The 72,089-nt window shown below is 38.3% G+C and overlaps 2 long non-coding RNA genes across 3 annotated transcripts; both read left to right on the top strand.

Moving 5' to 3' along the window:
- Window positions 1-21,169: 21,169 nt before the first annotated feature.
- Window positions 21,170-27,325, top strand: LOC110873295. Its single transcript, XR_002555021.2, has 3 exons — window positions 21,170-21,555; window positions 23,027-23,701; window positions 24,509-27,325. It is a non-coding gene; the product is annotated as an uncharacterized LOC110873295 (long non-coding RNA).
- A 74-nt stretch (window positions 27,326-27,399) lies between these two features.
- Window positions 27,400-30,946, top strand: LOC110873294. Of its 2 annotated transcripts, XR_004885463.1 has the most exons (3): window positions 27,400-27,781; window positions 29,255-29,930; window positions 30,737-30,946. It is a non-coding gene; the product is annotated as an uncharacterized LOC110873294 (long non-coding RNA). The 2 variants fall into 2 exon arrangements; XR_004885462.1 differs by having other exon boundaries at window positions 27,416-27,781; window positions 29,255-30,946.
- The last annotated feature ends 41,143 nt before the right edge of the window (window positions 30,947-72,089 follow it).

Genomic DNA, 72,089 nt, shown 5'->3' with positions numbered 1-72,089 from the left:
ACAAGTCACCTACTATTTTTTTTACTTTTTACTTTTTCAAAAACGAAAATTTTAAAATTAAAGTTTATTGGATGAGTATGATGTGGATATTTAAAAAAGTTATGGACTTTAAACAATAAAATTATAAACTTTATAATTTCACCAGCAAAATAAACTTACTTTATAACGATAGCAACTTATTTTTTATTTTTTGTCATTTGTTTAGTATTTTTTATTAACAAACGAATCTTTACATGTTTAAAACAGTTTTTCTATACTTTATTTATTATTAATTTTTATAACAAAACAAAACTTTGATATTTAGTAGATAGAAGATAAACTATGTTCCAAAATTTTAGGAATTATTTAATACTAATTTACGGATTAGTAGATAAATAGTAACCTATATCCCAAAATTTTAGGAATTATTTAATACTAATTTATGATATTTAGTAGATAAATAGTAAACTATGTCCCAAAATTTTAGGAATTATAAGTCAACTAATAAAAAATAATTATTGCAGCTATTCTTGGATATTAATCTAATAATTTGTATTTTTTAATTAAAAAGTAATAAAGTAAAAAACTTTAAAGCTAAACTAAAAAACTGAACTTACTATGATATAAAGTTAATAAAAAAATAATTATTTTATAAACATTTTTATAACAAGTAATATAAATAAAATACTCCAGAAATTTACAATCTTTACTAGATAAATTCTAAACTGGGTTCCAAACTTTTAGGAATTATAAGTTCAACTATATTGTTATAGATAATATTAGTCATTTCTAAAATAATTATTTACAAACTTGACTAGATACATAGTAGTAGATTGTGTTGCATATTTTAAGGGATTATTAGTTAAAAGTAGACTCATATAGATAAGATTAGTTAGGAACTAAAAATTTGAACTTAGTATGATATAAAGTTAATAAAGATATAAACTCTTATCATCCTATTTTTTATAAAAACAGTTTATGAAATCTTATAAAAATATAAATTTTTTATATTTGTAAAAACCCGAAATTTAACAATTTAAGTTAAAGCTCTAAAACGTACTTACGAGTCAAATACTATTTTTTATTTTTATAAAAACGAAAATTTTAAACTTAAAGTTTATTGGATGAGTAGTATGTGGATATTTATAAAAGAGTGAATTGCAAGTTTTGTCCTTTATCTTTAGGCCTCTTTGCAGGCGGTGTCCTTTATGTTTAAATTTGACGAATTTTGTCCTTTATGTTTAAAAATCAAGCACCTATTACCCTTTGGGCCTAACCTAGTCTGTTTTCCCAGTTAAATCTGATCATGCGCCTTGCACATGAGGGTAATTTTGTCATTTCACCCTTTTAAGGACTAATTATATAAATAACTAAATATTTAAGCATTTTATTAAAATTAAAAAAATACTAGCTTAAACCACTCTCTCTCACACCTTTCTCTCCCTACTACCATTTCTGCATTCATTGATTACTCTCTCTCTCTCTCTCTCTCTCTCAAGATCTCCACAGTCAAAACCCTCAAATAATTACTCATCTTTGTTAGTTTTTACCTCATAATTATACCAATCTTGCACCCCCCCAATTCATTAATTAGGGTTAAACCCTATTTAATCATCTGGGTTTTCTTTACTAAACCATAAAGATTCTTCCTTTTTGTTGATAATTGATTCCCCCATCTGGGTTTAGTTCATTAGTTGAATCTTGATTCTCACACACTCATTTTGTGTTTGTGTTCTTGTCAATTGATTCCCCCATTTGGGTTTAGTTCATTAATTGATTCCCCCATCTGGGTAAGTAGTAGATACGAGGAGTGGCTCTCGTTTTCTTAAAAAGATCATCCAATGTAACAATCGGTGGATCGACTTTCTCCGGTGGTGGTGGTGGTGCACGGTTTCTGGCTGGTGGTGGGTTCGACAGTGGCGGTGGAGGTGGGAGGGAAGGTGGAGGAGGAAGCTGTTGTTTCAGTCTGGGAGAGGGTTGTGGTGGTTGCAAGGTGGCGGTAGGTAGAGGTAGAGTGGTGGTGGCTGGAGTTGCTGGCGATGGTGGAGGTGGGTCAACCCGATTCTTAACTTCTTGTGGGTCCACAAAATCGGCCATCAGAAGACGTCCCACCTCGTAAACGTGATTTCCCTCATTGTTAGTTTGTGCAATTTTGGGTTTTTTTTATAATCCTCTGCATAAAATTTAGGGATTTGGGGTCAATTGTTTAGAACTTCAGATTTGGGGGTGGGTGTGGCGATGGCAACACCCGGGTGGTGAATGGTGGGGCAGCGGTTTGTGGGGATTTAGAGATGGTGGTTGTGATGGTGTTGAGTGGGTGGTGGATGGTGGGGCAAGGTGGTGTGGGGTGGATGGTGGTGGTGGTGGTACGGGTGTGAGGGATATGGTGGCAGGTTGTTGAAGAGAATTGTTGCAGGTTGTTTAAAATGGGATTGATTTGGGGAAGAAAGGGTTTTGCTATAATATATATTTTTTTTTCTTTTTTATGTATTTTTAAAGAATAGGGTGAAAAGACAATTTTACCCTCATGTGCATTGCACATGACCAGATTTGACAGAAAAATCTAACTGGGTTAGGGCTAAAGGACAAAACGTGTATGATTTGAAAACATAAAGGACAAAACTCGTCAATTTTAAACATAAAGGACAACGCCTGCAAATAGGTATAAAAATAAAGGACAATACTTCCAATTCACTCTTTATAAAAAGTTATGAACTTTAAAGAATAAAATTATACTTTATAATTTAACCAATAAAATAAACAAACTTTACAATTATAACAACTTATCTTTTATTTTTTGTCTTTTGATTATTAATTTTTATACAAAAAAACAATATTTTTTGTCTTTTGGTTATTATTTTTTATAAAAGAACAAAACTTTTACATATGTGTAAACTTATGACATATATCCACCACAATAATGTTATCATAAATATTATACGAATAAGAAAACTACCAGAAACGAGTTTTGCGATGCAAAGTGTCGCCCCCGCCGCATCGCGCGGGCACCCTACTAGTAAAATCATATGCGCATGGTTATTAAACATCTATTTATATTTATAAAAGTAGTGTAAATTATAACAAGTATAGTCGCATACTAAACTCGACTCCAATTTTCAATTTGCTATTGTGGCGACCTTCCCAACACCTTTAGGACATATGGTGTGGGTTCGTGCTCTTCTTTATGTCAACCACTTATGTTAAAGCCTTTTAGTGTCACGAACACTGCCACAGGGGCGTCAAGCTTGGTGTTGTTAAATGTTAACCTCTTAACGGGCGCAAGAGGTAGAATGTGGTGGGGCTATATGCGAAGCACCAATCACGTACTTCTTTTTTTAAATGATTAGCTAACCCACACCATGCTAGATGATGTTAAAGCCCTCTCGCTTACATGTCCTGCACATAAGACCTGTGTTGTGACAACCGTTACCGAGCCAGGTTGACTTTAACCTCTACTCGAAACTTAATGCGAGCCTACGTTATGAGACATTAGACATAATTAATGGATTCAGTAAGAATTACGATCCAAAACCCTATACTCGCATTACTATTTGTGGAAACTTCTTCGATTCAATAAGCATTGGTGAACAATTGGTCTTTGTCCAAATATGGAAATTACTTTCAACAAAACTAAAACAACTTAATAAGTGATTTAATGAATTAGGACTTTTAACCTATCCAAAAATCTATATATATATATATATATATATATATATATATATATGATAAAAAGGAAAGTCAATAAACAGTGATTTATTATTAAATTAAAATTATAATTAAAATTAAAATTAAAATTATTTAAAATTTGAATAGAATGAATAGTAACATCATTAAGAGATGAGCAAATGCTATCGGGTATAGGTATCGGTTTCAAATTTACCAAACCGATGTATTTTCCATACCGGTTCTGCACAGGTATTCACCGGTTTTTACCCTCAAATACCGGTGTCGTACCTGTACCGACCGGTACCGAACCGTACCATACTAAGTATATTCGGTACCGGTACCCACTTTTGGAGATTTCGGTAACGGTATTTTCGGTACCGGTTGGTACCGAGCTCATCAAATCCTGTAGCAACGCATCAATGCAAGTAATTGCACCGTTTAGATTACTTTTTCATACACACAGTAAGTAAACTGTATTTCGTTTGAATGAGGTTTTATATACACAACAACTTATTTTGCTTTCTTTTTTGTCTTTTTCTGTAATGAATGAATTGTAGCATGTAAAATTAACTTGGATATTTAGAATATTGATGAGCAAATCGTATCAAATCCTGTAAACGAACCGGTATCGTATCGGCACCAAATTTATTATACCAAATCATTTTCGGTACCAATTTGGTACCCACCTTTTGGCGTTTTCAGAATCGTTACTTTCGGTTTGACACCGGTCTAGCACCATACCTGTATTTATTGATTTCTACCTTCAAATACCATACCGTATTGTACCGAGCATTTTCGGTGCCGTTACCTAATTTCGATGACTTTCCGGATCGGTACTTTCGCTGCCGATACCGGTACCGAGCTCATCCATATTTTAACGTGTTAGCACCGTAATAACTGAACTGAAAACAACCGAATTTCCAACATGTAGGACGTGTGGGTCCTATTATTATATATTAGGTTATTTAAAATCGTTTTTTATGACGGAGTGACTATCCTGACCACGTCATTTTATTTATGTTTTGATATTCGGTATCTGTTTGTCGTTGCTGACACACCTTTTGTAGTCATTGGGTCCCGCCGCAACGCACGGACGGAAAATAACTAGTTACAAATAATAATAATAATAATAATAATAATAATAATAATTTTAGAACAAAAAAAACATATAAGTTACTGTACAAAAATTTCTATAAACTAAATTTTCGTTTGAATAACAAATGAAATCCCAAAAAATACACAAAATCTAACCTAAAACTCAGATTCCATGTTCTTAGGGTGTAAGGGGCACCTTCGGTGACCCCATTTGGTAACCCCATTCACCTAAGGGGAACATCGCCGCCATCACTTAGGTGAGTGGTTTGGGGGAGTGAAATCGGTGGGAAGTCACCGAAGAGAGGGAGGAGAGAGGGAGGAGTGGACCAATGAAAAGTTTTCTTTTTTTTTTAATAAAAAACCAAGTCACCTAAGAGAGGAGTGCCGCCATCAATTTAGGGTGTTAGGGAAGTTTAAGAGGGGAGTTGATGTGGCACACGAGAATTGGTTATGCGTAAGAGAGGGGACTCCCCTCTTAGGGGAGTGCCCCTTACACCCTTATCAAATCATCAACTTTTCTTAACTTGTTAACCACATTTTTTTATAAACCATGTACAAACACCATTTTGACCCTTATGACATTAATTGGTCATATATTATAGAACATAACATGTAAACTCATAACTTGGTACCTAAACATTCATCAATACATCACAAATTAACACCATGCTTATCTATTAACTAAAACTAGTACGTTTACATGATACCCATGTTGTAGCAATCAAGTAGGACAACTCTTGCAACCTTTTGTGAACTTTTTGTGGAGCATCAAACAACATAGCCCGTTTTTACAACTTTTCAACTTTGTAGGTGGAAAACATGCATACAACTACTACAAGGTTTTCATACAACAATTTTAGTGCATTCCTATTTGTTAATGGCTTTTACATGTCATATAAATTTAATTTTCCCGCATAAGTCCCCTCATAACCCTACATAACTAGTAACTTTGGATCAACCATCAACAGTACATTAATAGATCTATTGGTTTAACAAACTCATCTAGTGTTTCCGGACAAGGATCTGGATGTTCAAACCCTACTACAAGAACAACAGTTTGACGCCTCGTGATAAGGAGTCATACATTAGGGGCCTACAGTCACCAGGGTTGGTTGTGGCGACATGTATTTGAATGTTTCTACCTATATGCCTAACTTGTTTGTGACTAGATTACAATCACGTATGAGAAAGTATATATACGATAACAATTAGGGTTTGTAACTTAATTAGACCGCAAGAAAATAACATGAATCACAGTAACTTAGACCGCTAGAAACTAACATAAACCAAAACTAGACTCAAATCTTCTAAGTCTTCACTAAACCCAACAACTGGTTCAATTAGCAACCAACCACCTTGCTAGTTCAGTTTGCAATCCATAATAGGCCGTTACATGTTTGAACGGTATGTTTAAGTTTTGGTATTTGATTTTGTAACTTGTTTTATGTTTAATATGAGTAAGGTCCGAATCCACATTTTAAAAGATCCATTTTTGTATTTTCAAAATGCTACAATCATTGGGTGAGTGGTTAACCCATAGAATATATTGGAGACAAAAGCGGTTTGGACTTTGAACCCGTATATATACTATAAAAGGTCGTGAACTTTAACGTTGCAAGTTGTGGATTATTGATATAGTTTAGTGAAGCCATGGCCTTACTCTTTGTCACGTATATAATATTTTATTATTTTTCTCTTAATTTTCTAGGCATTGTATGAATAGTATATGCTCGGATCTCGTGTCAATTTCATTCATCATTTCTTACTAAGATTATTACAATATTATTAAAACCTTCATATTGAAGTTGTTCTAGCAAGTTTTTTTTTTTTTTTTTTTTTTTTTTTTTTTTTTTTTTTTTACTTTTCTTCTTGCACAAATTGATATAAATTGAGTTTGGTTTAATACTAGGGGTTTTTTACAATATATAAGATTATTGTGGCATGGTTTTGGGAGTGAGAATACTCATGTTGTCGTCAGTGGCGGATCCAGGGGAACCCCCTCGGTTTAGAAAAAAAATGAAAAAAAGTTAGTGAAAACCTTAAATGATTTCGAAAAAATTAGTAAGAATATACCAAAAGGAACCCTATAGAAAAAAATTCTTAATCCGTCACTGCATGTTGTGTCTAGAAATACTTAATCCAACTAGCGAGTTTTCGTCAAGTTAGATTTATCTCTTAGATGTTAAACTTAATGTTGTTTGAGGTATGCAAGTTAAAGGTTTTTAAAACTAGGAAAAATTACAAGTTTTGTCCTTTATCTTAATACCACTTATCAGGCGGTATCCTTTTTGACAAGTTTTGCCCTTTACAAGAAATTTTGTTGCACGTTTTGTCCTTTAGGCTTAACTCAGTTAGATTTTCTTGTTAAATCTTGTTACCCAAGGGTATTTTAGTCTTTTTACCTATTTATTTCAAGAGTCAACCCTAAAATATTTTGTTTTATTCTTTTAAATAATATTAAATAAATGGGTAAAAAGACTAAAATACCCTTGTGTGGCAAGATTTAACAAGAAAAGCTAACTGAGTTAAGCCTAAAGGACAAAACGTGCAACAAAATTCCTTGTAAAATGGTAAAACTTGTCAAAATTCGTTAAAAAGGAAACCACCTGATAAGTGATATTAAGATAAAGGACAAAACTTATAATTTAAAAAAAAAAAAAACTAAATCTTGTGGACAATACACAAAAGTGTATGCAAGTTAAAAGTTTTTAAAACTAAATCTTGTGGACAATACCCAAAAGGGAAAATTAGCAAAATTATATTATATGACAAAACTAAATCTTATGGACAATACACAAAAGGGAAAATTAGCAAAATTATATCATATAACAAGGGATGGGAAACCAAGAAATCTATTGTACACCTACCTTTTCCATCGTTGCAACCATAATATCTTACATAATCTTCTGAAAATATTCCACATATATCAAATCAAATTTAATAAAAAAAAAAGCTTACAAAATGTGGTACGAATCCATAATTAAAGTGTGCCTAATTGATAATTTTGAAAACTAAAGTGTTTAATTACTTTAAAATATAAAACTACTCAAATCACTTTAGAAATGTTTATTTCATAGTTACTTTATAAATAGTTGTCATATTGTTTTCCTTTAATGAGCCAAAGTTGCTATCATACTTTTATATGTGTGTATCTGATTGTGGTGTTTTGACTCACGTATATGTTAAGATGAGGGTAAATGTAATGGTTTGGACACATCGTTATAATCACCCATTCCATTCATGTGTTAAACATAATCAACTTAGAGCAACATTGTAATGTAGGATGTACAATTGTAACTGGTTTAGATAGACCGTTGTAATGTTAGACGCATAATTGTAATTGATTTTCGATGCACATATATTATTCGTTTTGACTTCCGGTATTTGGTATTTCTTATGAACCCAACATCTATCCTATCTATGATTTTTTTCTTAGTGTGTTACAACCACCCCCTTCTCCCTTATGGACTTATTGTCCTCGATAAAGTTTGCCCCACCATCTCACTAAGGGATGTGGGATTTGTCTAGGGTTTCCTTTTGAACACCCCAGAGACCCGTAATTCTGGATAATGTTTACAGCGTAAGAGTGACTTTAATACCATTTGTAACATTGGGCATCCCATACCACTAATATGGTCCGTTTTGTTCACTAGGAGCTCACTGATTTACTTTTTGTTGTCTGAGTCTAGACTTTCCCAGGGGTCACACATCTTCTTACTACTCCTATTTAAGCATACTTAATTGTGGAATTATCATCTCATCCACGATCATTGCACCCAAAACGCGCGATGATATTTGAGTTTTGGATATCTTATAAACCCAATATCTCTCCTGTACATGAACGTTGTGTGATTTGTATAGGATGTTACACAAAAACCTTGATTTTATAAGATAACCTCTTAAATATATTAAAGTATATAAAAATATTTTAGTTAGCGCATATATATAATATGTGTATATGGGTATGTATATGTAATAAGGGTTAGGATAAAATGAAAGAGAACTTGGTCTTACGAAAGGATTTTTTAATTTTTTTTATCAAAAATCCTAAAAAGTCAACTTTTCCAAAAAAAAAAAAAAAAAAAACTAACTTTTTTATATACACCAGTCGTAAATATCGTAAAAAGCTGATGTCATAGTGATGTCATCAGCTTTTTACATCCATCTTTGTAACGTTTTAATCTAGAGGTATGCAAAAAATGAGTGCAAAACTTGTATGAGAAAGCCAAATTCTTTAAGTTCTCACAATTCATACAGTTTGTAAGAGTTTTCTCTTCATACAAATCCTAGGTAAATATAAGATTATGTTAGTGAATGCATACACAGGATATCAAATCAAATATACATAGGAAATCAAATCAAATTACAGGAATCTTACATATGTCATTTTCTGAATACAAATATACCTTATTATATTCACTTTTAAGACTAGTTTAGTGTGGTTATAAATACAAGTGATAATATATTAAAGTCTGTTTCAGTCCATTATTAACAACCATAATTCAAAATTGAATTAGTTGTCTAGCTTAATTATATCATGAACCAACTAGTTGAGCTTTGAAATAAATTATAGCAATAAACATCACTTTCCAGACACTTAATGTTTAAATAATTAATTTACTTTCCTAATATTTAATGTTTTATAAATATTTACATGATTACATATTTTAAAGCACACCAACCAAATTTATAAACAAAAACTAATATGCTAACTTGAGGCCCGCTTTGACTTAGGTATATTTAACCAGGTTCGAAAAACTACTTACGTATGATCCTAACATGTCACGTTGACGGTTGACCTTAACATGTTTTAACCAAAACATGTTTGTCACTTTTAAAACGAACCCCTTGTTATCTGAATTTATTTAAACTGCTCTGATACCATATGAATTTATCTAGCACGGCGTCACCTAACTTATATGTATTCTCAAATCTACTCGATTTGAATTTTGAGATTTGTCATAAATAACATAATCACTCTTCAAAGAGTCAAAGAAAAGCTGTAAAGATTAACCTAACATTAACTATGAAATAAATGTTGTGTAATTAAGTATTCTATATATAATCTTATAGTATATTAAATTTCTAGTACTTCTATTATTATTATTATTATTATTATTATTATTATTACTACTACTATTATTATTATTATTATTATTATTATTATTATTGCTATTATTATTGTTATTGTTATTGTTATTGTTATTCTTATTGTTATTATTGTTATTATTGTTATTATTGTTCTTATTGTTCTTATTGTTCTTATTGTTATTATTATTGTTGTTATTGTTATTATTGTTGTTGTTATTGTTATTATTGTTGTTATTGTTATTATTGTTATTATTATTGTTATTGTTATTATTCTTATTATTGTTATTATTGTTATTATTGTTATTATTATTATTGTTATTATTATTATTATTGTTATTATTATTGTTGTTATTGTTATTATTGTTGTTATTGTTATTATTGTTATTATTGTTATTATTATTATTATTATTATTATTATTATTATTATTATTATTATTATTATTATATATCTACCATTTAATAAATCTCTAAAATTACATAAGATTTTAAATAAGTAATAACAAGACTTGGGTGTTAATTACTCTCTTATCAACTGGTCATGGGTCTACATTACCAGCTAAACAAGATATGTGCTGGTTCTATCATCTTAATGTCTAACAAAGTTTTGGATAAACATCCTTTCTTTTTCACCAATAAATCATTTAACAAGTAAAAAGAAAAAGAAAAAAAAAAAAAGACTCGTCTAAAACAACTCTCACTTTATTTTACTGTGATGGAAAGTCATGTATTTGTATTTACTTGTGTATCAGACAACTTTCACCAACATACATCGTATCGACGTATCGTATCACGTATAAACCCCCATATGAATTGTTATTAATGTATAGAATCGTATACGTAGGATTATTCGGGTATTGAACGACAACGTTTTGTATTAAACGAGTAAAAATACATACGTAAGTGAAGTAGATACACAACTAAAGATTCATGTATCTCGCAATTTCAAAAAGTTAAAATATTAGCTACTTTCTATTTTTATTTTAAAAAATTTTAATATTTAAAAATTAAATTTAGATTCAGTTTCTTTTTTATGGGGATGCATTTGTGATTTGTTGTACGGGGGATGCACCGGAAAGAAGAAAACAAAAGAGGTCAATTAGAATAATTACACGTGGCTAAAAAGGATTGGATAAGGTGGAATAAGGTGTCTGTGTGTCGTACCATAATACCGTGGGCCACCGGCATCCGGTTTTTCGTGTTCGTGGACTGGGAGTCCCATACGGAGTCACATGTTCTGGTGCGTTGCATTCCTTTTCTTTTGCCAACAACCATATTTTCTCCATACTCAATAATAAACAAGAAAAAAAAATATAACATATGAAAAATAATATTTTTTAAACAATGTATTATTGTTGATGGCTATTTCTTAATTGTTAGAACATGTGTAGCGATGAGTGAAATTCAAGTCATTTTTATGGACATTATTTGATATGTGACTCTCTAGTCAGTAAAGAGGTATTATGAGGCTTGAAGTTAAAAATGGATGTAGTGGTATGATGTTTTTTTTTTACAATGGTTACTCAATTGTTTATTTTTTAATCTATAATGTTTTGAAAATTAAAACAAATAATATTTCATTCAATTAAATAAAAATTACATAAATACTAAAACACACACAAATAATGCTATTTGTCTTAATTTTCATTGGTTAAATAAAAAAATTTGTGGCGAAACGACCTAAGTGTTTTTTTAGTGTTTATCCGGTTTATCGTTTATTTATCTTTTAGCCACTCTACCTAATAAATTAACCTACCTTTAGCCCTTACCTACCCATTAAAGACATCTTGATCTGTGTTTGAATTTTAAGCAATTAGGTGTAAATCTGATTGACGTACAAGCTTATGATAGTCATGCTTCGTGGTTCGGTTTTGAGAGTTTACTCGTTATTCTATATATATTTAGCCGAGAGATGAGTGGAATTGTTGTCAGAACTCAAGGGTTGAAACCACAAACACAGTTTTATTATAAATCTCAGCAACCAGATACAAGCAATAGACAACCAGTCAACACAGATTGTAATACAAGTAAAGATCTCCAGTAGGATGATCTGTATAAGATGAAAGCAAACCCTAGTCTCACGAATGAACGTGTGAGGAGAGGGAATCAAGACAGAATGATATAAGATGAGAGCGAGTGAAGTAAGGAGCTCGAATAAGCAGCACACCAAACACCCTCCTTTTATAAGGGCCAAGCCCTAAGGGGCCACCGAGAAACATGGGAGCCCAAAGATATCAACAGCTAAGCCCAAGGGCAGCAACAGCTTGGTACAACGGCTATGAGCCCAATGACAGCAAAGTAAACCTCACAAACAATAAACATGGAAATAATTAGAGAAGGAAGTGAATCAAGAGAAAAAGGAAATGAGCATTTAAACTGATAAATAGTATTTTTAACACCCCCCCCCCCCCCCGCAGTTTAAATATGAAAAGGATTAGACAGACCCAAGGACTTACACATGTCTGCATGAGCTTTTGGTAGCAGTCCTTTAGTAAAAATATCTGCCAGTTGATGTTCAGACTTGACACCAGTGGCTTTAATTAATCCTGAAGCAATTTTTTCTCGCAAAAAAAAAGTGGTCAACCTCGAAGTGTTTCGTTCTATCATGAAAGACAGGATTGGCAGCAATAGATAAAGCTGTTGTGTTATCACATTTTAGCACAACAGGAATATCCGCATCCACTTTCAGTTCCCTTAAGATGTCTAACAACCATAAAACTTCACATGTAGCATTGCACATAGACCGATATTCTGCTTCGGCAGAAGATCTTCAAACAACGTTTTGCTTTTTACTTTTCCAGGAAATCAATGAGCTTCCAAGGAATATACAAAAGCCAGTGACAGATCTGCGGCTTTCAACACATTTGGCCCAGTCCGAATCTGCAAATGCTGTTAAATGAAAAGTGCTACCTTTTTGAAATAGAATGCGAGTACCTGGTGCACCTTTTAAGTAGCGAAGAACCTTGAAGGCAATTTGGGTATGAGCCTCAGTTGGCTTATGCATAAACTGAGATAAATAATGAACTGAATAGGCAATGTCCGGTCTTGTATGTGATAGGTAAATTAATTTCCTATCAGTTTTTGATATTGTGTGACATCCACATGTTTTGACTTAGTGAGAGTTAGATTTGTCAAAGCATGATTTTGATCTATGGGACAGCTTTTAGGCTTACTTCCACTCATCCCATATTCATTTAATAGGTCCATACAGTACTTCCTTTGAGAAAGACAAATACCATTGTTAGTTTTAATTACCTCAATGCCCAGAAAATATTTAAGTAGACCAAGATCTTTGATTAAAAACTCCGTTTTCAAAAAATCCTTAATTTTATTTATTTCGTCTTCACAGTTCCCAGTTAGAACAATATCATCTACATAAACAAGAAGCACAATAAACACAGAGTTCACAGATTTGATGAACATGGAATGATCACACTTAGATTGTGTAAAGCCAATTTTGACCAACACTTGAACAAGTTTTTCATTCCACGTTCGTGGAGCTTGCTTTTGGCCATATAGAGACTTGTTTAACTTACATACTTTGTTCCCTTTAACATCTAACCCATCAGGTAAAGTCATATAAACTTCCTCCCTAAGGTTACCATACAGGAAGGCATTATTAATATCAAGTTGATACAAGGGCCAATCATTTTGAACAGATAGGGTAATAACACATCTGACAGTTACCATTTTAACAACAGGGGAGAATGTTTCCTCAAAGTCAATCCCCTCTCGTTGGTTAAAGCCTTTGGCTACAAGCCGAGCTTTGAACCTATCTACTTCCCTTGTTAACTTGTATTTGACTTTAAATACCCATTTACACCCAATAGGTTTTTTACCACTAGGAAGATCAACAATATCCCATGTATTATTTTTACACAAGGCAGACAATTCATCATTCATAGCATCAATCCACCTTTTATCATCAAGAGCATCTTTATAGGTGCATGGTTCAATTATTTTATTGATATTAGCAGCAAAGCAAATGTTTTCACTAGGTAAGTTTGAATAATTGACAACTTTATCATAGCTATATTTTGCATTCCCAACAATATAATCATCGAATCTTTTAGGAACAGAGGCGGACCTAGTGGACCTTCTAATGTTTTGAGTACCCTCAGGAAGGTTTGACTCATCACTAATGCCACTAGACTCAGCCCTCACAGGTTCAGTTGCAGCACCCATGGACTCATTCCTCTTAGTCTCAACATCAACTCCTGATGATTGCTGAGTATCACTATCGACAGTTGACTCAACTGCATCACTGTGTTGCTGAGTCACAGTGGTTGAGTCAGTAACATCCTTCTCTTTATCATTGGGATTTGTATCACTTGATGTTTCAAAATTGTCAAAGAAGTTGAGTTGGTTTAAAAGGTTTGTACTTATTTGTTCATGAGTGTTATTTTTAAAAGGGAAGACAGTTTCATGAAAACTGACATCCCTAGAGAAAATGAATTTTCTTTGTTCTAGACTCCAAACCTTATATCCTTTTTGAGATTGGAATATCCCATAAAAACACATTTTTCAGCTCGTTCCTCAAGTTTATCAGAATTGTCTAAAATGGTAAAATAGCAAAGACAACCAAAAACTTTCGAGTGATCAAGAGAAGGTTTAAAAGCAAACAACATTTCATAAGGAGAACAACCATGCAACACAGAAGAAGGAAGCCTGTTAATTAAGTAGGAAGCAGTAAGCACACATTCAGACCAGTATTTGAGGGGAACTTTAGACTGAAATAATAAAGCCCTTGCAACATTTAGCAAGTGTCTATGTTTTCTCTTCACAACACCATTTTGTTGTAGAGTATATGTGCATGAGGTTTGATGAATAATCCCTTTGTTTTTAACAAAATATGACATTTGAGAATTAATGAACTCGGATCCGTTATCACTACGAAAAACCTTGATATTGACTTCAAATTGAGTTTTGACCAGATTGTAAAAACTTTGTATGTTTCCAAATACTTCTGATTTGGATTTTAGTAAGTACACCCAAACAGTCCTGGTAAAATCATCAACAACTGTGAGAAAAAATTTGTACCCATCTATGCTAGTGACTTTGTAGGGACCCCAGACATCCAAATGAACTAGATCCCCTACTTTAGATGACCTGTGTTCACTTAGAGGAAAAGGAACTCTATGTTGTTTGGCTTTGTGACAGATGTCACAAGGCTTGATGTCATTTGACTCAGTTTTAATTTGTAAGACTTTCAACACTTGTTCAGCTGGGTGATCCAGCCTTGAGTGCCAGAGCTTTATATTTTCAGTTTTACTTAAACAAGAAAAAATAGTGCCTAGAGGGTTACCATAAAAGTACAAACCCTCAGTTTGTCTACCAGTCACCAGGGTTTTCTTTGTGCAGGAATCCTGAATGTAACAAGTATTTTCATCAAAAATAACCCTAAGCTTGTTGTCCTTAGCTAACTTATAAACAGAAATAAGATTCACATAGTACTCTGGCACAACAAAAACATCTTTTAAAATCACAGAATCTGACAACTTAAAGGGCCCAATTTTAGTGACTTTTGCATTTGTCCCATTTGGATGTTTAATGGTAATATTATATTCAGACACATCAACTAAGGGGCTGTTTGGTAGCCTCTTAATGACCATTCAGATGTTACCTCTTAATGGTTTAAAACCTCTGAATGAATAAGAGGTAACCTCAAGTCTGAATGGTTAAGAGGTAACCTCTGAATGGTAAATCATCACATGGCACATTCTTCTACCTTCTCATTGGTAAAATTCTTAATGGTTCCATTAAGAGGTAGCGTCTTATGACCATTCAGAGGCTACCAAACAGCCCCTAAGTTGACCATATGCTGGTTTGCACCAGAGTCAATGATCCAATTCAGATTCTGTGTTGAAGGCCCCATAGAGTTAAAACAGAAAAAAATTTTATAGTCTCCTAGAGCAGAGAAGGAGTTAAAGCATTTACCTCCTACATTGGACTCTTCAGTTTTATTTTCATTCAGCAAGTCTAGCAGCTTAGAAAACTGATCAGCATATAGAGTGTTCAAGGAACTAGCACTTTTGTCACTCAAAGAATTATTCACAGATAGACTATTGTTGCTATTAGTAGAATTATTAGACTTAGACCATTGACCATTTTGATTTGGTTTTTGTCTATAATTGGTAGGGTAGCCATGAAGCTCATAACATTTATCAACAGTATGCCCAATTTTGTTGCAATGAGTACACTTAAGATTAGGATTAGGGCCCTTGTTAAACCTTTTTTTATTGTCATTGAAGTTATTTATTTTAGCAGCAAAACCAACATTAGGAGCTTTGGACTCAGTATTTGATCCTCTATGAGACTCTTCCCTAGAAATGATAGAGAAGACAGTTTTGATGGTTGGTAGAGGATCCCTGGTTAAAAGATTAGTCCTAACAGGTTGATAAATATCATCAAGGCCCATCAGGAATTGCATAAGTTTAATTAACTGATTGAATTCATTAAATTTAGTGGAAGCATTGCAAGTACAAGAGGGCAGTTGTAGCATGGCATCAAATTGTTTCCACATTGTGTTAATCTTATGATAATACTCAGAGACACTAGCACCATTTTGACTCACATATTTGATTTTTTGAAACAGACCAAACACAACAGAACCATCAACTTTATCAGTCTTTTAAATCATCCCATACTTCAGACGCAAGCCTAGAATAGACTTGTCCAACATATAATCCCTCAGAAACAGAGTTCAAAATCCATGTTAACACAATTGAATTACATATATCCCATTGACTAGCTAGAACATCATCAGTTTTAGATTTAACACAAGTACCATCAATAAAGCCTAGTTTGTTTTTAGCCATTAGAGCCAACTTCATAGCATTTGACCAAACCACGTAATTTTCAGTTCCTTTTAAATTAATACTCACAATAGTAAGACCACTGGAATCACTAGCATGCAGATAAAGAGGATCACTAGCATCAAGCTTACTAACCAAAGTAACAGATGAATCAGATTTATCAGGCATATTTGGCAGATAAACACAAAAAGGTTAAAAACGCAACCAGCAAATCACAAAGGACCGGCGAAGCCTGGACAGAGGTCCGATCAGAGGTTCGTCACTCAAGGTGCCTCCGCAGACGTAATCCAAGGAGCCACAACACAACTGACCAACTAAATGCAACAGAGTGAACCCTCTCTGTGTCCCAAAAACAAACCGGTCTTGCCTAAAACCCGGTATCAAGATGCCTAGACACAAACAGACAAAATGATGCAGAGTGAAAATAAAAAGGAGAGATGGAACGAACTCACAGCGGGTGCAAAATCTCCGGCAAATCAGGCTTGTAACCTTCACTTAGGGTTACAAGTTTCTGATTAGGAAAACCAAGAACACAATCTATTGGTTTGCCCTAAAGAGGGACCAACTAGAGTCTTCTTCAAGAGAAATACAAAAGCCCCAAAAATTAGTGCTTCGACCTTCAAGAGCAGATCCGTCTCCAGGAAGTCAAAAAAGGCTTCGGAAACAGAAGAGAGCCACAAACCCTAGAACTTAGGGTTTCACGAACAGCGGCAAGACCAGAATCAGAGCAGCGGAAGAACACCAGAGCACCGGTTTAACCTCGGAGCTCTGATACCATGTCAGAACTCAAGGGTTGAAACCACAAACACAGTTTTATTATAAATCTCAGCAACCAGATACAAGCAATAGACAACCAGTCAACACAGATTGTAATACAAGTAAAGATCTCCAGTAGGATGATCTGTATAAGATGAAAGCAAACCCTAGTCTCACGAATGAACGTGTGAGGAGAGGGAATCAAGACAGAATGATATAAGATGAGAGCGAGTGAAGTAAGGAGCTCGAATAAGCAGCACACCAAACACCCTCCTTTTATAAGGGCCAAGCCCTAAGGGGCCACCGAGAAACATGGGAGCCCAAAGATATCAACAGCTAAGCCCAAGGGCAGCAACAGCTTGGCACAACGGCTATGAGCCCAATGACAGCAAAGCAAACCTCACTAACAATAAACATGGAAATAATTAGAGAAGGAAGTGAATCAAGAGAAAAAGGAAATGAGCATTTAAACTGTATAAATAGTATTTTTAACAATTGTGAGGGGTGTTGACATTACATTGTTGGTTGCTTGAAGGTAAGAGAAACTTGATTAGGTAGGCCCGGTTTTTAAAAAAACTATAGCATCTTGATTGGTCAGTGTTTTCAACGTTGTAAGTTTTACGAAACTGTTGTGCCTGGTGACTTTGTAGCATGCTTTTGACTTTGTTGGAAGTTTGCGTTTTTGTTAAGTGTTTAAGTTGGACATGTTGCCTGAGATTTTGCTTAGGGACAAGTAAAAGGTTAAGTATGAGTATGTTTAATATGCTTAGAATTATACATATTTTTCGTATAGAGTTCCCTATATTTTTAGTTGATTGTGTACGGTTTTCCATATTTTTTATACTGATTTGGTTGAATTATGAATTTGTAGGAACATGTGAAAAAACCGGTCAATTTCACGAAGAAATCAGGAAGATTATACGAGATTATGAAGTGTTGCACTGAAGAAATCAAGAAAAAAAACTAGTTTTGCATTTTTTAGGGCTCTTGCGGACTGCAAGAATATAGGTCTTACGGTCGGAAAGCTTTGTTGGTGAATAAAAAAATAAAATGAGCCCGAGGAGCCTTGCATGACCCTTGAGGAGATTCTAGGACGATCATGTATTCGTCTAGGGTTTGGGAGAACTCGCACACCAGACGACTTGAGGAGATTCTAGGACGATCGTAAGGCATTTTTTAGCAGATTAAAGGTCAAAGAAGCGTTGGGATCGAGTTTCAAGCATTTCCGGTTCGATATTACATTGTTTATTCGTATATTTTACATTAGAATCATGTTTTGCTTTGAACTCAGACCTAATCATGCTTTGAATACGAACATTATGAGTAGCTAAACGTTATGTACTACCTAGATTAGATGAATTGAACGATATGTGATGTTGAATGATTGCGTTTTTTGATTGAAAGTGTTATTTACGTGTTTATACCTAGTTACTGAATCTGATTGTCTTAAATAGATGCTTTTTGATCTTGTGAATGTTTGTGGTTTAATGATTTAGGAAGATAAAAATATACCCTAGATTGGCAAACTTATTGAATCTCTTTATTCATTAAGGTTTCGGGTTAGATCTTGTGTTTAGTGATAAAACAAGTCAAACAATCATAAAAATCAACTAGTATAGGTTTGTGAATCCCTTCCTTTGATTCAAAAGATAATTCGAAAGTGCTAGGTTATTAGCTAAACATTGAGTAATAGTCGGGTGATTGATAGCTCGGGTTCGGTTATTTAGTCGTGTCTAGGGTTTCCTAGGGTTTCAATCAACTAGGTGTATTCAGCTTCGTGATTTGAGGATTGTGACACCATAGTTGTCATATATTTTATAAACGCGGGATTTGGTATCGATAGGTTGAGCCGGTCCATTTTAGGACTTCGACACTTTGTCCCACCTTTGTGCACGACTCATCATCCTTAGCGGGTAGATTAGGGTCTTCAATCAGATATCATGGCCAGGTTAACATTGCTTTAGTTTAAGGAGTTGAAATCTATGTAGTCCTTTTCTCACATCTGATCTTAGATCCATTTTCCGCGTTTGTCTGTCTGTTGTGTTCGGTATTGCCTTATTGAGTTGTCTGTATGAAATTTCCGTTTACTGTTTTCAAAATTAATTAGGTTATTAGAAAATCACAAAATTCCATGTTAAAATTAGCTAGGTTTTTTTTATAGAGGTTAAGTATCGAAATTTCGCCCATAGTGTCCACAGATTGATATCCGGTCTTGCCATCTACACTAAACTGCGACCAATGCAATTGCCAATTGTTTGTGGTTTAGTTAGCGATTCCATTTTAAAACTTGTTTCGAAATATATACACTTTTCACACATCAAAAGGAAAAAGAGATCGAGTATACTCACAGTTTGCAAAGCTTTCCACAAATGTGAGTTGATTTAGTCTTAAAGGTTTAGGAACACCGAGATTACCCTACATTGGGGAAACGAAGGCGTGTGAGTCAATGGCAGTTGAGTATGAGTTAGAGTCAGGAATTAATATGAAAGTGTGTATACAATAAAATACATGAAAGTTATCTTGCTAAAACACTTAAATTGGACACCACGTTTATGTGTCTTTCATGGGCACAAATTCACCCATTGGAAGTCCAATTATAAGGAATTTTAACTTAAGATAATATTTACCATAACTCTTGGCATCTAACCATGAATTGGTTAGTGTCGGGAGATTGGTTTTAGAATTATATTTTAGTTATGTATTATAGTCATGTTAGTAGTCTGGAATAAACAGAATTATTTATTTGTTAGAATGTATACGGGTCAAAGGTTAGTTCCTTTAGACATGAATCATTACTTAAGAATAGATCCGCTAGATTAAGCGTAGATTGGAATAAATGTGGTTTACGCCTATCCGAGTGCAATGACTCTTTGGATAAAGGTAATTAACCAAACATTCTGTTTTGAAGTGATTTTGAAGTAATTAGATGATGCGTGTCAGTGTGTATATGTTTTAAATGTATATTTTAAGCCCTTTTTACACTTTTAGCCAAGTTTTAAATTTATAAAACACGATATTTACTAACACTAAACACACATATGGGTAAGTGCACCCATCATGGACGTAGTATAGTGTTGGTAAGATACCGAGGTCGTCCAAGGACACAAGAGCTTTTAGTACCGGTTTATCCTCAACGTCTAATCAAATCAAAATGTTAGAAAAAAGATTTTTAAACTAAGAAAATAAAACTAACTAAATGCTGAAAAATAAAATAAAAATAAAAACAGATAGACAAGTCAGCACACTTCCTGCCCATTAGAGAGACCTTCAGCTCTGACATGCTAGCCCAATTGTACGTAGATAAGATTGTGGCCTTGCATGGTGTGCCAGTATCTATTATCTCAGATCGGGATACTAGATACACATCTCATTTCTGGAAGAGTTTCCAACAGTCTCTGGGCACTCAATTGAATTTCAGTACGGCTTACCACCCTCAGACGGATGGGCAGAGTGAGCGTACCATTCAGACATTGGAAGACATGCTGTGAGCATGTGTGATTGATCTAGGAGGAAGTTGGGACAGGCATTTACCGTTAGTCGAATTCTCCTACAATAATAGCTACCATACTAGCATTAAGGCTGCGCCTTTCGAGGCACTATATGGTAGAAAGTGCAGAACTGTAACACCCCGAAAACAAATTTGATAGTCAAACCACGTTAATATTAATGAACGGGTAAAATACCGTTAGTGGTAAAATTAACCAGGTGAATATTAGGATTTAAACAAATAATCCTAATATTAATTAAAAGGAGAATAAATGCTTTAAAAAAATAAGTTTATAAGAAGCCCGAGTTAACGGAAGTTAAAATAAAACGGGTTATAACTCTCGGGACCCACTAAGTAACTAGGAATATCAACCTAGTTAGTTAAGTGTTTTAAAATAATGAAGGAACTTGATATAGTAACCTTTTTATAACTTTTAGAAACTAGAGGGACTAAAAGGGTTAAGTGAGAAAATAATTATTATTAAAACAAAAATTAAAAACCCAAAACACACACTTGGTGTGTGTTCTGGTCGTAGATTACACAGGGGGCGAACAAGGTTTCTTCAACCAAACCCTAACTAGCTAAAAATCAAGCAATTGGAAGGCTAAATCAGTCCCAAATCGAAATCCAAGCTTATTTTAGTGATCACCTAAGCGAAGGGATCACAAGGTATGTTAAATTTCATCTTTTGGTTACATCTTAGAATTTTGATGAACATGAGAAATCAAAATCTGAACTTGATTGATTGATATTTAGATGAAATTAGTAATGAAAACATGTCTAGGAGTAAACCTTAGTCAATAACTTGTTGAATTAGTGATGAAAATTATGAAATTGATAATTACCCATACATGAGTTAAGTGGGTGTTGTAATTATGTGATGAACACTGAATTTCAATGTTGAAATAGTGTAGAATTGATGTTATGATACAAGTCTTGGTATTGATTATGAATGCTAGAAATAAGGGTTTGATTTAATGACTGAAACTTGGTTAAAAAGATTAGCCATGAACTAAATAAGAGGTATAGAAATCGTGCCCGCTAGGTGCTTGTTAAAATGCCTAAACGAATGTTTATATGTTGAAATTTTGAAAGAAAACGTAATTGGCTAATTTGACTAATTTCGTGTGATATGGAATATTACGGGTTTTAAATATGATGGTGTATGAGAATCACCAAATAGAACTTGCATATATGTTAATTTTAGTTCTAGTTCTTAATTTGACAAAGATGAAGTTAAGAAGATGGTAAAATTAGGATTCATATGATGACTTCTTGAAATAGATGATGTTTTTGACATCTCTTAGTCTACAATCACTGTGTTATAGGTTTCTAACCATTACCAAGAGTTTAATAAGGGTTATAGCCATGGAAATGGGTTGCATTTGATGGTTTGGGTCGAATTTGAAAGGACCCTAAACATGATTTCCGTAGCTTTTTATATGGATTTTGACTAATCTTAAAAAAATCATATAAAATCAACCGTATATCCGATTTGGGTGTTCTATACCTTTTCGGAAAGCTTACGAAGTAAATTTTTACTGTTTTCAATCATAAGAAACAAATGTGGTTGTTAAATAGGTCAAAAATGTGAATTAAAACAGCTGTTCAGAAAACTTAAAAGCTGATTGAAAAATGAAAATATAGTTGCTGTGCTGATTTTATAAAAATCATATAAAATCATAGAAAATTCGTTAGAAGGTGTACCTTATATGCTTGCGAAGGTATTGAAGTTTTCTACGATCCATTTTTGAACATGTTAATCTAGTTCGGACTTTAAATGGGTCATAATGGTCGATTACAACAGCTGAATAGAAAATCGCTGCACATTAATAATGTTATAATTAATCCAGAAAAAGACATATCATTGCGTATACTTGTTTAGTCATTAAGTATTTATTGTTAGGAACAAATAACACTTTATATGACATGCTTAAAGTGTTCAAAATCACTTACTAACTAGTTTGTATAAGTAACTTGACTAATGGGTCAAACGGTTAGTGAATGGAAAGAATTATGAAAAAAAAAATAGTTGTTGAATAAATAACATACTTTGATGAATAAGTGTGTGAATCCATAAGGTGTGATGGTCATGTTAATGGTTGACTAATCTAATCGTCTTGTGGATATGATATGGTAGTTTGACTCTGACAAGCTTGGTAGGAGCTTGGAAATGAACGGGTCAAATGGATACAAGTTCAAGTATGAAGCTCACAAGGATGCAAGGTAAGTAAAGCTTACACCCAATTTAAATGTACGTGTTTATTTTATAGGTGATAAATATGACAATGGATTATGTTTAAAAAAAATGGGTTCCGACATGAACCGAAATGAGTCGGAATAAATAAAAACTATCAAAACCATGGTTAATGGTAAAAAGAGGCAAAATGGTAATTTAGTCATGAATTGACTAAGAATTTATAAGTTTTCTTAAAGTTACCTAATAGCGTAACTAGAAATGGGAAAAAGGGGTAAAAAGGGTAATTTAGTCACGTGATGACTAAATATAAGTTGAGATTAAATGGATACCCACGGCGTAAGCCGAAATGGGTTAAATATGTAAGAAAAAGGAAATTTTGTGGTAAAATCCGGAATGGGTAGTTAAAAACCATGCTTTGAAACAAATGCGAATGTTTGGTCATATAGGCCAAATGGGTCAAATGGTGGTGATAACACCATTTGACAATATTGACTAACGTTGGTTGTTAAGTTGTATGTTCACAGGAGTGAACCGGAAATGGATAATTGCGTCGCTATAAAGTAACGGCTAATAAAAGCAAGGTATAAAACGAGTTTATATATTGACCCGAGCCAGGTACGCATAAACAAGCTTTTAGTTAAACGTACGATTCTTGGTCAATTAATTAGCGAAAGTCCTTCATTGTAAAATGAAGGATTAAAATTGACCAAAAAGCCCTCGTTGGGTAAAGCGGGCAAACGAACCCTAGAGATTGTTTAGGAACTTGTATTATGATTATGTAACCCTTTTGATACGCATAAGAATATAGGCATAAACTTTCGTGGGTCAAATGCCTAAGAATTGGTCTTTTTAGTAAAATGACTAACCGAAAAATAATACTCGGGATAATCGGTTTATTGTATTAATTCACCACAAAAATAGTTGTGGTGAAACATAAGTAGACATCTTAAATGTAAAAATGTGAAGTACGAAAAGAGATGAGTGAAATTGATGCTTAAATGCATAAAAACCGTTAAACGGGTCAAAATAAAGCAAGTGATTAAGATTGGCTAAGTGTTGGAAAGTTTCAAAATAAACCGGTGAATGTAAACACGAATACAAACCTTGTAATGGAAGCGAAAATGCTAATTTTTGGCAAGCCCGGAATGGGTAAAAACGATAAGCAATGAATATTGTTAATAAACTTGTAGTATGATGTTAAAAGTAACGGGTCAAATAATCACACAAAGGATTTTTAAGTCGTTTGCTTATAAATCAGATTTTTATGCAAACCGAGGTGATAAACGGATTCGTAATTTAATTACGGAAGCGTGTAAAAAAAAAGAATTACGCGAAACGGACTTGTAGATAAAAAGTATGGAACTTGTTTATACTTGTTTTTAAGTTATCAAAACTAACCATTAAGTTGGTTTTTGATGTTAGGTGAATGTAGCTACCATCCGGGTGTCGATCAAGCAATGAAGTGAACCGAACACTATGCAGTTACAAGCTTCCGCACATAGTTTCGTCGTTATTTTTAAACGACGAACTCAATTAATTACGTTGTATTTTTCTTTAATTGTAAAAGTTTTAATAAACCTGTATTTTTCAATATATGTGTATCCATAATTACATATTTATTTTCGTAAACCATACGGAAACTGTTAAATAATAGCAAGGGTCTTACAAGTTGGTAATCAGAGCTCCAGGTTAAAAGAATAAAGTGTTCGGTTCGAGGCTTGATCGCAAATCTGGTAAGTAGATGTATATAGTAATGGTTTAGTATGATTAAAGTGTTGTAATAACACATAGGATTATCGTGTAATACACGTTACACCAATTAAATCGATCAAGGATCGATATAGTTAATGAAATTACGTGCGTTGACACGTATAGTAGAAAAGCCTTGTATTATGATACGGGCATTTATTGAAGTCGACATTACTAATCCTTGTAAATGTTTTAATTGAAGGATACTTACATCTGAGGATGGCGAGAGTGTAACAAATTTCGGATATGACGGAGAAACGGTCCGAGTATGACAAGCAGAGCATGCTCGCCAAGGACAAAAAATCGCGTAACAATCGCGAACCAGGTTAACGGCAAGGAAAGCCCGTCGGGGCAAGCATTACCAGGTGCACGTTTTACATTTAATCGCACAAATAGTAATATGCAACAAACACGTAGAGAATGACGGTTGCATATGTAGGATAAAACTTGGAAAAACCGAATAGGATATCTATTTAGAATGATGTTTCCAAGAAAAATCAAATAGAAACATGTGTTATTCACGATTGTGAATAACGAGACAATAATAGAGTTAGTTTATGTGGAAACTTGGACGGGAGTAATTATCCAAGTGAATAATTCTCAATATTATACTATTGAGAAAAGTAGCGATCACATTTACGAATGTGATTACATAATAGTTTGATAAAAAAAAGGAAGAAAACATTCTATATGTTAAAGGGCAAAACAAGTAAAACTAATGATTGTCGTTTATCAATTAAATAAAGTTTTACGGAATGAAATCAAAGATATAGAAATAAATAGAGGCGTTACTAACATAGGGCGTGATGTGAAAATTATAAAAGGTCATGCGTGTCATGTGTTGACCGCTTACTCTGGCCAAGTAAGTAGTGAACACATAATACCATGAACTTCATATGATGGACACATTTACGTCCGATGTAATAAGGACGGGTTGAATGGGACAATTTAAAAAAAAAGTACCCAAATGAATAAAATAAGCAAAATGTTTGATAATAAACGTAAACGCAAGTCGGATGACGGAAGCGTATTACGTTAGAATAACGAGCCCGAGAGAAGGGACAAGGATCAAAGTAAATGAAAATACAGACCGATTAATAGGAATGCTAAGGCATAGGGATAAAAGTTTGACTGTCGCAAGTGGTGAAATTCACACGGACAAGTTAGACGAATTAAATAAAGAATAAAGAACTTGATTGAATAAAAGTGATGAATTTCGCTAAGACAACCAAATAAATTAAAACGAAGTCTTAATACATACCGGGATGGTTGCCTTGATAGTGATTCGGTAAAATACCCGATATATGGGTAGGATTTTGAAAGTATGCGTAAACCAAGGGACGGGAACGCGAAATAGAAAGTCAAAAGACTCGGATTATGAGTCATGACTAAAAGACGATGAGAAATTGCAAACATAAATTTTGATAACTATGTTCAACTATTTTAAAGTTGAACAGGTCGAATAAAGGATGAAGTTTGACGTTCATAAGTGATGAAATCTCACACGAATAAGTCAAACGGGATAAATAAAGTATAAAAACTTGGTAGTACAAGTAAGCGCAAACCAAATGATGGAAGCGCGAAATATTAATGAACCTATGTGATGGGTCGTAAAGAAGTATAGGTATGAACCGGGTAACGGTAAGTGTAGGACAAACCGACATGTAAATGACGTTAGAAGTCATAAAGTCGGAAAGATAATTCGAAAGAAAACAAATGTAGCCTTAGACTACGGTCAAGGAAAAAATGAAATACAAAAGCAAAAATAAATGATTCTAAACATAAAAAGGGTACCTTGACGCCATAGATATACATACAGTTGAATAAATACTCGAATAAAAGATGATCTACGGGATCATCATAACCTTTGGGATTATAAGTAATGTTAAGGTCTATGGGACCAAAAAGACCTTCGGGTCACAAATAGAAAGAAACGAATTGTCGGGTGCTCACCTTAAAGAGGTAAAAAGGTGAAAATCTAAATAAATAGCCTACGAGGCTAAGTGAAAGAATCAACGGGTCATTTGGGTTAAGCGTAGGAACTAGTTATGATTCCCAACATCAAATAATAATGGAAAGGAATAAATCCTCAGATATAAATTCTTAAATACAAGTAAACACGTATAAGGTCGGAGATGGCAATACGGTATACCCAGGTGATGGGGTATAAGGTAACCGGTGACTAAGAAGTCTAACCGCCAAATTAAATAATCAACAAAGATAACGGATACAAGCTGAAAGTAACGGCCCACTAGGCCTCACACATGAAAGACGTATGCGTCAAAATAAATGAGAACTTTGGACCGAAAGAAACGGGTGCCTTGAAAATGAAACTTGGTTCGTTTGATTAAACCAATGAACTACGTAAATAAGGTTTCGGGGACGAAACCTCTTTAAGGGGGGTAGACTTGTAACACCCCGAAAACAAATTTGATAGTCAAACCACGTTAATATTAATGAACGGGTAAAATACCGTTAGTGGTAAAATTAACCAGGTGAATATTAGGATTTAAACAAATAATCCTAATATTAATTAAAAGGAGAATAAATGCTTTAAAAAAATAAGTTTATAAGAAGCCCGAGTTAACGGAAGTTAAAATAAAACGGGTTATAACTCTCGGGACCCACTAAGTAACTAGGAATATCAACCTAGTTAGTTAAGTGTTTTAAAATAATGAAGGAACTTGATATAGTAACCTTTTTATAACTTTTAGAAACTAGAGGGACTAAAAGGGTTAAGTGAGAAAATAATTATTATTAAAACAAAAATTAAAAACCCAAAACACACACTTGGTGTGTGTTCTGGTCGTAGATTACACAGGGGGCGAACAAGGTTTCTTCAACCAAACCCTAACTAGCTAAAAATCAAGCAATTGGAAGGCCAAATCAGTCCCAAATCGAAATCCAAGCTTATTTTAGTGATCACCTAAGCGAAGGGATCACAAGGTATGTTAAATTTCATCTTTTGGTTACATCTTAGAATTTTGATGAACATGAGAAATCAAAATCTGAACTTGATTGATTGATATTTAGATGAAATTAGTAATGAAAACATGTCTAGGAGTAAACCCTAGTCAATAACTTGTTGAATTAGTGATGAAAATTATGAAATTGATAATTACCCATACATGAGTTAAGTGGGTGTTGTAATTATGTGATGAACACTGAATTTCAATGTTGAAATAGTGTAGAATTGATGTTATGATACAAGTCTTGGTATTGATTATGAATGCTAGAAATAAGGGTTTGATTTAATGACTGAAACTTGGTTAAAAAGATTAGCCATGAACTAAATAAGAGGTATAGAAATCGTGCCCGCTAGGTGCTTGTTAAAATGCCTAAACGAATGTTTATATGTTGAAATTTTGAAAGAAACACGTAATTGGCTAATTTGACTAATTTCGTGTGATATGGAATATTACGGGTTTTAAATATGATGGTGTATGAGAATCACCAAATAGAACTTGCATATATGTTAATTTTAGTTCTAGTTCTTAATTTGACAAAGATGAAGTTAAGAAGATGGTAAAATTAGGATTCATATGATGACTTCTTGAAATAGATGATGTTTTTGACATCTCTTAGTCTACAATCACTGTGTTATAGGTTTCTAACCATTACCAAGAGTTTAATAAGGGTTATAGCCATGGAAATGGGTTGCATTTGATGGTTTGGGTCGAATTTGAAAGGACCCTAAACATGATTTCCGTAGCTTTTTATATGGATTTTGACTAATCTTAAAAAAATCATATAAAATCAACCGTTTATCCGATTTGGGTGTTCTATACCTTTTCGGAAAGCTTACGAAGTAAATTTTTACTGTTTTCAATCATAAGAAACAAATGTGGTTGTTAAATAGGTCAAAAATGTGAATTAAAACAGCTGTTCAGAAAACTTAAAAGCTGATTGAAAAATGAAAATATAGTTGCTGTGCTGATTTTATAAAAATCATATAAAATCATAGAAAATTCGTTAGAAGGTGTACCTTATATGCTTGCGAAGGTATTGAAGTTTTCTACGATCCATTTTTGAACATGTTAATCTAGTTCGGACTTTAAATGGGTCATAATGGTCGATTACAACAGCTGAATAGAAAATCGCTGCACATTAATAATGTTATAATTAATCCAGAAAAAGACATATCATTGCGTATACTTGTTTAGTCATTAAGTATTTATTGTTAGGAACAAATAACACTTTATATGACATGCTTAAAGTGTTCAAAATCACTTACTAACTAGTTTGTATAAGTAACTTGACTAATGGGTCAAACGGTTAGTGAATGGAAAGAATTATGAAAAAAAAAAATAGTTGTTGAATAAATAACATACTTTGATGAATAAGTGTGTGAATCCATAAGGTGTGATGGTCATGTTAATGGTTGACTAATCTAATCGTCTTGTGGATATGATATGGTAGTTTGACTCTGACAAGCTTGGTAGGAGCTTGGAAATGAACGGGTCAAATGGATACAAGTTCAAGTATGAAGCTCACAAGGATGCAAGGTAAGTAAAGCTTACACCCAATTTAAATGTACGTGTTTATTTTATAGGTGATAAATATGACAATGGATTATGTTTAAAAAAAAATGGGTTCCGACATGAACCGAAATGAGTCGGAATAAATAAAAACTATCAAAACCATGGTTAATGGTAAAAAGAGGCAAAATGGTAATTTAGTCATGAATTGACTAAGAATTTATAAGTTTTCTTAAAGTTACCTAATAGCGTAACTAGAAATGGGAAAAAGGGGTAAAAAGGGTAATTTAGTCACGTGATGACTAAATATAAGTTGAGATTAAATGGATACCCACGGCGTAAGCCGAAATGGGTTAAATATGTAAGAAAAAGGAAATTTTGTGGTAAAATCCGGAATGGGTAGTTAAAAACCATGCTTTGAAACAAATGCGAATGTTTGGTCATATAGGCCAAATGGGTCAAATGGTGGTGATAACACCATTTGACAATATTGACTAACGTTGGTTGTTAAGTTGTATGTTCACAGGAGTGAACCGGAAATGGATAATTGCGTCGCTATAAAGTAACGGCTAATAAAAGCAAGGTATAAAACGAGTTTATATATTGACCCGAGCCAGGTACGCATAAACAAGCTTTTAGTTAAACGTACGATTCTTGGTCAATTAATTAGCGAAAGTCCTTCATTGTAAAATGAAGGATTAAAATTGACCAAAAAGCCCTCGTTGGGTAAAGCGGGCAAACGAACCCTAGAGATTGTTTAGGAACTTGTATTATGATTATGTAACCCTTTTGATACGCATAAGAATATAGGCATAAACTTTCGTGGGTCAAATGCCTAAGAATTGGTCTTTTTAGTAAAATGACTAACCGAAAAATAATACTCGGGATAATCGGTTTATTGTATTAATTCACCACAAAAATAGTTGTGGTGAAACATAAGTAGACATCTTAAATGTAAAAATGTGAAGTACGAAAAGAGATGAGTGAAATTGATGCTTAAATGCATAAAAACCGTTAAACGGGTCAAAATAAAGCAAGTGATTAAGATTGGCTAAGTGTTGGAAAGTTTCAAAATAAACCGGTGAATGTAAACACGAATACAAACCTTGTAATGGAAGCGAAAATGCTAATTTTTGGCAAGCCCGGAATGGGTAAAAACGATAAGCAATGAATATTGTTAATAAACTTGTAGTATGATGTTAAAAGTAACGGGTCAAATAATCACACAAAGGATTTTTAAGTCGTTTGCTTATAAATCAGATTTTTATGCAAACCGAGGTGATAAACGGATTCGTAATTTAATTACGGAAGCGTGTAAAAAAAAGAATTACGCGAAACGGACTTGTAGATAAAAAGTATGGAACTTGTTTATACTTGTTTTTAAGTTATCAAAACTAACCATTAAGTTGGTTTTTGATGTTAGGTGAATGTAGCTACCATCCGGGTGTCGATCAAGCAATGAAGTGAACCGAACACTATGCAGTTACAAGCTTCCGCACATAGTTTCGTCGTTATTTTTAAACGACGAACTCAACTAATTACGTTGTATTGTTCTTTAATTGTAAAAGTTTTAATAAACCCGTATTTTTCAATATATGTGTATCCATAATTACATATTTATTTTCGTAAACCATACGGAAACTGTTAAATAATAGCAAGGGTCTTACAAGAACGCCCATTTGCTGGGTAGAAGTGGGAGATACGCAATTATCAGGTCCTGACTTAGTCTTCGAGACAACGGACAAGATTGTCCAAATTCGCGATCGCCTGAAAGCTGCTCGAGATAGGCAGAAGAGCTATGCGGATGAAAGGCGAAAGCCTCTCAAGTTTGAGGTTGGCGATAAGGTTTTGCTCAAAGTATCACCTTGGAAGGGGGTGATGCGATTTGGCAAGAAAGGTAAGTTAAGCCCAAGGTATATAGGACCTTTCGAGATCATCGAATGTGTAGGATCAGTGGCTTATAAGTTGAACTTACCAGAGGAGCTCGATGGTATTCATAATGTATTCCATGTCTGCAATCTAAAGAAATGTCTAGCTGACGAGTCGCTAATCATACCACACACGGATGTGCATATAGACGAGAGTTTAAAATTTGTGGAAAAACCTGTGTCGATTGAGGATCGACAGGTAAAGAAGCTTCGGAGAAAGCTTGTGCCTATTGTCAAGGTAAAATGGGATGCTAGTAGAGGTCCTGAATATACATGGGAGTTAGAGTCCAAAATGCAAGAGACATACCCTCAACTGTTTCAATAAATCTCGAGGTCGAGATTTCTTTTAAGGGGGTGAGGATGTAACACCTCGGAAATTCCTGTCCATTGAAATAAAGACACGTGTTACGAGAGACAGACGTGTCAGAAAAGCCGGATTAAATAAAAGATGCTTGGTAGGATTTTTAGGGCGTCATGTTATTTAAAATACCTCTGAACGACCCGAGGGCGGCATGTTATTAAAACACCTCTGAGCGACCCGAATTTTTATAAATCCCAAGATCCTTAAATCTTTTGAAAATCATCTTATATGATAACCGGCTGCTCTCAAATAAATAAAGTTGCATCCTTATTAAGGACTTTGGAATTATAGGTTGTTACTACTGAAAATGTTAAATAAATTCCTTGTAAAAAGGAATCAATATAATTATTTTCCTTGGTCAACTATTATGAGAATCCAAGACTCATTCTTGGTAATCTCCGTCACTTTGCAAGACCCTCGAGAGTTGATATTGAATGGGAAACATGTAAGAGCATGCTAGGCATGCAATGACTGATCAAGATGGTCCCACATCTGAAAAAGAGGGACTGATTTCGGAGTTGGTTTGATTGCTTGGTTAAGACTTAAAAGCTCACAAAATTTTGTCCTCTGGCCATCGGTTACGGACCGCAAAGCCTTAGGCTTATGGTCCGTAAGGAGGGTACCTGGGAGTTTACAGCAAGGTCGGTTACGAACCGTAAAGATTTAAGCTTACGGTCCGAAAGGAAGGCATACGGACCGCAAGGCCATGTGCTTACGGTCCGTAAGGAGGTCGCTGGCAGCAGATTTTGGACAGCTGCCTGTTCAACCTGTTAACCGACTTAAAACGTAAATATTGGATCATCTCCTAACTATCCTAGGCAGTTTTTAGTCTTATAGGGGCACCTGGGATCATCTCCTAACTATCCTAGAGTTACTTGGCAAGATCCTAAGGCACTTGGCTTACCATAAAAGGAGCTTGTGTTGTAACCATTTTCACTTGCTCACTTGGCACCCTTGTTCAAGACCTCTTGGAGCTTCTCTGGACATCACCAAGTTTTCTTAGGCTCCATAATCCTCCTTAGGACTCTTGTAAGTGTCCTTAACCCCCCTTAATCCATTCTAGCTTAGCTAATTAGCTAAAAGTCAAACCGTCGTAAATAAGGTTTGACTTCGTGATTAATCAAAATATGCTCTGTCAAATCACGAATTAAAAACACCTATAAGTAGGTAATTAAGTGGGTATCAAACCCTTAAAAGGGTATTTCCAGATTCCCACTTTAAGCATGTCAATTGTCGAGTCAAAGCTAACTATAAAAAGTCAACAGAACGCTTAACTTCAAATTAACTTATAATTAACAATGTAGGTTACATGCAATCTGTTTGATCATTAAAATAACTTGGTAATTAATGTAAGAACATGTTCCAACATGTTCAACTCGACAATTTTCAGTTTAGGCTCGGTTTGGAACTGAAAGTCGCAAAGTTTGACTTCTGCTTTGATTTTCAGTTCTGACCCGTTTAAGCCAAGATTAGGATTGCCTTAGAGCTTCTTTTGAACCTATTTACATATTAGTATAACTCGCTGAGTTTATACAACCCGGTTCATTAGATATCCTATTCACATGCATGTTTCCGTTAATTGCTTATATGTTGACCATTATGCCCATTTGACCTTAAAACGTGATTTTTGATAATGAAAAAGGGTAGGAACCTTAGTTGCTAATTTATAAACTTGCACCCAAAATTTGAAGTCAGTTTGAGGTCTAGATTAAGAGTTATGCTCAATAGCGTAATTAAGAGCTTCTTTACTAATTAAATGGCGTAAATTACGTATAGCCTATTAAAACCCAAATTTTTTATACCAAACTTTTTATCCACTGTTATAAAATAAAATTTTGGGATTTTTGGTGATTTTTATTTATTTTTAGGCTGAGCATGACTTAGTGTTCTAAGATTAATTCGGTTTATGCCGGTTTTACCCTTTTCAGCCATAAAATGAGTTTTACAAAACCTTTTGACCTCAAACCAATTTCTACAGATTTGTTGTTATAAATAAATTATTTTGAGCCTTCTGGAATATTAAAAATATCAGCTTTTTTCAGAAAACCCGGAAATGGCTCCAAATCGCCTTTTTAGGCATTTTTAACATATAAGTGTGCACTAGGACCTTATTTAGCATAAGGGTTTGAACCTACTGATGTAATTAGTATACTTTTTTATTTTTAAACAGTAGGCAAATGTTTTGAACTCAGAATTCCAGAATTGACCTTTTAGGCACTTGTGAAATTACCAAAATGCCCCTACGGTGCATTGTAAGGTTAAAGCCAATAAATTTCACATAACTTTGATACCCTACTGTTATAACTTAGTAAATTAGATATATTTACTAATGTAATCAGACCTGTAACTCAGGTTATTAATTTAACTCTTTTACACCTTATGGAATGACCAAAACGCCCTTATGAGGCATAGTTTTGGTTTAAAAATCATTTGGGGCATAATGGAAGGTATCATTCTGATATCACAACATATTTTAAGTATATTAACTTCAGAAACTTGTATTTGACTCCTATGGTTACTCGTTACGCATTATACGCGTTCGGATCGGCTTATGTGGCTAGTTTGGCCATTTTAGCCGAAACGGGTTAAACCATATCTTTTTGGTCTCAAAATCCAGAATGTGATTATGATACCTATATAAAACAAGTGTGCAAACTTGTTGGGGCAAAAACCACATTCTAAAACGGTCTTCGCCTTATTGTGCGTTTAAAACCGTAATCTTTATATAAGACTAACCGGTCTAAGCTTAAGACCCGTTAGGATTCTAATAGGTTATTAAAACCTTAATTTCCAGATCTAGGAGCCCAGTAAAAGCTACTTGCACTCGTTATATCTGGTTTATACTTTGCTCAGGTAAATACGTTTAACTTATTTTCCCTATACGGGCTTGGGGTACGGTATATAAAATACCGCTTGGTCGGGAAATTGACCATAACCGGTCTTGGTTATGTGCAGTCAAATGAACCCGTTTGAAAATGCTGTTTTGTTTGTTAAACGCCTTTGGGGGCTTAATGACCATGTCCCGGATATCCTTGGCATCATTCAAAGAATGGCCACGACCTTAGCACTCGGGTGTAGGCGTACACCCGTAGCGCTGTATAACATGTATAATCGTCGGTACGAGAGAAGTCTCGCGGCGGAATTATATTAAGTGGTGTGTCTATTAATCCTTAACCCGAAACGAACCCGGGCTACTGAACGCAGAACGAACATGTAATTCTTTTACAAGATTATTAAGCAAATAATTGTCCCAAGTTATAAAAAGTTTTATGCCACGTGCATTTAAATCAATTTTAAACATTTTTCAAAATGAGTCAGTTGAATTGTATTTACCAGTGTAAACTGACGTATTTTCCAAAAAGACTAAGTGCAGGTACTACGCGTAATAGGCTGGTCACTCCTTAAGCATCCATAGAAGTCTCGCAAGCTTAGGATGCACAAAGTCTGTTGAAATGAAGTTTCCTGTTTATTTGATTCTGCCTGTGGATGTTATTTCGACATTTTGTGATACTTAGATATTACAATAAATTTGAGTTGAAATAAATCTATCTTTGCTTCCGCTGTGCATTATAATTTGTGTTGTTTGACTTTGACGATATCAACTACGTCACGATAATCCCCACCGGGCCCACCGGTGACACGTGGAAATTAGGGGTGTGACAGGTTGGTATCAGAGCCAACGCTGAGTGAATTAAACACTAGCCTTTTGTGTTTAGTCTCAGTGCACGAATTGCACATTCTTCGAGTTCCGATGTCTAGACAAAGAACATAGGACAAACTCTGTTTTGTTTTATTTTGGGTCTTTATTTTATTATATATTGTTGTTGTTATCAAAACTTGTATGCAGGTCAACATGCCACCAAGATTTCTTCGCGGACGAGGCAAGGCCCCTGTCACGGGTCACGACCACGAAGCCGGGCCTTCGCACCGGCGTACCCCGTCCATCACCATGAGCACTAGTCCACAAGAGCCGTGGAGGCTCTATGTTGAACCCGGGAGACGATCAGTTTCCCTTAGCTCTTCACCTTCTTACCAGCACTCATTTGGACCCCAGTCAGAAAATGAGCCCAACGAGCAACCACCCTCTTTTATACCTCTGCAGAGATCCAACTCTCACCACTCCTTTGGTGACCCAACCCCAACCTTCCAGAGCCGGTTCAACCTGGCCAACATTTTTCCAGAACCCGGGGGTTTTAACCCACTTGGACCGGAAGACCACTTCTCTGGGGATAATGACATGGACGAGGATACTGATCCAATGGAGCCTGCTACAGGAACACCGAACCACCCCATCGAAATCTCGGATGGGTCATCTTTCCACGGATCACCATACCGCGGTCCGGATAGTTATCAAGAGAGGTTCAAGCAGTGGGACTGGTACTTCACGCCCTTTGAGCACTCGTCCCCGTATCAGCAACAGCAGCAGCAAGATCCTTCTGAGGATCAACGATTTGTGGCAGTCACTCCGCCACCACCACCACCAGTGGAACAGCAGCCGCCTCCGGAGCCACCGAGGCGGAGGAGGTCGAACGCACGGATGTCCGTGCGAGGGGGTGTCCGCATCAACACACCCCAACCATCAAGTGGCAGCCATTATCCGCCACTTCAGGAGGAAGAGGAAGAACCACAAATGGGGGGTCCATCAAGCCTTATTCTAGAAATCAACTCAGTGCCTATGGCACCTCCGTTGGGTTTTGACAACCCAATCCCTGCATACGCTGGTTCGGCAGCGTATAACCCCTTTGAGCAGCCAGCACATACTCACTACAACTTCGGCTATGCGGAGGTCGATCCATATCAGGTAGCTCGGGACTACAACGCTCTTCATCCTGAGGGACCATACGGAGGACCATGGACCACGGGCTACCCGACTTATGGGTACCAGCATCCACCACCTCCTCAACCTATGTACCAGCCGCCGCAGCCATAGCTGATTCCGCCGGAACATCAGCAGGAGGTTCTTGAGAGGTTGCATCAAGTCGAACAGGAAGTTTGAGAAGACCGCAGAGAGCGGCAAGGCTTCTTTAAGGGCCTGTCAGACTTGCTAAAGGGGAAGTCTAAAAGGAGGGGTCATTAAGGACCTTTGATGTTTGTCTGCTTAGTTGTAATCAGTCCCTGCGTGGACTTTATGTTTCTGTATTCAGCTCCTGCGTGAGCTTGTCTTTTAGTATTCTGCCCCTGCGTGGGCATGTCTTTCAGTTGACCCCTGCGTGGGTTTGTTTGTTGTTTTATTTGTTGTATTTCGCCCCTGCGTGGGCATGTTGTTGTAGAAGTCCCGTTTTGGGCAAATGATGTACTGTTAAATCTTGATTTAGTGAAATGTTGCATTTAAATTTCATGATTGTTGTTATAAATAAGTATATGAATAAACTTAAAATAAAATAACATTTCCTAAAATTAAAGAAGACCTACCATTTGTGAAAAATGGCAAAATCTAAAAAGGGACAAGACCTAGCCACATGTCATTTTTAAGACAAGGCCAAAATGGTATCTCCATAATTAGATTCAGGTCCATAATTAACGTCTCAACTTAGGATTGATCTGCGTTATAAAGAGAATCTAAGGGGTAAAAGCCTAGCCACGTGTCGTTGTAGACATGGCCAAGATGGTAGAACCTGTCTAAAAGATTCCAAATTCTGTTAATATCTGTAAGTATGTTAACATAGTGGGCAAATTGTGACACAGTAGGAGTCACATAGACCATCATTGAAAATTGGGTTAATTTAAGATTCCCTGCAAGTAAATGACCATTCCTTAAGAATGAAGTACCTACGGGTAGTAATTAATGTCCTAGGGACTAAAAGACAGTTAGAGTCTGCAACTCACTGTCTAGAATAGGGTAATGAACTATGATTCAGACCCTAATACCTTGATTCTGTAAGAATCCGGGTTATAAGCTAACACTGTCCTTGTGACTAAGTTATATGTTAATTCTTAAACTATAATATAGGGTTATAATGCAGACCCTGAATTTATGTTTAATTAATAATTTGACCTGCAATGGCTATTTAAAACCATGGTTAACAAAATACATAAAATATTGTATTAACTATTAAATAAAACCTTGCCCATTATTGTTTATATGTAGCAATTGAAGCTACATGGCGGGGTCGGATGAAGTGAATAGTCGTCCGGTGGAGAACCACGATAATGCAAAGGTACAGTTAACTGGTGCGGAGTTGAAAGCACTGGTAGATGATGCGGTTACTAAGGCTTTAGAAAGACAGTATAGTGAGTACAGTGGGACCCATAGTAGAACCCTGTCTACACCGCATAATAAATCTAAGACTCATTCAGAGGCTCACAGCAAGCCACCTTCTGTCAAACCCAAGTCTAAAAAGGAGGAATCCAAGAAGGAGGACTCCAAGAAGGAGGATGATAGACATTCTTCGAATGAAAATGATAATCATTCCAAGAAGATTGTGCTTTATGATACCCCACGTGCCAAGGGTTGCACGTATAAATACTTTGTATTTTGTAAACCCCGGGATTTCACTGGGGAGAAGGGGCAGTAGACTGTATGACTTGGCTTGATGAGATGGAGACGGTAGTGGATATAAGTGGCTGTGCTGAAAGAGATATTGTGAAGTTCGTGACACAATCCTTTAAAGGTGATGCACTGCAATGGTGGAAGTCGCTGATTCAAGCCACCGGAAAGATACCGCTATACAACATGTCTTGGGAACAATTTGTTGCCCTAATCAAGGAGAATTACTGTCCCCAGCACGAGGTCGAAGGAATAGAGTCTGATTTTCTGTCTCTGGTGATGAAGAACCTGGACTGCCAGGCTTACCTCACAACCTTCAATTCCTTGTCAAGGCTAGTTCCCTATCTTGTAACACCTGAACCGAAGAGGATATCCCGTTTCATTGGGGGTCTGGCCCCAGAAATTAAAGCAAGCGTCAAGGCCTCTCGGCCCACTACTTTTTGATCAGTGGCTGACATATCTCTGTCCCTTACAAAGGACGCAGTTAGACAGAGATCCCTGAGAGCCGCAGATGCCGAGAAGCGAAAACGCGAAGATGATGGTTCGCGACGCTCAGAAAAGAAGCGTAAGGGCAATGGCGACCACAAGAAAGGGTCGGGATCCAAGAAAGGAGATCATCAGACAGGTGAAAAACCCAGGTGCAAAGTTTGTAGGAAGCACCATTTTGGGAAATGCAGGCAGGAGTCTAGGTCCCAATCTCAGCAGAAGCTATGTGGGATTTGCAAGTCCCCGGATCATAAGGCATTAGACTGCAAGAAGCTTAAGGATGCCACCTGCTACAATTGTAATGAGAAGGGACATATTAGACCCAACTGCCCGAAGCTTGCCAAGAAAACGGAGGAGGGAAAGAAGACTAATGCAAGAGTCTTCCGCATGGATGCAAAGGAAGCTATTCAGGACGATAATGTCATAACAGGTACTTTTCTCATAAATGATGTCTACGCAAGGGTATTATTTGACTCTGGGGCGGATAGGTCCTTTGTAGATAATAAGTTCTGTGAACTGTTGAAATTACCTGTTAAAATTCTAAGTATGAAATATGAAGTGGAATTAGCTGATGGAACAATAGAAACAGTTTCGACTGTGTTAGATGGATGCGTCTTATCCATTAGGAACCACTCTTTTCCATTGTCCTTGTTACCCTTTAAGCTAGCAGGCTTTGATGTAGTGATAGGAATGGATTGGTTATCGTGTAACCAAGCCCAGATAGTGTGCAACAAGAAGCAGGTAGTAATCAAGACCCCATCTGGTGAGCCACTCACTATTCAGGGAGATACTCAACACGGAATGCCAGAGCGTGTGGCCATGCTTAAGGCATCCGGGTGCACGAGTAGGGGTTGTGTCATTTATATGGCAAGAGTAACCATTGACGAGAAGAAGCCCAGGATCGAAGACATACCGGTCATTTCTGACTATCCCGAGGTTTTTCCGGAGGAACTACCTGGTTTGCCGCCAGACAGGCAGGTAGAATTTAGGATTGACATCATCCCCGGAGCTGCACCAGTGGCCAGAGCACCGTATAGATTAGCACCAACGGAGATGAAGGAATTAAGGACACAGCTTGATGATTTGTTAGCTAAAGGCCTTATTAGACCTAGTTCATCTCCATGGGGAGCGCCAATTCTGTTTGTCAAAAAGAAGGATGGATCAATGCGTCTATGCATTGATTACCGTGAGCTAAACAAGGTTACTATCAAGAACAGATATCCTTTGCCAAGAATCGATGATCTATTCGACCAGCTACAGGGAGCGAGTTACTTTTCCAAGATAGATCTCAGGTCTGGCTATCATCAATTGAAAGTCAAGGAGGAGGATGTATATAAGACCGCATTTAGGACTCGTTATGGTCATTACGAGTTCCTAGTGATGCCTTTTGGGCTCACTAACGCGCCTGCCGCATTCATGGATCTCATGAATCACGTATGCAAGCCTTATCTAGATAAATTTGTCATCGTCTTCATTGACGACATCCTCATCTACTCAAAGAACCAAGCCGACCATGAGGAGCATCTTCGGTGCATTCACAAGCTACTCCATCAAGAAAAACTCTATGCCAAGTTTTCAAAGTGTGAGTTTTGGCTTCGCGAAGTCCAGTTCCTTGGTCATGTTGTGAGCGAACGTGGAATTCAAGTGGATCCCGCAAAGATAGAAGCTATTATGAACTGGCAAGAGCCAAAAACACCATCAGAGATTCGTAGCTTCCTAGGTTTGGCTGGATATTACAGGCGTTTTATTGAAAACTTCTCAAGAATTGCTGCACCCTTAACGTCGTTAACACGTAAGAACATTAAGTTTAATTGGGGGCCTAAGCAGCAAGAATCTTTTGATATCTTGAAGCAGAAGTTGAGCAACGCTCCAGTACTGACTCTACCTGAAGGCATTGAAGAATTTGTGGTGTATTGTGATGCGTCACACACCGGAATGGGTTGTGTGTTAATGCAAAAGGGCAAGGTCATAGCCTACGCTTCACGTCAATTAAAGGTGCACGAAAAGAATTACACCACCCATGAGTTAGAGTTGGGTGCCGTTGTATTTGCACTAAAACTTTGGAGGCATTATTTGTATGGGACGAAGTGTGTAATCTATTCCGACCATAAGAGCCTTCAACACCTGTTCAATCAGAAGGATTTGAATATGAGGCAGCGACGATGGATGGAAACCTTAAACGATTATGATTGTGAAATAAGGTACCATCCAGGCAAGGCCAATGTAGTCGCAGATGCTTTAAGTAGGAAGGAGAGAGTGAAACCAATAAGGATCAATGCCAAGAGCATTGAAATTAAGAGCAGCTTGAATGAAAGGTTGTTAGCTGCACAAAAGGAAGTTGTGTTGGAAGCTAACTATTCCGAAGAGAAATTAGGAGTAACTGAAGAACAGTTGTCCTACGATAAAGACGGAATGTTAAGATTGAATGGACGAATATGGGTTCCTGTATATGGAGGACTTCGTGATGTTATCCTCAAGGAAGCCCACAATTCCAAGTATTCTGTCCATCCTGGAGCTGACAAGATGTACCAGGATTTAAGGGCGAACTATTGGTGGATAGGCTTGAAAAAGTCTATAGCTGCTTATGTAGCTAAATGCTTGACGTGTGCTAAAGTCAAAGCTGAACATCAGAAGCCGTCAGGTCTGCTGCAACAGCCTGAAATTCCCACTTGGAAATGGGAAATGGTGACGATGGACTTCATCACCAAATTGCCTAAGACACCGAAGGGAAATGATACTATATGGGTCATAGTTGATAGACTGACTAAGTCAGCACACTTCCTGCCCATTAGAGAGACCTTCAGCTCTGACATGCTAGCCCAATTGTACGTAGATAAGATTGTGGCCTTGCATGGTGTGCCAGTATCTATTATCTCGGATCGGGATACTAGATACACATCTCATTTCTGGAAGAGTTTCCAACAGTCTCTGGGCACTCAATTGAATTTCAGTACGGCTTACCACCCTCAGACGGATGGGCAGAGTGAGCGTACCATTCAGATATTGGAAGACATGCTGCGAGCATGTGTGATTGATCTAGGAGGAAGTTGGGACAGGCATTTACCGTTAGTCGAATTCTCCTACAATAATAGCTACCATACTAGCATTAAGGCTGCGCCTTTCGAGGCACTATATGGTAGAAAGTGCAGAACGCCCATTTGCTGGGCATAAGTGGGAGATACGCAATTATCAGGTCCTGACTTAGTCTTCGAGACAACGGACAAGATTGTCCAAATTCGCGATCGCCTGAAAGCTGCTCGAGATAGGCAGAAGAGCTATGCGGATGAAAGGCGAAAGCCTCTCAAGTTTGAGGTTGGCGATAAGGTTTTGCTCAAAGTATCACCTTGGAAGGGGGTGATGAGATTTGGCAAGAAAGGTAAGTTAAGCCCAAGGTATATAGGACCTTTCGAGATCATCGAATGTGTAGGATCAGTGGCTTATAAGTTGAACTTACCTGAGGAGCTCGATGGTATTCATAATGAATTCCACGTCTGCAATCTAAAGAAATGTCTAGCTGACGAGTCGCTAGTCATACCACACACGGATGTGCATATAGACGAGAGTTTAAAATTTGTGGAAAAACCTGTGTCGATTGAGGATCGACAGGTAAAGAAGCTTCGGAGAAAGCTTGTGCCTATTGTCAAGGTAAAATGGGATGCTAGTAGAGGTCCTGAATATACATGGGAGTTAGAGTCCAAAATGCAAGAGACATACCCTCAACTGTTTCAATAAATCTCGAGGTCGAGATTTCTTTTAAGGGGGTGAGGATGTAACACCTCGGAAATTCCTGTCCATTGAAATAAAGACACGTGTCACGAGAGACAGATGTGTCAGAAAAGCCGGATTAAATAAAAGATGCTTGGTAGGATTTTTAGGGCGTCATGTTATTTAAAATACCTCTGAACGACCCGAGGGCGGCATGTTATTAAAACACCTCTGAGCGACCCGAATTTTTATAAATCCCAAGATCCTTAAATCTTTTGAAAATCATCTTATATGATAACCGGCTGCTCTCAAATAAATAAAGTTGCATCCTTATTAAGGACTTTGGAATTATAGGTTGTTACTACTGAAAATGTTAAATAAATTCCTTGTAAAAAGGAATCAATATAATTATTTTCCTTGGTCAACTATTATGAGAATCCAAGACTCATTCTTGGTAATCTCCGTCACTTTGCAAGACCCTCGAGAGTTGATATTGAATGGGAAACATGTAAGAGCATGCTAGGCATGCAATGACTGATCAAGATGGTCCCACATCTGAAAAAGAGGGACTGATTTCGGAGTTGGTTTGATTGCTTGGTTAAGACTTAAAAGCTCACAAAATTTTGTCCTCTGGCCATCGGTTACGGACCGCAAAGCCTTAGGCTTACGGTCCGTAAGGAGGGTACCTGGGAGTTTACAGCAAGGTCGGTTACGAACCGTAAAGATTTAAGCTTACGGTCCGAAAGGAAGGCATACGGACCGCAAGGCCATGTGCTTACGGTCCGTAAGGAGGTCGCTGGCAGCAGATTTTGGACAGCTGCCTGTTCAACCTGTTAACCGACTTAAAACGTAAATATTGGATCATCTCCTAACTATCCTAGGCAGTTTTTAGTCTTATAGGGGCACCTGGGATCATCTCCTAACTATCCTAGAGTTACTTGGCAAGATCCTAAGGCACTTGGCTTACCATAAAAGGAGCTTGTGTTGTAACCATTTTCACTTGCTCACTTGGCACCCTTGTTCAAGACCTCTTGGAGCTTCTCTGGACATCACCAAGTTTTCTTAGGCTCCATAATCCTCCTTAGGACTCTTGTAAGTGTCCTTAACCCCCCTTAATCCATTCTAGCTTAGCTAATTAGCTAAAAGTCAAACCGTCGTAAATAAGGTTTGACTTCGTGATTAATCAAAATATGCTCTGTCAAATCACGAATTAAAAACACCTATAAGTAGGTAATTAAGTGGGTATCAAACCCTTAAAAGGGTATTTCCAGATTCCCACTTTAAGCATGTCAATTGTCGAGTCAAAGCTAACTATAAAAAGTCAACAGAACGCTTAACTTCAAATTAACTTATAATTAACAATGTAGGTTACATGCAATCTGTTTGATCATTAAAATAACTTGGTAATTAATGTAAGAACATGTTCCAACATGTTCAACTCGACAATTTTCAGTTTAGGCTCGGTTTGGAACTGAAAGTCGCAAAGTTTGACTTCTGCTTTGATTTTCAGTTCTGACCCGTTTAAGCCAAGATTAGGATTGCCTTAGAGCTTCTTTTGAACCTATTTACATATTAGTATAACTCGCTGAGTTTATACAACCCGGTTCATTAGATATCCTATTCACATGCATGTTTCCGTTAATTGCTTATATGTTGACCATTATGCCCATTTGACCTTAAAACGTGATTTTTGATAATGAAAAAGGGTAGGAACCTTAGTTGCTAATTTATAAACTTGCACCCAAAATTTGAAGTCAGTTTGAGGTCTAGATTAAGAGTTATGCTCAATAGCGTAATTAAGAGCTTCTTTACTAATTAAATGGCGTAAATTACGTATAGCCTATTAAAACCCAAATTTTTTATACCAAACTTTTTATCCACTGTTATAAAATAAAATTTTGGGATTTTTGGTGATTTTTATTTATTTTTAGGCTGAGCATGACTTAGTGTTCTAAGATTAATTCGGTTTATGCCGGTTTTACCCTTTTCAGCCATAAAATGAGTTTTACAAAACCTTTTGACCTCAAACCAATTTCTACAGATTTGTTGTTATAAATAAATTATTTTGAGCCTTCTGGAATATTAAAAATATCAGCTTTTTTCAGAAAACCCGGAAATGGCTCCAAATCGCCTTTTTAGGCATTTTTAACATATAAGTGTGCACTAGGACCTTATTTAGCATAAGGGTTTGAACCTACTGATGTAATTAGTATACTTTTTTATTTTTAAACAGTAGGCAAATGTTTTGAACTCAGAATTCCAGAATTGACCTTTTAGGCACTTGTGAAATTACCAAAATGCCCCTACGGTGCATTGTAAGGTTAAAGCCAATAAATTTCACATAACTTTGATACCCTACTGTTATAACTTAGTAAATTAGATATATTTACTAATGTAATCAGACCTGTAACTCAGGTTATTAATTTAACTCTTTTACACCTTATGGAATGACCAAAACGCCCTTATGAGGCATAGTTTTGGTTTAAAAATCATTTGGGGCATAATGGAAGGTATCATTCTGATATCACAACATATTTTAAGTATATTAACTTCAGAAACTTGTATTTGACTCCTATGGTTACTCGTTACGCATTATACGCGTTCGGATCGGCTTATGTGGCTAGTTTGGCCATTTTAGCCGAAACGGGTTAAACCATATCTTTTTGGTCTCAAAATCCAGAATGTGATTATGATACCTATATAAAACAAGTGTGCAAACTTGTTGGGGCAAAAACCACATTCTAAAACGGTCTTCGCCTTATTGTGCGTTTAAAACCGTAATCTTTATATAAGACTAACCGGTCTAAGCTTAAGACCCGTTAGGATTCTAATAGGTTATTAAAACCTTAATTTCCAGATCTAGGAGCCCAGTAAAAGCTACTTGCACTCGTTATATCTGGTTTATACTTTGCTCAGGTAAATACGTTTAACTTATTTTCCCTATACGGGCTTGGGGTACGGTATATAAAATACCGCTTGGTCGGGAAATTGACCATAACCGGTCTTGGTTATGTGCAGTCAAATGAACCCGTTTGAAAATGCTGTTTTGTTTGTTAAACGCCTTTGGGGGCTTAATGACCATGTCCCGGATATCCTTGGCATCATTCAAAGAATGGCCACGACCTTAGCACTCGGGTGTAGGCGTACACCCGTAGCGCTGTATAACATGTATAATCGTCGGTACGAGAGAAGTCTCGCGGCGGAATTATATTAAGTGGTGTGTCTATTAATCCTTAACCCGAAACGAACCCGGGCTACTGAACGCAGAACGAACATGTAATTCTTTTACAAGATTATTAAGCAAATAATTGTCCCAAGTTATAAAAAGTTTTATGCCACGTGCATTTAAATCAATTTTAAACATTTTTCAAAATGAGTCAGTTGAATTGTATTTACCAGTGTAAACTGACGTATTTTCCAAAAAGACTAAGTGCAGGTACTACGCGTAATAGGCTGGTCACTCCTTAAGCATCCATAGAAGTCTCGCAAGCTTAGGATGCACAAAGTCTGTTGAAATGAAGTTTCCTGTTTATTTGATTCTGCCTGTGGATGTTATTTCGACATTTTGTGATACTTAGATATTACAATAAATTTGAGTTGAAATAAATCTATCTTTGCTTCCGCTGTGCATTATAATTTGTGTTGTTTGACTTTGACGATATCAACTACGTCACGATAATCCCCACCGGGCCCACCGGTGACACGTGGAAATTAGGGGTGTGACAGGTTGGTATCAGAGCCAACGCTGAGTGAATTAAACACTAGCCTTTTGTGTTTAGTCTCAGTGCACGAATTGCACATTCTTCGAGTTCCGATGTCTAGACAAAGAACATAGGACAAACTCTGTTTTGTTTTATTTTGGGTCTTTATTTTATTATATATTGTTGTTGTTATCAAAACTTGTATGCAGGTCAACATGCCACCAAGATTTCTTCGCGGACGAGGCAAGGCCCCTGTCACGGGTCACGACCACGAAGCCGGGCCTTCGCACCGGCGTACCCCGTCCATCACCATGAGCACTAGTCCACAAGAGCCGTGGAGGCTCTATGTTGAACCCGGGAGACGATCAGTTTCCCTTAGCTCTTCACCTTCTTACCAGCACTCATTTGGACCCCAGTCAGAAAATGAGCCCAACGAGCAACCACCCTCTTTCATACCTCTGCAGAGATCCAACTCTCACCACTCCTTTGGTGACCCAACCCCAACCTTCCAGAGCCGGTTCAACCTGGCCAACATTTTTCCAGAACCCGGGGGTTTTAACCCACTTGGACCGGAAGACCACTTCTCTGGGGATAATGACATGGACGAGGATACTGATCCAATGGAGCCTGCTACAGGAACACCGAACCACCCCATCGAAATCTCGGATGGGTCATCTTTCCACGGATCACCATACCGCGGTCCGGATAGTTATCAAGAGAGGTTCAAGCAGTGGGACTGGTACTTCACGCCCTTTGAGCACTCGTCCCCGTATCAGCAACAGCAGCAGCAAGATCCTTCTGAGGATCAACGATTTGTGGCAGTCACTCCGCCACCACCACCACCAGTGGAACAGCAGCCGCCTCCGGAGCCACCGAGGCGGAGGAGGTCGAACGCACGGATGTCCGTGCGAGGGGGTGTCCGCATCAACACACCCCAACCATCAAGTGGCAGCCATTATCCGCCACTTCAGGAGGAAGAGGAAGAACCACAAATGGGGGGTCCATCAAGCCTTATTCTAGAAATCAACTCAGTGCCTATGGCACCTCCGTTGGGTTTTGACAACCTAATCCCTGCATACGCTGGTTCGGCAGCGTATAACCCCTTTGAGCAGCCAGCACATACTCACTACAACTTCGGCTATGCGGAGGTCGATCCATATCAGGTAGCTCGGGACTACAACGCTCTTCATCCTGAGGGACCATACGGAGGACCATGGACCACGGGCTACCCGACTTATGGGTACCAGCATCCACCACCTCCTCAACCTATGTACCAGCCGCCGCAGCCATAGCTGATTCCGCCGGAACATCAGCAGGAGGTTCTTGAGAGGTTGCATCAAGTCGAACAGGAAGTTTGAGAAGACCGCAGAGAGCGGCAAGGCTTCTTTAAGGGCCTGTCAGACTTGCTAAAGGGGAAGTCTAAAAGGAGGGGTCATTAAGGACCTTTGATGTTTGTCTGCTTAGTTGTAATCAGTCCCTGCGTGGACTTTATGTTTCTGTATTCAGCTCCTGCGTGAGCTTGTCTTTTAGTATTCTGCCCCTGCGTGGGCATGTCTTTCAGTTGACCCCTGCGTGGGTTTGTTTGTTGTTTTATTTGTTGTATTTCGCCCCTGCGTGGGCATGTTGTTGTAGAAGTCCCGTTTTGGGCAAATGATGTACTGTTAAATCTTGATTTAGTGAAATGTTGCATTTAAATTTCATGATTGTTGTTATAAATAAGTATATGAATAAACTTAAAATAAAATAACATTTCCTAAAATTAAAGAAGACCTACCATTTGTGAAAAATGGCAAAATCTAAAAAGGGACAAGACCTAGCCACATGTCATTTTTAAGACAAGGCCAAAATGGTATCTCCATAATTAGATTCAGGTCCATAATTAACGTCTCAACTTAGGATTGATCTGCGTTATAAAGAGAATCTAAGGGGTAAAAGCCTAGCCACGTGTCGTTGTAGACATGGCCAAGATGGCAGAACCTGTCTAAAAGATTCCAAATTCTGTTAATATCTGTAAGTATGTTAACATAGTGGGCAAATTGTGACACAGTAGGAGTCACATAGACCATCATTGAAAATTGGGTTAATTTAAGATTCCCTGCAAGTAAATGACCATTCCTTAAGAATGAAGTACCTACGGGTAGTAATTAATGTCCTAGGGACTAAAAGACAGTTAGAGTCTGCAACTCACTGTCTAGAATAGGGTAATGAACTATGATTCAGACCCTAATACCTTGATTCTGTAAGAATCCGGGTTATAAGCTAACACTGTCCTTGTGACTAAGTTATATGTTAATTCTTAAACTATAATATAGGGTTATAATGCAGACCCTGAATTTATGTTTAATTAATAATTTGACCTGCAATGGCTATTTAAAACCATGGTTAACAAAATACATAAAATATTGTATTAACTATTAAATAAAACCTTGCCCATTATTGTTTATTTGTAGCAATTGAAGCTACATGGCGGGGTCGGATGAAGTGAATAGTCGTCCGGTGGAGAACCACGATAATGCAAAGGTACAGTTAACTGGTGCGGAGTTGAAAGCACTGGTAGATGATGCGGTTACTAAGGCTTTAGAAAGACAGTATAGTGAGTACAGTGGGACCCATAGTAGAACCCTGTCTACACCGCATAATAAATCTAAGACTCATTCAGAGGCTCACAGCAAGCCACCTTCTGTCAAACCCAAGTCTAAAAAGGAGGAATCCAAGAAGGAGGACTCCAAGAAGGAGGATGATAGACATTCTTCGAATGAAAATGATAATCATTCCAAGAAGATTGTGCTTTATGATACCCCACGTGCCAAGGGTTGCACGTATAAATACTTTGTATCTTGTAAACCCCGGGATTTCACTGGGGAGAAGGGGCAGTAGACTGTATGACTTGGCTTGATGAGATGGAGACGGTAGTGGATATAAGTGGCTGTGCTGAAAGAGATATTGTGAAGTTCGTGACACAATCCTTTAAAGGTGATGCACTGCAATGGTGGAAGTCGCTGATTCAAGCCACCGGAAAGATACCACTATACAACATGTCTTGGGAACAATTTGTTGCCCTAATCAAGGAGAATTACTGTCCCCAGCACGAGGTCGAAGGAATAGAGTCTGATTTTCTGTCTCTGGTGATGAAGAACCTGGACTGCCAGGCTTACCTCACAACCTTCAATTCCTTGTCAAGGCTAGTTCCCTATCTTGTAACACCTGAACCGAAGAGGATAGCCCGTTTCATTGGGGGTCTGGCCCCAGAAATTAAAGCAAGCGTCAAGGCCTCTCGGCCCACTACTTTTCGATCAGTGGCTGACATATCTCTGTCCCTTACAAAGGACGCAGTTAGACAGAGATCCCTGAGAGCCGCAGATGCCGAGAAGCGAAAACGCGAAGATGATGGTTCGCGACGCTCAGAAAAGAAGCATAAGGGCAATGACGACCACAAGAAAGGGTCGGGATCCAAGAAAGGAGATCATCAGACAGGTGAAAAACCCAGGTGCAAAGTTTGTAGGAAGCACCATTTTGGGAAATGCAGGCAGGAGTCTAGGTCCCAATCTCAGCAGAAGCTATGTGGGATTTGCAAGTCCCCGGATCATAAGGCATTAGACTGCAAGAAGCTTAAGGATGCCACCTGCTACAATTGTAATGAGAAGGGACATATTAGACCCAACTGCCCGAAGCTTGCCAAGAAAACGGAGGAGGGAAAGAAGACTAATGCAAGAGTCTTCCGCATGGATGCAAAGGAAGCTATTCAGGACGATAATGTCATAACAGGTACTTTTCTCATAAATGATGTCTACGCAAGGGTATTATTTGACTCTGGGGCGGATAGGTCCTTTGTAGATAATAAGTTCTGTGAACTGTTGAAATTACCTGTTAAAATTCTAAGTATGAAATATGAAGTGGAATTAGCTGATGGAACAATAGAAACAGTTTCGACTGTGTTAGATGGATGCGTCTTATCCATTAGGAACCACTCTTTTCCATTGTCCTTGTTACCCTTTAAGCTAGCAGGCTTTGATGTAGTGATAGGAATGGATTGGTTATCGCGTAACCAAGCCCAGATAGTGTGCAACAAGAAGCAGGTAGTAATCAAGACCCCATCTGGTGAGCCACTCACTATTCAGGGAGATACTCAACACGGAATGCCAGAGCGTGTGGCCATGCTTAAGGCATCCGGGTGCACGAGTAGGGGTTGTGTCATTTATATGGCAAGAGTAACCATTGACGAGAAGAAGCCCAGGATCGAAGACATACCGGTCATTTCTGACTATCCCGAGGTTTTTCCGGAGGAACTACCTGGTTTGCCGCCAGACAAGCAGGTAGAATTTAGGATTGACATCATCCCCGGAGCTGCACCAGTGGCCAGAGCACCGTATAGATTAGCACCAACGGAGATGAAGGAATTAAGGACACAGCTTGATGATTTGTTAGCTAAAGGCCTTATTAGACCTAGTTCATCTCCATGGGGAGCGCCAATTCTGTTTGTCAAAAAGAAGGATGGATCAATGCGTCTATGCATTGATTACCGTGAGCTAAACAAGGTTACTATCAAGAACAGATATCCTTTGCCAAGAATCGATGATCTATTCGACCAGCTACAGGGAGCGAGTTACTTTTCGAAGATAGATCTCAGGTCTGGCTATCATCAATTGAAAGTCAAGGAGGAGGATGTACATAAGACCGCGTTTAGGACTCGTTATGGTCATTACGAGTTCCTAGTGATGCCTTTTGGGCTCACTAACGCGCCTGCCGCATTCATGGATCTCATGAATCACGTATGCAAGCCTTATCTAGATAAATTTGTCATCGTCTTCATTGACGACATCCTCATCTACTCAAAGAACCAAGCCGACCATGAGGAGCATCTTCGGTGCATTCTCAAGCTACTCCATCAAGAAAAACTCTATGCCAAGTTTTCAAAGTGTGAGTTTTGGCTTCGCGAAGTCCAGTTCCTTGGTCATGTTGTGAGCGAACGTGGAATTCAAGTGGATCCCGCAAAGATAGAAGCTATTATGAACTGGCAAGAGCCAAAAACACCATCAGAGATTCGTAGCTTCCTAGGTTTGGCTGGATATTACAGGCGTTTTATTGAAAACTTCTCAAGAATTGCTGCACCCTTAACGTCGTTAACACGTAAGAACATTAAGTTTAATTGGGGGCCTAAGCAGCAAGAATCTTTTGATATCTTGAAGCAGAAGTTGAGCAACGCTCCAGTACTGACTCTACCTGAAGGCATTGAAGAATTTGTGGTGTATTGTGATGCGTCACACACCGGAATGGGTTGTGTGTTAATGCAAAAGGGCAAGGTCATAGCCTACGCTTCACGTCAATTAAAGGTGCACGAAAAGAATTACACCACCCATGAGTTAGAGTTGGGTGCCGTTGTATTTGCACTAAAACTTTGGAGGCATTATTTGTATGGGACGAAGTGTGTAATCTATTCCGACCATAAGAGCCTTCAACACCTGTTCAATCAGAAGGATTTGAATATGAGGCACCGACGATGGATGGAAACCTTAAACGATTATGATTGTGAAATAAGGTACCATCCAGGCAAGGCCAATGTAGTCGCAGATGCTTTAAGTAGGAAGGAGAGAGTGAAACCAATAAGGATCAATGCCAAGAGCATTGAAATTAAGAGCAGCTTGAATGAAAGGTTGTTAGCTGCACAAAAGGAAGTTGTGTTGGAAGCTAACTATTCCGAAGAGAAATTAGGAGTAACTGAAGAACAGTTGTCCTACGATAAAGACGGAATGTTAAGATTGAATGGACGAATATGGGTTCCTGTATATGGAGGACTTCGTGATGTTATCCTCAAGGAAGCCCACAATTCCAAGTATTCTGTCCATCCTGGAGCTGACAAGATGTACCAGGATTTAAGGGCGAACTATTGGTGGATAGGCTTGAAAAAGTCTATAGCTGCTTATGTAGCTAAATGCTTGACGTGTGCTAAAGTCAAAGCTGAACATCAGAAGCCGTCAGGTCTGCTGCAACAGCCTGAAATTCCCACTTGGAAATGGGAAATGGTGACGATGGACTTCATCACCAAATTGCCTAAGACACCGAAGGGAAATGATACTATATGGGTCATAGTTGATAGACTGACTAAGTCAGCACACTTCCTGCCCATTAGAGAGACCTTCAGCTCTGACATGCTAGCCCAATTGTACGTAGATAAGATTGTGGCCTTGCATGGTGTGCCAGTATCTATTATCTCGGATCGGGATACTAGATACACATCTCATTTCTGGAAGAGTTTCCAACAGTCTCTGGGCACTCAATTGAATTTCAGTACGGCTTACCACCCTCAGACGGATGGGCAGAGTGAGCGTACCATTCAGATATTGGAAGACATGCTGCGAGCATGTGTGATTGATCTAGGAGGAAGTTGGGACAGGCATTTACCGTTAGTCGAATTCTCCTACAATAATAGCTACCATACTAGCATTAAGGCTGCGCCTTTCGAGGCACTATATGGTAGAAAGTGCAGAACGCCCATTTGCTGGGCATAAGTGGGAGATACGCAATTATCAGGTCCTGACTTAGTCTTCGAGACAACGGACAAGATTGTCCAAATTCGCGATCGCCTGAAAGCTGCTCGAGATAGGCAGAAGAGCTATGCGGATGAAAGGCGAAAGCCTCTCAAGTTTGAGGTTGGCGATAAGGTTTTGCTCAAAGTATCACCTTGGAAGGGGGTGATGAGATTTGGCAAGAAAGGTAAGTTAAGCCCAAGGTATATAGGACCTTTCGAGATCATCGAATGTGTAGGATCAGTGGCTTATAAGTTGAACTTACCTGAGGAGCTCGATGGTATTCATAATGAATTCCACGTCTGCAATCTAAAGAAATGTCTAGCTGACGAGTCGCTAGTCATACCACACACGGATGTGCATATAGACGAGAGTTTAAAATTTGTGGAAAAACCTGTGTCGATTGAGGATCGACAGGTAAAGAAGCTTCGGAGAAAGCTTGTGCCTATTGTCAAGGTAAAATGGGATGCTAGTAGAGGTCCTGAATATACATGGGAGTTAGAGTCCAAAATGCAAGAGACATACCCTCAACTGTTTCAATAAATCTCGAGGTCGAGATTTCTTTTAAGGGGGTGAGGATGTAACACCTCGGAAATTCCTGTCCATTGAAATAAAGACACGTGTCACGAGAGACAGATGTGTCAGAAAAGCCGGATTAAATAAAAGATGCTTGGTAGGATTTTTAGGGCGTCATGTTATTTAAAATACCTCTGAACGACCCGAGGGCGGCATGTTATTAAAACACCTCTGAGCGACCCGAATTTTTATAAATCCCAAGATCCTTAAATCTTTTGAAAATCATCTTATATGATAACCGGCTGCTCTCAAATAAATAAAGTTGCATCCTTATTAAGGACTTTGGAATTATAGGTTGTTACTACTGAAAATGTTAAATAAATTCCTTGTAAAAAGGAATCAATATAATTATTTTCCTTGGTCAACTATTATGAGAATCCAAGACTCATTCTTGGTAATCTCCGTCACTTTGCAAGACCCTCGAGAGTTGATATTGAATGGGAAACATGTAAGAGCATGCTAGGCATGCAATGACTGATCAAGATGGTCCCACATCTGAAAAAGAGGGACTGATTTCGGAGTTGGTTTGATTGCTTGGTTAAGACTTAAAAGCTCACAAAATTTTGTCCTCTGGCCATCGGTTACGGACCGCAAAGCCTTAGGCTTACGGTCCGTAAGGAGGGTACCTGGGAGTTTACAGCAAGGTCGGTTACGAACCGTAAAGATTTAAGCTTACGGTCCGAAAGGAAGGCATACGGACCGCAAGGCCATGTGCTTACGGTCCGTAAGGAGGTCGCTGGCAGCAGATTTTGGACAGCTGCCTGTTCAACCTGTTAACCGACTTAAAACGTAAATATTGGATCATCTCCTAACTATCCTAGGCAGTTTTTAGTCTTATAGGGGCACCTGGGATCATCTCCTAACTATCCTAGAGTTACTTGGCAAGATCCTAAGGCACTTGGCTTACTATAAAAGGAGCTTGTGTTGTAACCATTTTCACTTGCTCACTTGGCACCCTTGTTCAAGACCTCTTGGAGCTTCTCTGGACATCACCAAGTTTTCTTAGGCTCCATAATCCTCCTTAGGACTCTTGTAAGTGTCCTTAACCCCCCTTAATCCATTCTAGCTTAGCTAATTAGCTAAAAGTCAAACCGTCGTAAATAAGGTTTGACTTCGTGATTAATCAAAATATGCTCTGTCAAATCATGAATTAAAAACACCTATAAGTAGGTAATTAAGTGGGTATCAAACCCTTAAAAGGGTATTTCCAGATTCCCACTTTAAGCATGTCAATTGTCGAGTCAAAGCTAACTATAAAAAGTCAACAGAACGCTTAACTTCAAATTAACTTATAATTAACAATGTAGGTTACATGCAATCTGTTTGATCATTAAAATAACTTGGTAATTAATGTAAGAACATGTTCCAACATGTTCAACTCGACAATTTTCAGTTTAGGCTCGGTTTGGAACCGAAAGTCGCAAAGTTTGACTTCTGCTTTGACTTTCAGTTCTGACCCGTTTAAGCCAAGATTAGGATTGCCTTAGAGCTTCTTTTGAACCTATTTACATATTAGTATAACTCTCTGAGTTTATACAACCCGGTTCATTAGATATCCTATTCACATGCATGTTTCCGTTAATTGCTTATATGTTGACCATTATGCCCATTTGACCTTAAAACGTGATTTTTGATAATGAAAAAGGGTAGGAACCTTAGTTGCTAATTTATAAACTTGCACCCAAAATTTGAAGTCAGTTTGAGGTCTAGATTAAGAGTTATGCTCAATAGCGTAATTAAGAGCTTCTTTACTAATTAAATGGCGTAAATTACGTATAGCCTATTAAAACCCAAATTTTTTATACCAAACTTTTTACCCACTGTTATAAAATAAAATTTTGGGATTTTTGGTGATTTTTATTTATTTTTAGGCTGAGCATGACTTAGTGTTCTAAGATTAATTCGGTTTATGCCGGTTTTACCCTTTTCAGCCATAAAATGAGTTTTACAAAACCTTTTGACCTCAAACCAATTTCTACAGATTTGTTGTTATAAATAAATTATTTTGAGCCTTCTGGAATATTAAAAATATCAGCGTTTTACAGAAAACCCGGAAATGGCTCCAAATCGCCTTTTTAGGCATTTTTAACATATAAGTGTGCACTAGGACCTTATTTAGCATAAGGGTTTGAACCTACTGATGTAATTAGTATACTTTTATATTTTTAAACAGTAGGCAAATGTTTTGAACTCAGAATTCCAGAATTGACCTTTTAGGCACTTGTGAAATTACCAAAATGCCCCTACCGGTGCATTGTAAGGTTAAAGCCAATAAATTTCACATAACTTTGATACCCTACTGTTATAACTTAGTAAATTAGATATATTTACTAATGTAATCAGACCTGTAACTCAGGTTATTAATTTAACTCTTTTACACCTTATGGAATGACCAAAACGCCCTTATGAGGCATAGTTTTGGTTTAAAAATCATTTGGGGCATAATGGAAGGTATCATTCTGATATCACAACATATTTTAAGTATATTAACTTCAGAAACTTGTATTTGACTCCTATGGTTACTCGTTACGCATTATACGCGTTCGGATCGGCTTATGTGGCTAGTTTGGCCATTTTAGCCGAAACGGGTCAAACCATATCTTTTTGGTCTCAAAATCCAGAAAGTGATTATGATACCTATATAAAACAAGTGTGCAAACTTGTTGGGGCAAAAACCACATTCTAAAACGGTCTTCGCCTTATTGTGCGTTTAAAACCGTAATCTTTATATAAGACTAACCGGTCTAAGCTTAAGACCCGTTAGGATTCTAATAGGTTATTAAAACCTTAATTTCCAGATCTAGGAGCCCAGTAAAAGCTACTTGCACTCGTTATATCTGGTTTATACTTTGCTCAGGTAAATACGTTTAACTTATTTTCCCTATACGGGCTTGGGGTACGGTATATAAAATACCGCTTGGTCGGGAAATTGACCATAACCGGTCTTGGTTATGTGCAGTCAAATGAACCCGTTTGAAAATGCTGTTTTGTTTGTTAAACGCCTTTGGGGGCTTAATGACCATGTCCCGGATATCCTTGGCATCATTCAAAGAATGGCCACGACCTTAGCACTCGGGTGTAGGCGTACACCCGTAGCGCTGTATAACATGTATAATCGTCGGTACGAGAGAAGTCTCGCGGCGGAATTATATTAAGTGGTGTGTCTATTAATCCTTAACCCGAAACGAACCCGGGCTACTGAACGCAGAACGAACATGTAATTCTTTTACAAGATTATTAAGCAAATAATTGTCCCAAGTTATAAAAAGTTTTATGCCACGTGCATTTAAATCAATTTTAAACATTTTTCAAAATGAGTCAGTTGAATTGTATTTACCAGTGTAAACTGACGTATTTTCCAAAAAGACTAAGTGCAGGTACTACGCGTAATAGGCTGGTCACTCCTTAAGCATCCATAGAAGTCTCGCAAGCTTAGGATGCACAAAGTCTGTTGAAATGAAGTTTCCTGTTTATTTGATTCTGCCTGTGGATGTTATTTCGACATTTTGTGATACTTGGATATTACAATAAATTTGAGTAGAAATAAATCTATCTTTGCTTCCGCTGTGCATTATAATTTGTGTTGTTTGACTTTGACGATATCAACTACGTCACGATAATCCCCACCAGGCCCACCGGTGACACGTGGAAATTAGGGGTGTGACAGGTTGGTATCAGAGCCAACGCTGAGTGAATTAAACACTAGTCTTTTGTGTTTAGTCTCAGTGCACGAATTGCACATTCTTCGAGTTCCGATGTCTAGACAAAGAACGTAGGACAAACTCTGTTTTGTTTTATTTTGGGTCTTTATTTTATTATATATTGTTGTTGTTATCAAAACTTGTATGCAGGTCAACATGCCACCAAGATTTCTTCGCGGATGAGGCAAGGCCCCTGTCACGGGTCACGGGTCACGACCACAAAGCCGGGCCTTCGCACCGGCGTACCCCGTCCATCACCATGAGCACTAGTCCACAAGAGCCGTGGAGGCTCTATGTTGAACCCGGGAGACGATCAGTTTCCCTTAGCTCTTCACCTTCTTACCAGCACTCATTTGGACCCCACTCAGAAAATGAGCCCAACGAGCAACCACCCTCTTTCATACCTCTGCAGAGATCCAACTCTCACCACTCCTTTGGTGACCCAACCCCAACCTTCCAGAGCCGGTTCAACCCGACCAACATTTTTCCAGAACCCGGGGGTTTTAACCCACTTGGACCGGAAGACCACTTCTCTGGGGATAATGACATAGACGAGGATACTGATCCAATGGAGCCTGCTACAGGAACACCGAACCACCCCATCGAAATCTCGGATGGGTCATCTTTCCACGGATCACCATACCGCGGTCCGGATAGTTGTCAAGAGAGGTTCAAGCAGTGGGACTGGTACTTCACGCCCTTTGAGCACTCGTCCCCGTATCAGCAACAGCAGCAGCAAGATCCTTCTAAGGATCAACGATTTGTGGCAGTCACTCCGCCACCACCACCACCACCAGTGGAACAGCAGCCGCCTCCAGAGCCACCGAGGCGGAGGAGGTCGAACGCACGGATGTCCGTGCGAGGGGGTGTCCGCATCAACACACCCCAACCATCAAGTGGCAGCCATTATCCGCCACTTCAGGAGGAAGAGGAAGAACCACAAATGGGGGGTCCATCAAGCCTTATTCTAGAAATCAACTCAGTGCCTATGGCACCTCCGTTGGGTTTTGACAACCCAATCCCTGCATACGCTGGTTCGGCAGCGTATAACCCCTTTGAGCAGCCAGCACATACTCACTACAACTTCGGCTATGCGGAGGTCGATCCATATCAGGTAGCTCGGGACTACAACGCTCTTCATCCTGAGGGACCATACGGAGGACCATGGACCACGGGCTACCCGACTTATGGGTACCAGCATCCACCACCTCCTCAACCTATGTACCAGCCGCCGCAGCCATAGCTGATTCCACCGGAACATCAGCAGGAGGTTCTTGAGAGGTTGCATCAAGTCGAACAGGAAGTTTGAGAAGACCGTAGAGAGCGGCAAGGCTTCTTTAAGGGCCTGTCAGACTTGCTAAAGAGGAAGTCTAAAAGGAGGGGTCATTAAGGACCTTTGATGTTTGTCTGCTTAGTTGTAATCAGTCCCTGCGTGGACTTTATGTTTCTGTATTCAGCTCCTGCGTGAGCTTGTCTTTTAGTATTCTGCCCCTGCGTGGGCATGTCTTTCAGTTGACCCCTGCGTGGGTTTGTTTGTTGTTTTATTTGTTGTATTTCGCCCCTGCGTGGGCATGTTGTTGTAGAAGTCCCGTTTTGGGCAAATGATGTACTGTTAAATCTTGATTTAGTGAAATGTTGCATTTAAATTTCATGATTGTTGTTATAAATAAGTATATGAATAAACTTAAAATAAAATAACATTTCCTAAAATTAAAGAAGACCTACCATTTGTGAAAAATGGCAAAATCTAAAAAGGGACAAGACCTAGCCACATGTCATTTTTAAGACAAGGCCAAAATGGTATCTCCATAATTAGATTCAGGTCCATAATTAACGTCTCAACTTAGGATTGATCTGCGTTATAAAGAGAATCTAAGGGGTAAAAGCCTAGCCACGTGTCGTTGTAGACATGGCCAAGATGGCAGAACCTGTCTAAAAGATTCCAAATTCTGTTAATATCTGTAAGTATGTTAACATAGTGGGCAAATTGTGACACAGTAGGAGTCACATAGACCATCATTGAAAATTGGGTTAATTTAAGATTCCCTGCAAGTAAATGACCATTCCTTAAGAATGAAGTACCTACGGGTAGTAATTAATGTCCTAGGGACTAAAAGACAGTTAGAGTCTGCAACTCACTGTCTAGAATAGGGTAATGAACTATGATTCAGACCCTAATACCTTGATTCTGTAAGAATCCTGGTTATAAGCTAACACTGTCCTTGTGACTAAGTTATATGTTAATTCTTAAACTATAATATAGGGTTATAATGCAGACCCTGAATTTATGTTTAATTAATAATTTGACCTGCAATGGCTATTTAAAACCATGGTTAACAAAATACATAAAATACTGTATTAACTATTAAATAAAACCTTGCCCATTATTGTTTATATGTAGCAATTGAAGCTACATGGCGGGGTCGGATGAAGTGAATAGTCGTCCGGTGGAGAACCACGATAATGCAAAGGTACAGTTAACTGGTGCGGAGTTGAAAGCACTGGTAGATGATGCGGTTACTAAGGCTTTAGAAAGACAGTATAGTGAGTACAGTGGGACCCATAGTAGAACCCTGTCTACACCGCATAATAAATCTAAGACTCATTCAGAGGCTCACAGCAAGCCACCTTCTGTCAAACCCAAGTCTAAAAAGGAGGAATCCAAGAAGGAGGATGATAGACATTCTTCGAATGAAAATGATAATCATTCCAAGAAGATTGTGCTTTATGATACCCCACGTGCCAAGGGTTGCACGTATAAATACTTTGTATCTTGTAAACCCCGGGATTTCACTGGGGAGAAGGGGCAGTAGACTGTATGACTTGGCTTGATGAGATGGAGACGGTAGTGGATATAAGTGGCTGTGCTGAAAGAGATATTGTGAAGTTCGTGACACAATCCTTTAAAGGTGATGCACTGCAATGGTGGAAGTCGCTGATTCAAGCCACCGGAAAGATACCGCTATACAACATGTCTTGGGAACAATTTGTTGCCCTAATCAAGGAGAATTACTGTCCCCAGCACGAGGTCGAAGGAATAGAGTCTGATTTTCTGTCTCTGGTGATGAAGAACCTGGACTGCCAGGCTTACCTCACAACCTTCAATTCCTTGTCAAGGCTAGTTCCCTATCTTGTAACACCTGAACCGAAGAGGATAGCCCGTTTCATTGGGGGTCTGGCCCCAGAAATTAAAGCAAGCGTCAAGGCCTCTCGGCCCACTACTTTTCGATCAGTGGCTGACATATCTCTGTCCCTTACAAAGGACGCAGTTAGACAGAGATCCCTGAGAGCCGCAGATGCCGAGAAGCGAAAACGCGAAGATGATGGTTCGCGACGCTCAGAAAAGAAGCGTAAGGGCAATGACGACCACAAGAAAGGGTCGGGATCCAAGAAAGGAGATCATCAGACATGTGAAAAACCCAGGTGCAAAGTTTGTAGGAAGCACCATTTTGGGAAATGCAGGCAGGAGTCTAGGTCCCAATCTCAGCAGAAGCTATGTGGGATTTGCAAGTCCCCGGATCATAAGGCATTAGACTGCAAGAAGCTTAAGGATGCCACCTGCTACAATTGTAATGAGAAGGGACATATTAGACCCAACTGCCCGAAGCTTGCCAAGAAAACGGAGGAGGGAAAGAAGACTAATGCAAGAGTCTTCCGCATGGATGCAAAGGAAGCTATTCAGGACGATAATGTCATAACAGGTACTTTTCTCATAAATGATGTCTACGCAAGGGTATTATTTGACTCTGGGGCGGATAGGTCCTTTGTAGATAATAAGTTCTGTGAACTGTTGAAATTACATGTTAAAATTCTAAGTATGAAATATGAAGTGGAATTAGCTGATGGAACAATAGAAACAGTTTCGACTGTGTTAGATGGATGCGTCTTATCCATTAGGAACCACTCTTTTCCATTGTCCTTGTTACCCTTTAAGCTAGCAGGCTTTGATGTAGTGATAGGAATGGATTGGTTATCGCGTAACCAAGCCCAGATAGTGTGCAACAAGAAGCAGGTAGTAATCAAGACCCCATCTGGTGAGCCACTCACTATTCAGGGAGATACTCAACACGGAATGCCAGAGCGTGTGGCCATGCTTAAGGCATCCGGGTGCACGAGTAGGGGTTGTGTCATTTATATGGCAAGAGTAACCATTGACGAGAAGAAGCCCAGGATCGAAGACATACCGGTCATTTCTGACTATCCCGAGGTTTTTCCGGAGGAACTACCTGGTTTGCCGCCAGACAGGCAGGTAGAATTTAGGATTGACATCATCCCCGGAGCTGCACCAGTGGCCAGAGCACCGTATAGATTAGCACCAACGGAGATGAAGGAATTAAGGACACAGCTTGATGATTTGTTAGCTAAAGGCCTTATTAGACCTAGTTCATCTCCATGGGGAGCGCCAATTCTGTTTGTCAAAAAGAAGGATGGATCAATGCGTCTATGCATTGATTACCGTGAGCTAAACAAGGTTACTATCAAGAACAGATATCCTTTGCCAAGAATCGATGATCTATTCGACCAGCTACAGGGAGCGAGTTACTTTTCGAAGATAGATCTCAGGTCTGGCTATCATCAATTGAAAGTCAAGGAGGAGGATGTACATAAGACCGCGTTTAGGACTCGTTATGGTCATTACGAGTTCCTAGTGATGCCTTTTGGGCTCACTAACGCGCCTGCCGCATTCATGGATCTCATGAATCACGTATGCAAGCCTTATCTAGATAAATTTGTCATCGTCTTCATTGACGACATCCTCATCTACTCAAAGAACCAAGCCGACCATGAGGAGCATCTTCGGTGCATTCTCAAGCTACTCCATCAAGAAAAACTCTATGCCAAGTTTTCAAAGTGTGAGTTTTGGCTTCGCGAAGTCCAGTTCCTTGGTCATGTTGTGAGCGAACGTGGAATTCAAGTGGATCCCGCAAAGATAGAAGCTATTATGAACTGGCAAGAGCCAAAAACACCATCAGAGATTCGTAGCTTCCTAGGTTTGGCTGGATATTACAGGCGTTTTATGGAAAACTTCTCAAGAATTGCTGCACCCTTAACGTCGTTAACAAGTAAGAACATTAAGTTTAATTGGGGGCCTAAGCAGCAAGAATCTTTTGATATCTTGAAGCAGAAGTTGAGCAACGCTCCAGTACTGACTCTACCTGAAGGCATTGAAGAATTTGTGGTGTATTGTGATGCGTCACACACCGGAATGGGTTGTGTGTTAATGCAAAAGGGCAAGGTCATAGCCTACGCTTCACGTCAATTAAAGGTGCACGAAAAGAATTACACCACCCATGAGTTAGAGTTGGGTGTCGTTGTATTTGCACTAAAACTTTGGAGGCATTATTTGTATGGGACGAAGTGTGTAATCTATTCCGACCATAAGAGCCTTCAACACCTGTTCAATCAGAAGGATTTGAATATGAGGCAGCGACGATGGATGGAAACCTTAAACGATTATGATTGTGAAATAAGGTACCATCCAGGCAAGGCCAATGTAGTCGCAGATGCTTTAAGCAGGAAGGAGAGAGTGAAACCAATAAGGATCAATGCCAAGAGCATTGAAATTAAGAGCAGCTTGAATGAAAGGTTGTTAGCTGCACAAAAGGAAGTTGTGTTGGAAGCTAACTATTCTGAAGAGAAATTAGGAGTAACTGAAGAACAGTTGTCCTACGATAAAGACGGAATGTTGAGATTGAATGGACGAATATGGGTTCCTGTATATGGAGGACTTCGTGATGTTATCCTCAAGGAAGCCTACAATTCCAAGTATTATGTCCATCCTGGAGCTGACAAGATGTACCAGGATTTAAGGGCGAACTATTGGTGGATAGGCTTGAAAAAGTCTATAGCTGCTTATGTAGCTAAATGCTTGACGTGTGCTAAAGTCAAAGCTGAACATCAGAAGCCGTCAGGTCTGCTGCAACAGCCTGAAATTCCCACTTGGAAATGGGAAATGGTGACGATGGACTTCATCACCAAATTGCCTAAGACACCGAAGGGAAATGATACTATATGGGTCATAGTTGATAGACTGACTAAGTCAGCACACTTCCTGCCCATTAGAGAGACCTTCAGCTCTGACATGCTAGCCCAATTGTACGTAGATAAGATTGTGGCCTTGCATGGTGTGCCAGTATCTATTATCTCGGATCGGGATACTAGATACATATCTTATTTCTGGAAGAGTTTCCAACAGTCTCTGGGCACTCAATTGAATTTCAGTACGGCTTACCACCCTCAGACGGATGGGCAGAGTGAGCGTACCATTCAGACATTGGAAGACATGCTGCGAGCATGTGTGATTGATCTAGGAGGAAGTTGGGACAGGCATTTACCGTTAGTCGAATTCTCCTACAATAATAGCTACCATACTAGCATTAAGGCTGCACCTTTCGAGGCACTATATGGTAGAAAGTGCAGAACGCCCATTTGCTGGGCAGAAGTGGGAGATACGCAATTATCAGGTCCTGACTTAGTCTTCGAGACAACGGACAAGATTGTCCAATTTCGCGATCGCCTGAAAGCTGCTCGAGATAGGCAGAAGAGCTATGCGGATGAAAGGCGAAAGCCTCTCAAGTTTGAGGTTGGCGATAAGGTTTTGCTAAAAGTATCACCTTGGAAGGGGGTGATGCGATTTGGCAAGAAAGGTAAGTTAAGCCCAAGGTATATAGGACCTTTCGAGATCATCGAATGTGTAGGATCAGTGGCTTATAAGTTGAACTTACCTGAGGAGCTCGATGGTATTCATAATGTATTCCACGTCTGCAATCTAAAGACATGTCTAGCTGACGAGTCGTTAGTCATACCACACACGGATGTGCATATAGACGAGAGTTTAAAATTTGTGGAAAAACGTGTGTCGATTGAGGATCGACAGGTAAAGAAGCTTCGGAGAAAGCTTGTGCCTATTGTCAAGGTAAAATGGGATGCTAGTAGAGGTCCTGAATATACATGGGAGTTAGAGTCCAAAATGCAAGAGACATACCCTCAACTGTTTCAATAAATCTCAAGGTCGAGATTTCTTTTAAGGGGGGTGAGGATGTAACACCTCGGAAATTCCTGTCCATTGAAATAAAGACACGTGTCACGAGAGACAGACGTGTCAGAAAAGCCGGATTAAATAAAAGATGCTTGGTAGGATTTTTAGGGCGTCATGTTATTTAAAATACCTCTGAACGACCCGAGGGCGGCATGTTATTAAAACACCTCTGAGCGACCCGAATTTTTATAAATCCCAAGATCCTTAAATCTTTTGAAAATCATCTTATATGATAACCGGCTGCTCTCAAATAAATAAAGTTGCATCCTTATTAAGGACTTTGGAATTATAGGTTGTTACTACTGAAAATGTTAAATAAATTCCTTGTAAAAATGAATCAATATAATTATTTTCTTTGGTCAACTATTATGAGAATCCAAGACTCATTCTTGGTAATCTCTGTCACTTTGCAAGACCCTCGAGAGTTGATATTGAATGGGAAACATGTAAGAGCATGCTAGGCATGCAATGACTGATCAAGATGGTCCCACATCTGAAAAAGAGGGACTGATTTCGGAGTTGGTTTGATTGCTTGGTTAAGACTTAAAAGCTCACAAAATTTTGTCCTCTGGCCATCGGTTACGGACCGCAAAGCCTTAGGCTTACGGTCCGTAAGGAGGGTACCTGGGAGTTTACAGCAAGGTCGGTTACGAACCGTAAAGATTTAAGCTTACGGTCCGTATGGAAGGCATACGGACCGCAAGGCCATGTGCTTACGGTCCGTAAGGAGGTCGCTGGCAGCAGATTTTGGACAGCTGCCTGTTCAACCTGTTAACCGACTTAAAACGTAAATATTGGAAACCTGGGGCTTGCTAGGCAGTTTTTAGTCTTATAGGGGCACCTGGGATCATCTCCTAACTATCCTAGAGTTACTTGGCAAGATCCTAAGGCATTTGGCTTACTATAAAAGGAGCTTGTGTTGTAACCATTTTCACTTGCTCACTTGGCACCCTTGTTCAAGACCTCTTGGAGCTTCTCTGGACATCACCAAGTTTTCTTAGGCTCAATAACCCTCCTTAGGACTCTTGTAAGTGTCCTTAACCCCCCTTAATCCATTCTAGCTTAGCTAATTAGCTAAAAGTCAAACCATCGTAAATAAGGTTTGACTTCGTGATTAATCAAAATATGCTCTGTCAAATCATGAATTAAAAACACCTATAAGTAGGTAATTAAGTGGGTATCAAACCCTTAAAAGGGTATTTCCAGATTCCCACTTTAAGCATGTCAATTGTCGAGTCAAAGCTAACTATAAAAAGTCAACAGAACGCTTAACTTCAAATTAACTTATAATTAGCAATGTAGGTTACATGCAATCTGTTTGATCATTAAAATAACTTGGTAATTAATGTAAGAACATGTTCCAACATGTTCAACTCGACAATTTTCAGTTTAGGCTCGGTTTGGAACCGAAAGTCGCAAAGTTTGACTTCTGCTTTGACTTTCAATTCTGACCCGTTTAAGCCAAGATTAGGATTGCCTTAGAGCTTCTTTTGAACCTATTTACATATTAGTATAACTCTCTGAGTTTATACAACCCGGTTCATTAGATATCCTATTCACATGCATGTTTCCGTTAATTGCTTATATGTTGACCATTATGCCCATTTGACCTTAAAACGTGATTTTTGATAATGAAAAAGGGTAGGCACCTTAGTTGCTAATTTATAAACTTGCACCCAAAATTTGAAGTCAGTTTGAGGTCTAGATTAAGAGTTATGCTCAATAGCGTAATTAAGAGCTTCTTTACTAATTAAATGGCGTAAATTACGTATAGCCTATTAAAACCCAAATTTTTTATACCAAACTTTTTACCCACTGTTATAAAATAAAATTTTGGGATTTTTGGTGATTTTTATTTATTTTTAGGCTGAGCATGACTTAGTGTTCTAAGATTAATTCGGTTTATGCCGGTTTTACCCTTTTCAGCCATAAAATGAGTTTTACAAAACCTTTTGACCTCAAACCAATTTCTACAGATTTGTTGTTATAAATAAATTATTTTGAGCCTTCTGGAATATTAAAAATATCAGCTTTTTACAGAAAACCCGGAAATGGCTCCAAATCGCCTTTTTAGGCATTTTTAACATATAAGTGTGCACTAGGACCTTATTTAGCATAAGGGTTTGAACCTACTGATGTAATTAGTATACTTTTATATTTTTAAACAGTAGGCAAATGTTTTGAACTCAGAATTCCAGAATTGACCTTTTAGGCACTTGTGAAATTACCAAAATGCCCCTACGGTGCATTGTAAGGTTAAAGCCAATAAATTTCACATAACTTTGATACCCTACTGTTATAACTTAGTAAATTAGATATATTTACTAATGTAATCAGACCTGTAACTCAGGTTATTAATTTAACTCTTTTACACCTTATGGAATGACCAAAACGCCCTTATGAGGCATAGTTTTGGTTTAAAAATCATTTGGGGCATAATGGAAGGTATCATTCTGATATCACAACATATTTTAAGTATATTAACTTCAGAAACTTGTATTTGACTCCTATGGTTACTCGTTACGCATTATACGCGTTCGGATCGGCTTATGTGGCTAGTTTGGCCATTTTAGCCGAAACGGGTCAAACCATATCTTTTTGGTCTCAAAATCCAGAATGTGATTATGATACCTATATAAAACAAGTGTGCAAACTTGTTGGGGCAAAAACCACATTCTAAAACGGTCTTCGCCTTATTGTGCGTTTAAAACCGTAATCTTTATATAAGACTAACCGGTCTAAGCTTAAGACCCGTTAGGATTCTAATAGGTTATTAAAACCTTAATTTCCAGATCTAGGAGCCCAGTAAAAGCTACTTGCACTCGTTATATCTGGTTTATACTTTGCTCAGGTAAATACGTTTAACTTATTTTCCCTATACGGGCTTGGGGTACGGTATATAAAATACCGCTTGGTCGGGAAATTGACCATAACCGGTCTTGGTTATGTGCAGTCAAATGAACCCGTTTGAAAATGTTGTTTTGTTTGTTAAATGCCTTTGGGGGCTTAATGACCATGTCCCGGATATCCTTGGCATCATTCAAAGAATGGCCACGACCTTAGCACTCGGGTGTAGGCGTACACCCGTAGCGCTGTATAACATGTATAATCGTCGGTACGAGAGAAGTCTCGCGGCAGAATTATATTAAGTGGTGTGTCTATTAATCCTTAACCCGAAACGAACCCGGGCTACTGAACGCAGAACGAACATGTAATTCTTTTACAAGATTATTAAGCAAATAATTGTCCCAAGTTATAAAAAGTTTTATGCCACGTGCATTTAAATCAATTTTAAACATTTTTCAAAATGAGTCAGTTGAATGGTATTTACCAGTGTAAACTGACGTATTTTCCAAAAAGACTAAGTGCAGGTACTACGCGTAATAGGCTGGTCACTCCTTAAGCATCCATAGAAGTCTCGCAAGCTTAGGATGCACAAAGTCTGTTGAAATGAAGTTTCCTGTTTATTTGATTCTGCCTGTGGATGTTATTTCGACATTTTGTGATACTTGGATATTACAATAAATTTGAGTTGAAATAAATCTATCTTTGCTTCCGCTGTGCATTATAATTTGTGTTGTTTGACTTTGACGATATCAACTACGTCACGATAATCCCCCACCGGGCCCACCGGTGACACGTGGAAATTAGGGGTGTGACAGTCTATTGGTGGGGGCTTCCCATGTTGCATATACACTAGACTAATTGTAACCATAATGTTCTTCTTACCGAGAACAGTAGTACGTACAAAGTTTACGTAGGTTTTACGTAAGTGTCCTTCACATCTGAGGACAGGGGTACGCGGGGGTTTACGTAGGTTTTACGTAGTGCCTGACACAACCGAGGCAGTATTGAGTATAAGTTCACGTAGGTTTTACGTGAGTGTCCTTCGCAGCCCGAGGACAGTGATGAGTACAAGTATACGTAGGTTTTACGTATGTGTCCTGCGCATCCGAGGACGTTGGTAGATAGTCTAGTAACAGTGTAAGTACAAGTATCTATTCAATCTCATTCCTTCAATCCCATTCCCAAACCCCGGGAATCCCATGCCTTAGTAAGAGTGTGAACTCACCTTGGTTTGCTCGGTATGCCAAGTTATGTGCTCACGTTAATCAATCAAGTCCTAAAGTACGCATGTGTATATGATCAGTTTAGGTTCATAACAATCTTGCACACAAAGCTAACATCACATAGTGTGTTTGGCAGTTAAATCATCACGTAACACACAAGCAGTTAATCACATTCATGCAACTCTAATTTTACATTAAAGGCTTTCTCAGTTTGTTTTAACTCAGTTACTCAACAGTCTTGGTAATTTTAACGGTGTTAATCAGGATCAGGAATAGTATACATAATTGAGCTAACACACTTAATGTAGTCACTGTGTCATAACAGAGTTATATCAACATTAGCAGAGTTATTACATACGTAACCTAGTTAGCATAACCTAGTTAACTTATTAACATACTTGGCATTCTTAACAGTGTAAGTAAAGTTAACAGACAACAATAACTCAGACCATACATAACATAAAATTCGGACAAGGGCATATTACTTGAAAGTTCGGACAAGGCAATTCGCTTAAGAGTTCGGACCATGTGTATGTAAGCAAAGCTCGGACAAGGCTCCCTAGCCCAAAACTCGGACCCTATACAAGCAATAAAGGTCGGACCCCCTTACCTCTTACAAAAGTCGGACTTCCCCCCTTGTCTCTTTAAAAGTCGGACTCCCCTTGGGTTACACAAAGGTCGGACACCCCCTTAACAATCAAAAAAATCGGACAAGGCTTATGCAAGTGAAATTCGGACCAGGCTTGCCTTAAAAAAACTCGGACCACATAAAACCACAAAAGTTCGGACCTTTATTCTCCTTACAAAGTTCGGACATCTTGTTCCATATAAAAATTCGGACCCATCTCATGTGTTACAAAAATCGGACCTTGCAACTTGAAAACTCTGACTATGCTTCATTCACAAAACTCAGACCTTAACTCTGAGTTATAACGTATGTGATTTCCAAAAACAGTTTACAGGATCAATGGAACAGTTACACATACGATCAAGAAACCCTAATTTCATACATTTGTATTGCAGTAACCTAATCATCAATCAAACATTCTATCATAACAGGCATCTTAACATTCAACAAGTGATTACACAACTGATTATAACCCATTTCACAACAATCAGAATCAACCAAACACAGAACCATTACATGTAGAACTAGGTTTTGCATGAATCACATAATCAAAGATTATTAACAAGAAATCATTGAACAATTACCTTGGATTGATTCTAAATAGATTGAAAGACCAAGATTGATGCAGGGGACTTGTGCCAATGAGAAAGAAGATGATTGCAAGAGAGGAGGTTGTAGAGAAATCTTGAAGATACGTATAATGATTTGTGAAATGATTAGGGTTAAGTGTTTTGTTTTATTTTCACAATTAACACTAAACACCCTTAAGTATTCTCTATTACATACTACATGCACAAGACATAAACTTTACAGTTTCATCACCAAATTCATATATTTGTCAATTCATTCGTGAAACTTTACGAATCAAAACGTATACAGTTACAAAGCAAACAAATTGTATAAGTAAGCAACTAAACAAACAGTTAACGTGCAATAAATGCGAAAGTGGAATCTCGGAAACTCGAGTTGTCATATTATCCCCAACTTGAAAGAAATTTCGTCCCGAAATTTAGCATGCGGTTACTGAGGAAGCTAGGTAAGTTGTATCGTTTACTGGTTTTCCTGGGGTGTCACATCATCCCCCCGTTGATTTGGAATTTCGTCCCGAAATTCTGTAGTAGCTTCAGCCTCAGTAGTGGTTGCACAGTTTTCGAATAACTGGGGATACTTCAGTTTCATTTGGTCTTCTCGTTCCCAGGTGAACTCTGGGCCACGATGGGAGTTCCAACGAACTCGTACAAGAGGTATTCTAGTGTTCTTGAGGACCTTAACATCCCGGTTCGTGATTTCAACTGGTTCCTCGACGAAGTGCAACGTTTCGTCGATAGTGAGTTCCTTCAAAGGAACTATGAGGGTCTCATCTGACAGACACTTCTTCAGATTCCACACGTGGAAAACGTTGTGAACTGCACCGAGTTCAGCTGGTAGGTTTAGTCTGTAGGCTACTTTGCCTATTCTTTCAATGATCTCGAACGGTCCAACGTACCGCGGATTGAGCTTGCCTCGTTTACCAAAACGAACTACACCCTTCCAGGGTGAGACGTTGAGTAGCACTCGATCCCTAACTTGGAACTCGAGCGGTTTCCTGCGCTTATCAGCGTAACTTTTCTGACGGTCACGAGCTGCCGCCATGCGTTGTCATATCTGTGCTATTCACTCAGTAGCATCAACTACCATTTCTGGACCCGTGATCTGACTATCCCCCACCTCTGCCCAACAGAGAGGTGACCGGCATTTACGTACGTACAACGCCTCGAATGGAGCGGCTTGTATGCTGGTGTGGTAACTGTTATTGTACGAGAACTCTACTAACGGAAGATGTTTTTCCCAGCTGTTGCCGAAATCGATAAGACATGCCCGAAGCATGTCTTCCAGGGTTTGAATCGTGCGCTCAGACTGCCCATCTGTCTGAGGGTGATATGCTGTGCTCATGTCTAGCCGTGAGCCAAAGGCCTTGTGCTTTGCTTGCCATAGTTCTGAAGTGAATCGTGCATCCTGATCCGAAATAATGGAGGTTGGCACTCCGTGCCTCGAAACAACTTCCTTCAAGTAGACGTCTGCTAAAGTAGAAAACTTTTCTGTTTCTTTGATAGCCAAGAAATGAGCAGACTTTGTGAGTCGATCTACGATCACCCAAATGGTATCATTCCCACGCTGGGATCTAGGTAGACCAGTAACAAAATCCATGGAAATTTCTTCCCATTTCCACTGTGGTATCTTGGGTTGCTGAAGTAGGCCTGAGGGTTTCTGGTACTCCTTCTTGACCCTTGCACAGGTCAAACACTTTCTGACGTATGTTGCTATGTGGGCCTTCATGCTAGGCCACCAATATGTAGTTCTAAGATCGTGGTACATTTTATCCGAACCTGGATGTACCGAGTAGCGAGACTTATGAGCTTCATCCATCACAAGTTCTCGTAAACCGCCATATAGTGGGACCCAAATACGCCCCGTTACGTAGTAGGCGCCGTCTTCCTTCTGTTCTAATCGTTATCTTGAGCCACGCAAGGCTTCAGCCCTTACGTTTTCTGGTTTCAATGCTTCTACCTGAGCATCTCGTATCTGTGCAGGAAGACTGGACTGAATAGTGAGCTGCAAGGCTCGTACACGCCTAGGTAAAGTATCTTTTCGACTGAGAGTGTCAGCCACAACATTGGCTTTGCCTGGATGGTACTTGATGGCACATTCGTAATCATTCAGCAGCTCGACCCATCGTCGTTGACGCATGTTCAATTCCTTCTGCTTGAAGATATGCTCGAGACTCCTGTGTTCGGTGTATATAGTGCACTTGGTACCGTACAGGTAGTGTCGCCATATCTTGAGCACGAAAACAACAGCTCCCAGCTCTAAATCGTGCATCGTGTAGTTCCGTTCATGAACTTTAAGCTGTCGCGAAGCGTAGGCGATGACTTTATCCCTTTGCATTAATACACAACCAAGCCCCTGTATCGATGCGTCACAATAGACCACAAAATCATCCGCGCCCTCTGGCAATGAGAGAATAGGTGCGCTGCAGAGCCTATCCTTTAGATATTGAAAAGTCATTTCTTGTGTATTACCCCAACGATAGGTAACACCTTTCTGCGTTAGTAATGTAAGCGGCTGTGCGATCTTGGAGAAGTCTTTAATGAACCGTCTGTAATAACCCGCCAAACCCAAGAATTGGCGTATTTCCGTTAGTGTACGCGGTGCAGGCCAGTTCCTGATCGAATCTACCTTGGATGGGTCAACATGAATCCCATCCTGGTTCACCACATGGCCTAGGAAGTGGACTTCACGAAGCCAGAAGTCGCATTTTGAAAACTTGGCGTACAGTTGTTCCTTTCGAAGAAGTTCCAAGATAAGTCGTAATTGTTGCTCGTGTTCCTCCTGACTCTTGGAGTAGATCAGAATGTCGTCGATAAAGACAATTACAAACTTGTCTAGATAGGGTTTGCACACCCTGTTCATAAGACCCATGAAAACTGCAGGCGCGTTCGTTAGCCCGAATGGCATGACTAGAAACTCGTAGTGGCCGTAGCGAGTTCTGAATGCTGTCTTGGAGACGTCCTCATCCCGGACTCTCAGCTG

This window comes from Helianthus annuus, chromosome 17 (genome assembly GCF_002127325.2).
Source record: "Helianthus annuus cultivar XRQ/B chromosome 17, HanXRQr2.0-SUNRISE, whole genome shotgun sequence".
Taxonomy (NCBI): domain Eukaryota; kingdom Viridiplantae; phylum Streptophyta; class Magnoliopsida; order Asterales; family Asteraceae; genus Helianthus; species Helianthus annuus.
This window is presented reverse-complemented; position numbering and strand designations above follow the sequence as displayed.